The 72089-nt window shown below is 42.4% G+C and overlaps 5 non-coding genes and 3 pseudogenes across 5 annotated transcripts; 2 read left to right on the top strand and 6 right to left on the bottom strand.

Moving 5' to 3' along the window:
- The first annotated feature begins 5594 nt into the window (after positions 1–5594).
- On the top strand, positions 5595–5713 carry LOC148824931 (5S ribosomal RNA; annotated as a pseudogene).
- A 12693-nt stretch (positions 5714–18406) lies between these two features.
- trnal-uaa (transfer RNA leucine (anticodon UAA)) lies at positions 18407–18489 on the bottom strand. The gene has a single exon. It is a non-coding gene; the product is annotated as a tRNA-Leu (tRNA).
- An 18980-nt stretch (positions 18490–37469) lies between these two features.
- trnat-agu (transfer RNA threonine (anticodon AGU)) lies at positions 37470–37543 on the top strand. Its single transcript has one exon. It is a non-coding gene; the product is annotated as a tRNA-Thr (tRNA).
- Positions 37544–38557: 1014 nt separating this feature from the next.
- trnal-aag (transfer RNA leucine (anticodon AAG)) lies at positions 38558–38639 on the bottom strand. The gene is given in 2 exon segments: positions 38558–38592; positions 38602–38639. It is a non-coding gene; the product is annotated as a tRNA-Leu (tRNA).
- A 2767-nt stretch (positions 38640–41406) lies between these two features.
- On the bottom strand, positions 41407–41488 carry trnal-aag (transfer RNA leucine (anticodon AAG)). The gene has a single exon. It is a non-coding gene; the product is annotated as a tRNA-Leu (tRNA).
- A 2762-nt stretch (positions 41489–44250) lies between these two features.
- Positions 44251–44332, bottom strand: trnal-aag (transfer RNA leucine (anticodon AAG)). Its single transcript has one exon. It is a non-coding gene; the product is annotated as a tRNA-Leu (tRNA).
- Positions 44333–65850: 21518 nt separating this feature from the next.
- On the bottom strand, positions 65851–65969 carry LOC148824937 (5S ribosomal RNA; annotated as a pseudogene).
- A 407-nt stretch (positions 65970–66376) lies between these two features.
- LOC148824938 (5S ribosomal RNA) lies at positions 66377–66495 on the bottom strand (annotated as a pseudogene).
- Positions 66496–72089: the final 5594 nt, after the last annotated feature.

Here is a 72089-nt window from a genome sequence, read left to right on the forward strand (position 1 = left end):
TCTACGGGAGTATGCTATACAATTATTTTAGTCTGTGAAGTAAACTATTTTTTTTGGTTTAATGAATTTTATTCCTTGGTTTGTCACTCTCCATTTCCAGCTGTTACGAATCGTCTTTATTATTGGAGATGTTATATCTGTAAGAAAAGCCCCCTGGGCTCCGGACAGCACTCTCTTCCAGCGGAGACATGTCTGCTCCGTCAGAAAGAGCGCTGTGATGTCACGGACACCAGCTAGAGCACCAGGATCAGAGAGCGAGACCGCGGGAGGCGAGTAGAGCGCACGGAGGAGAGTTATTGATCACTTATCTATCGACAACCAATTAATTCAACTGGAGAACCGTAGAATAATTGATTAACTTCACGGATTGGTGACTACTAATTCTTTTCCCATTTTGACCCTGTTTTTAATATCTAGAAAACAGTCAATACAGCCTGTATCGATCAATTACCATATTGCCTTTAGTGTTAACAATGTTCAATCTGAAATTAAAGAATTATTATTCAAATGATTGTTTAGGAATTGTATGCTAGAGCTTAAAAATTATGTTCCAAGTTGATAAATTTGTGTAGGTAACAGTTTAAATGCATTTTTCCACTGTTTACAAATCATCAGTATGGTAACCACAGCAACAGGCGCCACGTCACTGTCCACGGCTAGGTGTCTCGCCTTCGTCACAAAGAGCAGTGTGACGTCACGGACAGCAACTAATACTAATATTAGTGTTTTCATGTTAATATTAGTGTGAGTGCAATCGGTAGTTTTAATATTAATGATAGTTTTCATGTGAGTATTAATGATGATAGTGCTATTGATTGTTTTAATGCTAGTATTCCTGTTAATATTAGTGATAATTACAGAGATAAGGTTAGATTATTTACACTAGTAGTCATGTTAGTTTTAGTGATAGCATTACTGTTATTATTAGTATTATTAGTGTAGTAGTATTTTGTGTCAGTGTTAGAGAGGATGATAGTGTAAGTCTTAGTGATAGTGTTACTGTTGCAATATTAGTGGCATTTGTATTAGTGTTATTTATAGTGTATTTGTAGTTATGAGTGTATGTGTGTGGTGTTTGTGAGGAGTGTGTGGTGTGTGAGTGTATGTTTGTGAGTTTGTGGATGTGTGTCTATAAGTATTCGTAGTGTCTGTGTGTGTGTGTAGTGTCTGTGTGTGAATATTTGGATGTGGGTCTTTCAGTGTGTGATAATGTGTGAGTGTGTGTGCATATATCTGTCAGTGTGTGTGAGTATGTGTATAGGTGGGCTTGGGCTCCACTGCTGTGTCTGACAAATGTAACCCATCAACAGGTGTTGAGGTCCAGAGTCACTTGTGAGCGCTTCCTGCTTTCACTTTAACGCGCGTCCTTATGTCGAGTCGTGTGCCATGCAGAGGCTCTGAAAGTGAGAGCAATGAAACGATGTATGGTGCTGTGAAAGAAGACACAGAGAAGTGAAAGGCAGTCCTTTCTCTAAGGAGGTAGAAGAAGAGCAACTCCCCGACAGGGAAGCGAACCCCGGTCTCCTGCATGACAGGCAGGGATACTCACCACTATACTAACGAGGAAGACATTGCTCTTGTCGACCCCCGGCATCGTGTCCCGACCCACCGTGCTGGAAGCCGACGCGTGCTGTGATTCCTTTACGGAGAAAAAATGACAACCAAGGAGCCGTGAGATCATTTCAGCATTTCGCAACAATTCAGCATTTCGAAAACACAAACGACCAACTCGGAATGAGTTGCTTTTGACACCTTTCAAAGCGTTCTTTGTACACAACGGCTGCGCCGCCTAGCAGATACAAATGGGTTGTACAACTTTGAACTAGCAAATGTAAGAGGGCTAAGCCCCCTCTCACACAAACACACACCAGTACCGTTGAAGTGTTCTGCTTCATTTCTAAGGGCAACTCAACATTCACTCTTACCCTGAGAAAAGAAAATACAGTGTCCGCAGCAACAACAGCTCAAGTCTCTGCATAGGAGCTAAGCAGCCCCCATCTCCTCTGCTCTGCGGCTCCTGCGGAGTGGAGTCCTGCCTGGAGCCGTGTTGCAGGCGGTGGTTCCCGTCCCTCTGTCTGTGCATCGTGTCCAAGGGCTCCTGGGAGGAAGAGAGTGCCCTGCCACTCGGGGGTTTTCCACGGTCTGTGTGAGGAGGGGCAGGTGTATCCAGTAGCTTATCGAGCGGAAGCCTGGGGCGGCGGAGAGCTGTGATCGTGCAGACCTTGAGGTGTCACCTCTTTGTCTGCTTTCCCGCCCCCCCTCCGCCCAAGCTCTGCTCCAAAGTAGTCCGGCAACCCCTCACCCCTCCACGTGTCACAACCTTAGGTGTGGTCATGAGACACCTGTGGGGTGTTGTTCTGTTCTTGCTAATTGTTTCCTGCCCGTCGCAGGCAGGAGTCCACGCGATCAAGATGCGCTGGGCAGAGCTCAGAGGGCGCAGCTGGGTGGCTTTCCTTCTGAGTGACGTTCCTGCAACACTCTCCCGCTCCTCTTGGTGTGCGCATGCCGCAACACAGGAAGGCTGGAGCAGGTGGATGTGTGCAGCGCGCACAGCCGAAATAGATCAGTTGGGAAAGTGTAAGACTGAAGATCTAAAGGTCCCTGGTTTGATCGCGGGTTTCGGCATTTTGTTTCATCACGCCCTTTGTTCCTCTCTCCAGCGCGCCCTGCCTAAAGTGACGCTTCCCTTTCTCAGCCCGAAACGCAAGCGAGACACCAGCAGCGGCCCCTGCAGGTTTCTGTACTGTAGCGGTAATCATGTTTGCCTCACATGTGAAAGGTCCCCGGTTTGAGACCGGGCGGAAACAGCCTCTTTTTGCATGCTCCCGTATTTCACAGAGGTCTTGAGCCACCGGTCATTTGTTCCCAATGTATTTCCGGTGCCTTCATGTACTCTTGTACCAAACGCACGTTCCTTCTGTACGCGGAGCCAATCATTTGCAATTGGGCTGTGCCGACAGACCAAGATGAGCTCTGTCGGCTCAAAAGCAGCGCAGCACCAGCGAGAACAACAGAAAGATAAGCAAAAGATAAGCGGGGGCCTCTTAGTGAGCTGAAAATCTCATCAAGAATCGGCTCCAGCAACAGGGCTGGGCGCATTGTTCCATACTCCGACCACTCTCGGTGTAAACAGGTCCCTCCTGGTCTCTGCTTGAAATGCACTTTCCTGCGTTTGCTTTGGTGTAACTGGCTTCCCCTGCATGGGCGAATGTGAAGAAGATCGTTAGTAAGTCATTGAAGAAAACAGAGAAGAGGTCGGAGTGGCCTTTGTCGTTCATCAACGATCCAGTCAGGCAGTACTCCTCTGTAAAGCGCCGTTCGTTCCCATCGATTGGCTTTTTTTTGCCTTCATTCGTGCAAGTAGTAAAAGCAGACGCCCCTATTCTGCCGTGACCCAGATTTGAACTGGGGTTGTTGCAGCCACAACACAAAGTACTGACCACTATACGATCACGGCGAGTTACCAAGACACATGTGGCAGGGTGGAAAAGGCTCTGCTCTCTTCGTGTGACATAATTCGGAAAAGTCCTGACGTTGCATTTCAACTGAGCCCCAGTATACATTGACCCTTCGACACTCTGAGTGACAACTCTCTTGCGTGTTTTCTCATATTTATGTAGTTTGCTTGTGTAACCGGGTGGTTACGGAGTGGATATTTTAAATCTGACACTGAAATTGGTAGCTGTCGCTTTAAGACACGCACGTATGAGTGACATCAGTTCGCCAGTAAATTTTGGAAGTGGACATCGGAATCATCGGACATCTACCAGTGCAGACATGTCAAACAGTGAATGGTTGTACCTCTATTGTATCCGTGCTCAATGAATGAAATCAGTAATAAATGAATATATGTATAGTTATACGAAAAACAAGTGGTTTATCGACTGGTACAGAACCTAGCAATCAGAAAACGGGTGAAACTGTCTTTAGAATTAGCATACAGTACCGAGGTCCCCATGACCAAATAAAGGCTAACCTCGATAATCAGCCTAAAGAATGCAGACTACAGCAAAATGACTGACTTTGAAAAGGGAATGAATCTCCGGAAGGAGTAGTGTAACTAGCTTGAAATGCTTCTCCGGACCTCTAACTAAAAGAAACCGAGACCCAGCAGTGTCATCGACTCCTGTTGAACTGGGATCCTATCGCAGCGACGCAGATCGTGGTGTCGTAATTCTTCTGTATCTGATATTGGACCAAGCACATCAGGGGAGAGCGCGAACGCAGGCCCCCACTCCCAGAAATTATGCAGTTGAGATTCCCACATTTGGGGAATTCGCAGGGGTCAGCACAGCCGGTGTGTCACACCTCACCTCACCTCACCTCGCACAGCCCCCTCCTTGAATGTCTGGCGCTGGGCATGCCCCGCTCTCCTCCACCTTATCTTATCGCGTGTGACCACCGACAATGGCCACAATGCCGGGGAATGGCACCTGTAAAGTGTTAATTGGGGCACAGGAACAGCCCGTCTCGTCTCGGGGGCCGGCTTCAATGACAATACAGCAAACACAGCGGGCCGGAGGAAGAAGACGACACGACACATGCAGGTACATTCAGCTCCAGCAGGAACGAGTCATTTGTCGGTCATTTCAAGTGCTGGGAGCCGAGTAATCCTTCGCTTGTATCGTTTCTCCCCGGTGACTAGATCTCACCCTGCGACTCTCGACTGGGCTCACCCACGGCAGCCCAGCAGGTGTGAGCCTAGCCGGCACCCTGATGGGAGATTCCCCCCGGAAAAGCTCAGGTTGCTGCTGCTCCTGCAAGAGGTGTGACTGGGACCAGTAGGGAGCGCTCACCCTGCGGTCTGTGTGGCTTTCTTATGCCCCAGCATCCTGATGGCGACACTCTGCTGCACAAACAGGCGCCGTCCTTCGGGGGAGGCGTAAAACCGAGGTCCCGACCCTCCTTGGCCATTAAGAAATCCCAAGACGTCTCTCAAAAAGAGACGCCGGGGGTGTCACTCTGGTGTTAGTGTTCCCCTTTACCAATCAGTCGGGGTCTCCTCCTAATCCCCGTCTCATATGTAACAATCAATGAAGAGGCCCCCCTGTCCCGCGATATTGTACTTGTCTCCTGGCCGCTGGCTGGCGCCGTGAGATTTAGTACTCGTGCAAGAGACCGGGGGCAGAGCGCGAACACTGTCCCCCCCCCCCCAGAAAGTGTGCGCTCCAGGTTCCCTCTCGGGGCTCTGCAACACAGCGGAAAGGCAGCGAGAAGGAACCTCTTGCTCTGACGCCGCAAGGCCACAAGAGGGCGGAGGCGCCGCGCGCCCGGCCGACGTGTTGGACTGGTGCGCTTTATGTGCTGAAATAAACACGCGACAGCCCAGAAATGTTTTCAGAGTGCTGTGCACTGGAGGTTTTTGTCTTGTGAAGACTTGCCTTGTGCTCCTCCGTGCAGTTTGTTTGTCCTCCTCCAGTGCGAGACAAGCCAACACTAGGGAGCACATTCGCCAACATCCAGGCACGCAATGCGATTTGGAATGAAGCTCCTTTCCAAAGAGTTGCACACGATCGATCCTTCAGTCCTGCTCGGGGAGCACGGAGCCCCAGCCACACACAGCTTCAAGTAGCGAGTCAGGCGCCACTGCTTTCACTTGCGGCCACACCACCCTCAACGCGCCCGATCTCGTCTGATCTCAGAAGCTAAGCAGGGTCGGGTCTCGTTAGTACTTGGATGGGAGACCGCCTGGGAATACCTGGTGCTGCAAGCTTTTGCTCTCTCGGCCAGCAGGGGTCGCCATTGGTGCCGTAGGCTTTGGGAGGAAAACCTGGAGGATGGAAAGGTGATCTATAGCCTCATCTCTAGAGATGTTTTGTTGCTATGGCATGTGTGTGACCCATATAAAAAAAAACCCCGTTTGTAAAACGAATATCGAAGCTGCCTCGAAATCTACAAATGAAGATGAGTCGATAAACCACTTGTTTTTCGTACAACTATACATATATTCATTTATTACTGATTTCATTCATTGAGCACGGATACAATAGAGGTACAGCCATTCACTGTTTGACATGTCTGCACTGGTACAGAACCTAGCAATCAGAAAATGGGTGAAACTGTCTTTAGAATTAGCATACAGTACCGAGGTCCCCATGACCAAATAAAGGCTAACCTCGATAATCAGCCTAAATAATGCAGACTACAGCAAAACAACTGACTTTGAAAAGGGAATGAATGTCCGGAACCAGCTTGAAATGCCTCTCCGGACCTCTAACTAAAAGAAACCGAGAACCAGCAGTATCATCGACTCCTTTCGAACTGGGATCCTATCGCAGCCACGCAGTTCGTGGTGTCGTAACTCTTCCATATCTGATATTGGACCAAGCACATCAGATATAATCTTTGATATAATCTTAGTGTCCACATTATTATACATCTCTGTAAAGTTCTTATATACTAAAGCATTATTCATTTGTTTAAAACACTTCTGCAATGACAGTCTCTCCACTCTAACAGAACAAGGCCTTATTATCATCAAGCGCTGTAGGAGCTGCTGTTGTTCCTCCCTGTCCTAACTCTGTGTGTGACTCAGTACTGTTCTCTTCAGGTACATCAGTCTGCTGATCTGCAGGGTCAATCAACTGAGGATCCACATCCTGCATTTTAAGATTAAATGCATACAGTTGTTTTTTGTGATTTTGTACAGAGTCACAGTCAAGTTCTTTACAACCTTGTCTAATATTGTTAGTATCTAGATTATTAATCTTCTTTGTAAAGTCCTCAGCTACTAAGAGCCCAGGTGTCTCACTCTCCGGCTCTGCCTTCATCATGGGCACAGAGTCCAGATCCTTGACACTCTGTCTGCTGTCTGTGTGCTGCTCACTGAGTGCTTCTTTCTCTTCTGCAGCAGTGAGCTCTGTCTCCTGCATCAGACTGGAGCCCCACTCCCCCTCACTGTGCTGCTGTTCAAGAGGAGCCCTTTCCCCAGCTTCAGGGAGAGCACTGGCCTCTGACCCTGAAAACACAGGAGAAGAGAATAAAACCTTTAATGTGATCTTAGAGGAGAATTCAAAAGGAAATAATATTCATACATAAGAGGCTAAAAAATTTAATTTTGAGATAGCAAGGAAATATCATCAATAACCTTGTCTAAATTAAATTGTCAAAGCTCATTTTTTAAACTAGATATACACCAAGTAGTCAAACACACTTGAGTTGCCTGAACATAGATAACGTGAAAAGGAACTGAAAATAATAAAATAATTTTCATCCTAGTTTCTGTCCGGGTGAGGTTCTGAATCCAACAAAAGGAAATGTTCAGCCACAGTGATCAGAAAAGCATGAACTGCAGATGCAGAACAAGACTTGTTCTCCTACAAATGAAAGGGATTTTATAGCACCTAGATAGACTAGCACAGAGCACTTGTCACCCCAATATTCACAAACTGAGTGGATGCTACAGTTCACTGACACTGCACCGAGACACAGGAGAAAACATGCAAGATGGGGCCGACAGGGAAGGCTGCCGTCCTGCGAGCTCCCATTCGTCCTTGTCTATTTTTTTATTTTTTGTTGTTTTTCGTACTGCTAACTGCACATACTGCTTGCTCAGTGATTAGTTATAACCGACAAACACTTATAAACATAAGATCGAATATTGGCACAGTTAAATCTACACCAATAATTACTGCCGACTATCTGGACTGTGGTGTCTCACCTGTACCTGTACTGGGAAGAAGACGGCATCATAGGAAGAGGGGTAAACGGGCAGGCGTTCTGGTAAGATTGAGGCAACGCAGCAAATCGCTCCCAGCCCCGAGTATACTTCTTGCTAATGTTCAGTCACTGGACAATAAACTGGGTGAACAGAGAGCAAGACTTACTTTCCAACGGGACATCAAGAACAGCAATGTGCTGGCATTAACTGAAACCTGGCTTGACCCGTCTGTTCCGGACTCTGCTATCCTCCCGGGAGGATTTTCTGTTCACCGTCAGGACAGAACAACGGATTCGGGTAAGAGCAAAGGGGGCGGGGTATGCTTCATGGTAAACAATTCCTGGTGTACAGACGTGGAGATTATTTCAACATCTTGCTCTACACATCTTGAACATTTGACAATAAAATGTCGCCCTTTCTATCTCCCGAGGGAGTTCACATCGGTAGTTCTCACAGTGGTGTATATTCCACCACAGGCAAATTACACAAAGGCACTGGATGAACTACACTCTCACCTTAACAGACAGGAGAATACACATCCTGAGGGGGCATTCATCATAGCGGGTGATTTCAACAGTGCGAACTTGAAAAAAACAATGCCTAATCTACATGAATACATCGATTGCCCGACGCACGGAACAAACACGTTGGTCAATGTTTACACTCCCTTCCGGGATGGTTACAAAGCCCTCCCCCCTCCTCCTTTCGGCAAATCTGATCACGCCTCCGTTCTGCTACTTCCCGTTTACAAGCAGAAGCTTAAACAGGAGAGGCCAGCGTTAAGAACCTTTCAACGTTGGTCGGATGAATCAGATTTTATACTAAATCACTGTTTTGCTACCACTGACTGGCAGATCTTCCGCGAAGCTGCCGAAAATAATGTAACGCTTACGGCCGACAGGTACTGTGTAAGAGCCGGCTTACCAGAGCAGGTGACGTCACCGCCCTTCCCTGTGATAGCAGGACCACAGCTACTGGGCTGTGGAGAGATCTCTCTTTAGCTCACGGTGCTGGGTCGCTGCAGAGAGACGCGGAAGTCCCGGGTTCGAGCCACCTATACTTTGGGCCGACCAGATGCGGCAAGGGCGCCCGCCTGAGCCCCCGTTGCGTTACATTGGTGTCAGAAGTGGGATGGGATAGCCCTTCGCCGGGGACGGCGATTTAAGCGGGGGAGAGTGTAACGCTTACGGCCGACAGGTACTGTGTAAGAGCCGGCTTACCAGAGCAGGTGACGTCACCGCCCTTCCCTGTGATAGCAGGACCACAGCTACTGGGCTGTGGAGAGATCTCTCTTTAGCTCACGGTGCTGGGTCGCTGCAGAGAGACGCGGAAGTCCCGGGTTCGAGCCACCTATACTTTGGGCCGACCTGATGCGGCAAGGGCGCCCGCCTGAGCCCCCGTTGCGTTACATTGGTGTCAGAAGCGGGGTGGGATAGCCCTTCGCCGGGGACGGCGATTTAAGCGGGGGAGAGTGTAACGCTTACGGCCGACAGACACTGTGTAAGAGCCGGCGTACCAGAGCAGGTGACGTCACCGCCCTTCCCTGTGATAGCAGGACTACAGCTACTGGGCTGGGAAGAGATCTCTCTTTAGCTCACGGGGTTGGGTCGCTGCAGAGAGACGCGGAAGTCCCGGGTTCGAGCCACCTATACTTTGGGCCGACCTGATGCGGCAAGGGCGCCCGCCTGAGCCCCCGTTGCGTTACAATAATATCAATCTGTATACGGACTATGTTACTGGCTACATCAGCGAATGTATTGAAGACGTGGTTCCCAGGATTACTGTTCGCACATATCCAAATCAGAAACAGTGGATAAATGGTGAGATACGTGCCAAACTGAAAGCTAGGACAGCTGCTTTCAATTCTGGCGATATGGGTAAATACAAAAAATCCAGATACAACCTCAGGAAAGCCATCAAAAGAGCTAAATACAACTACAGAGTAAAACTAGAGTCATATTATCACGGCTGCAACACACGGACAATGTGGAGTGGTATACGCACCATTACAGACTACAAAACGCAACCCAGCTACAGTGGTGTGAAAAAGTGTTTGCCCCCTTCCTGATTTCTTATTTTTTTGCATGTTTGTCACACTGATATGTTTCAGATCATCAAACAAATTGAAATATTAGACAAAGATAACACAAGTAAACACAAAATGCAGTTTTTAAATGAAGGTTTTTATTATTAAGGGGAAAAAAATCCAAACCTACATGGCCCTGTGTGAAAAAAGTGATTGCCCGCTAAACCTAATAACTGGTTGGGCAACCCTTAGCAGCAACAACTGCAATCAAGCGTTTGCGATAACTGGCAATGAGTCTTTTACAGTGCTGTGGAGGAATTTTGGCCCACTCATCTTTGCAGAATTGTTGTAATTCAGCCACATTGGAGGGTTTTCGAGCCTTAACCGCTTTTTTAAGGCCATGCCACAACATCTCAATCGGATTCAGGTCAGTACTTTGACTAGGCCACTCCAAAGTCTTCATTTTGTTTTTCTTAAGCCATTCAGAGGTGGACTTGCTGGTGTGTTTTGGATCATTGTCCTGCTGCAGAACCCAAGTGCGCTTCAGCTTGAGGTCACGAACAGATGGCCGGACATTCTCCTTCAGGATTTTTTGGTAGACAGCAGAATTCATGGTTCCATTTACCACAGCAAGTCTTCCAGGTCCTGAAGCAGCAAAACAGCCCCAGACCATCACACTACCACCACCATATTTTACTGTTGGTATGATGTTCCTTTTCTAAAATGCTGTGTTACTTTTACACCAGATGTAATGGGACACACACCTTCCAAAAGTTCAACTTTTGTCTCGTCAGTCCACAGAGTATTTTCCCAAAAGTCTTGGGGATCATCAAGATGTTTTCTGGCAAAACTGAGATGAGCCTTTATGTTCTTTTTGCTCAGCAGTGGTTTTTGTCTTGGAACTCTGCCATGCAGGCCATTTTTGCCCAGTCTCTTTCTTATGGTGGAGTCATGAACACTGACCTTAACTGAGGCAAGTGGAGCCTGCAGTTCTTTGGATGTTGTTGTGGGGTTTTTTGTGACCTCTTGGATGAGTCGTCGCTGCGCTCCTGGGGTAATTTTGGTCGGCTGGCCACTCCTAGGAAGGTTCACCACTGTTCCATGTTTTGTGGATAATGGCTCTCACTGTGGTTCGCTGAAGTCCCAAAGCTTTTGAAATGGCTTTATAACTTTTTCCAGACTGATAAATCTCAATTACTCTGTTTCTCATTCGTTCCTGAATTTCTTTGGGTCGCAGCATGATGTCTAGCTTTTGAGGATCTTTTGTCTACTTCACTTTGTCAGGCAGGTCCTATTTAAGTGATTTCTTGATTGAGAACAGGTGTGGCAGTAATCAGGCCTGGGTGTGGCTAGAGAAATTGAACTCAGCTTTCCAAAGATGTGATAAACCACAGTTGATTTATGTTTTAACAGGGGGGCAATCACTTTTTCACACAGGGCCATGTAGGTTTGGATTTTTTTCCCCTTAATAATAAAAACCTTCATTTAAAAACTGCATTTTGTGTTTACTTGTGTTATCTTTGTCTAATATTTCAATTTGTTTGATGATCTGAAACATTTCAGTGTGACAAACATGCAAAAAAATAAGAAATCAGGAAGGGGGCAAACACTTTTTCACACCACTGTATATCGCACAACAGTCTGCCTCTCTTCCTGATGAGCTAAATTCATTCTATGCTCGGTTTGAGGTCAGCAACGCAGATCCAGTCAGGAAGATTCCAGAAATCCAAAACGGAAACCCACTGATTGTATCCAGAGCGGATGTTTGTAAAGTTTCTTAAAAAGACCAATCCACGCAAGGCTCCTGTCCCTGATGCCATCCCTGGCCGCGTTCTGAAGGCATGTGCAGATCAGCTGGCAGATGTCTTCTCAGACATTTTTAATCTCTCTCTAGCTCAGTCTATAGTTCTTTCCTGCTTTAAGAAAACCACCATTGTCCCTGTTCCTAAAAAATCCAGAGTCAGCTGCCTAAATGACTACCGCCCTGTTGCACTCACATCAGTTATCATGAAGTGCTTCGAGCGGTTGGTCAAAGCATACATCACCTCCTCACTGCCTGACACCCTAGACTCACTGCAATTTGCATACTGCCAGAACAGGTCAACAGAAAATGCTATTGCCACTGCCCTCCATACTGCCCTCTCACACCTGGATAAGAAAGGAACATATGTGAGAATGCTGTTTGTTGATTTCAGCTCAGCATTCAATACCATAGTGCCCTCAAAGCTCGTCATCAAGCTCCAGGACCTGGGACTGAACACCTCCCTCTGTAATTGGATCCTGGACTTCTTGACGGAACGTCCGCAGGTGGTGAAGGTACTCCTTATTTACCCATGATTGTGTCGCCAGGCATAACTCAAACTCCATCATCAAGTTTGCGGACGATACAACAGTCATTGGCCTGATCTCAGATGGTGAGGAGTCTGCATACAGGGAGGAGGTTGAAACCCTGGCAGTATGTTGCCAGGAGAATAACCTCTCTGTGAACATCAGTAAGACTAAGGAGATGATTGTGGACTATAGGAAACATCAGGGAGGAGCCCACACACCTATTTACATCAATGGGACTGCAGTGGAGAGGGTCAGCACCTTTAAGTTCCTGGGAGTTAACATCTCAGAGGATTTAACCTGGACCCACCACACCAACACTGTGGTCAAGACAGCACGGCAGCGCCTGTTCTTTCTCCGCAGGCTAAAGAAGTTCGGCATGCCATCACATATCCAGGCCAACTTCTACAGGTGCACTATTGAGAGCATCCTGACTGGTTGCATCAGTGCCTGGTATGGGAACTGTTCCGCCCAGGATCGCAAAGTATTGCAGTGGGTGGTGAAGTCAGCGCAGCTTATCACCAGCTCTGAGCTACCAAGCATCCCGGAGATCTACTCAGCTAGATGTCTGAAGAAGGCCAGGTCCATTATCAAGGACTCCAGTCATCCAACTCACAAACTATTTTCCCTCCTACCGTCCGGTAAAGTGTACCAAAGCATTCGGTCCAAGTCCAACAGACTACAGAACAGCTTCTACCTCCAGGCAATAAGACTGATAAATAGCCAACCTGTAGCTGGCTATTTTCCTGGCTAGCACTCCTCTCCATCTGGCAGCAGCCTTCCTTCCCTCACCATAAAAAAGGCCCTCGTCCTCACCTTCACCTCCTCCCACCACTTTCCTACTGACCTGTACAGACACTGCAAGGACAGCCACTGTGATAGTTTCTCCTTGTAGTGGGATACTACCCCCTCGTTCTCTAGCAGCTTTGTGTTGAGTTTCCAGAGGCCTGGGCCAAAGACAGTCCCACCCTGGAGTTCCACTCTACACCCTAAAGCCTGATGATCTGAGAAGAAGACAGGCTGAAGAGTGACCCCAACAACTTTCACTCTCTCTGAGACAAAGCAATAGTCAATTCTAGGGCTGCTATTCCTCCCTGACCATGTATATCCTGCTGTTGTGGGATATATACATCTATATGTGTCTGAGAGTTTAAAGTCTTGAACTAAGTTTTGCAGGGCCAGTGAGCTGGAATCCAATTTTATCGGAGAGCTAGACTGCCTGTCTGTGTGCTCTAAGATACAATTAAAATCCCCTCCCACTATCACATCTGTGCTACATAACAATAGGGGAAAGAGTGCCTTGAGTAGCTCCACCCTTCCTCCCACGTCAGTAGGACAATACACATTGATTAGACGCAGGTTAACGGTCCCCCATTCGACAGCCACACAAAGCAACCTGCCATCTATGACCCTCTGAATACTTTTCAATATGAATGCCCATCCTTTGAAAAGAATGGCCACGCCAGAGGCTCTGTTGTTATTGTCCCCTGACCAAACAGAAGGCCCTTTATCCCACCTATCTTCAAAGCTTTTATACCTCTCTTGATAGGCTAAAGGACACACCTGCAACATCAACACATCTCCCTCTCTCTGCTGGAGGTAATCAAAGACAGACTGGCATTTAACTCTGTCATTGATACCTCTGGTGTTAAGAGAAATTATGTTTAGAGCCGTATTACGTAAGAAAGTGGAACCAGTCTTTACAAAACACATTTCTCTTCTGTCTCACCTGTTACCTTCTTCTTTTTCTTTTTCTTCTTACCAATTTCCTGCCAGCCATCCTCTGAATGAGCCTTCATCAGGGTGGCAGCAGTAAAAGCGTTCACGGAGTCCATTTCAAGGAAGGGGGTAGAGGGAGGGGTGGAGGGGTTCCAGCTGTTCCCATCACCATGCTCTCCTTCCTCCTCGCTCGGGGAGAAAACAGAGTCATTTTTCCTTTTCCTCACGTCCAGCTCCTGGGAGCACTGAGGGGAAAGGGGTGCAGCCGATGCACCAGTCTCCTCTTCCCCCTCACCCACCAGCTGCTGCAGATCCTCCGTGATGGACTGGATGGAGGAGAGGAGGGCATCTGTAGCACTTGCAGAGTCTGAGAAAAGCAGCTCCGCTGAATCCTGGGTATCCTCGCTGGACCCGCTCCACCAGGGGGCCCCACACTGGCCCTCGTTCTGAGGAGCAGGAGTGGGGGAGGGGTCCTCGCTGTTCTCGGGGGTTTTCAAACCCTCGTGCTTGTCTGGTGCAGTCTGCGGTTGTGGGGGCGTAGTGGATCTCTCTTCCACTGGCCCCGGAGCCACAGCAGGACTGATCCTGGCTGGAGGCTGAGAGTCTTTGTCCAACAAGGGTTCTTTGTTTGACTTGTTGTTTGCTTTGGCTTTTCGGGCCGGTTTGGCTGAAACAAGCACTGCCTCATCCTTTCTCATTTTGAGTTTATTGGCGTAGGCGTGAGGGCAGTTCTTAAAAACGTGTCCTTCCGAGCCACATAAATTGCACTTTGGCAGCATTGAACAGTCAGAGGCTAAATGTCCCTGTTTGCCACAGGTCTTGCAGCATTTCACAGTGCAGGACGATGCCAGGTGTCCCACTGCACCACAGCGCCGACACACCTTTGGTTGTCCCACATAAAAAACATAGCCATTGCAGGCGCCCAGCCGGATTGTAGAGGGCAGGTGCCTTAAGCCTCCATTTACATTGTCCGGTAGCAAGCGAACCTCGAATTTCCTTGCTCCTGTTTTTATACCGTCAACATCTCTAACCTCAGTTCCATGGTGGACGGTGCAATACTGGTTAAGCCAGGTGTGAATGTCCTCCGTCTTTGCCAGTTCCGAGAACATAACAACATGCACGGTTTTCCTCTCTCTCTGTGTCAAAGGCTGCAAGTTGATCTTCTCAAGATAAGGAACTTTCCCTCTTTTTGCCTCAAACACATCCACACATTGTTCAAACAGAGGATAGGTAGCAAATACAACCTCAAATGCTTTCTGACCTGGGAGAGCAAAGATGAAATCCAAGTGCCGAGGTTCAAAGCCAAGTTCCTTCTGCAACACTTTTCTGCTGAACTGCATACGATCCATGAAGAAGTCATCCAAAAGCTCAAAACGCACAGCATTCTTGCGGGATCCAAAAGTTGCCATTTCGTAAACTGCAAAACAAACACTGCTTCCACAAAACAAGAAAACAATCCAACAACTCCACCTACAGGCTGATCAAGGTATCAGCAAACAAGCATTAGCTTTATTTGTTTTAAACCACACGAAACCAAACACAGGATCTACACACACAGGAGGAGACTGACGGAACACGTACACATTTTTAGGGTGGTAATTACCTAACAACACACTACACTTTTACAGGACTACACAGGGCACTAGAATTACTAGGACATTATTTACACAGGTAGGGTCAGCCGCTGGTCATCGTGCTGACCCTCAGACTCTCCCCGGCTACCACTCCCAGCATGCCCCGCGGTACTACGAGCGCCTAGGGGCGCTTCCTCCTCACCACCAGGCGAGGGCGTTACAATATAAAGGAAGGTAAACCGTTATAACGCAATCCGAACCAGGCAGGAGTTGAACCTACGATCTCTTGGTGAAAAGGTATTACATCACTGGCCCTGGTCTTATTACTCCATTGCACCATAGTAAGCTCAGCGACACTATTACTAATTACTATTACTAATACATTGCCCCCAGTCCAAAATTTCTAAGTAAAAAAAAACACGTTTTCTACACTTATGTCTGTTTAAAAATATGAAGACAAAGGGTTTGCGCTAAAATTCTGCTTCATTTTGAATGCAAATAAAAACAATTTTCTTCCAATAAATCATACATTTTGTTCCATCCTTCTTACTATACTTCTCTCTTGTAGTAGTAAAGCATTTTGATTGAAACCGAACAATACATTAAAGTTTTCATCTATACGCTTATACACGTCCGGACCCCCGCTGAACGATCACCAATCAATAACATTTGAACTCTGCGATATAGGCTCCTGCGCTCCGGATCATGTGTGAGAGACACTGAAATAGTCGTGTGAAAGTAGATTTTGCACCTGCGCCAGTGCTGTAGTGGTACCATACAAATCCACCACATGTTGGAAGCTCTGGAAGGCAACGTAAAATATTGCTCTGCCCGTTGGTTGATGAGGTATGCACGCTATATTTCAATTTAAATATACATTGAACCTATCAAAAAATCGATTTTGAGTCAAAATCGATTCATGTAAAAACTGATAAAGGTAATGCTTTTTTTCAGGGCTATAGCTACTTTTTTTAAGAAGTCTATCGCGATTGTGAAAATTAGATAAGGTGTACCAGCGGGTCTTCATATCGCCAGCTTCAGTCTCGCCTGTAGCTGCGAGAAGCTTAAAAGCGCACATGTGAGCTGTCTTTCGTCAAAAGCATTGCCGGAGCAGTAGAACGCAGAGCACTGTCCAGCAGCTGTAGACGGTGCTCGTGGAAGAACTAATTCCATTTTCAGCACAGGGAGTGAGAATGAGCTCAGTTCGGCTCCCAGCAGAATCCGTTCTGGTTTGGTCACTGTCAGACTGTTTGGATCGCAACGTGAAAAAACACTCGCTCTCATCGTGTGACTTCGACTAGAGGAAGGGAAGATCTCATGTTTAAAAAAAATCAGGACTGAAGATAACGGGAACTGAATCCGGGGCTTCACGCTTATCAAATTATAAAATAATAATTATTAAAATATCAGGTTGTTTTATGCAGCATTTTGTGCGCAGTACGTCGTATTTATCTAACAAAAGAACAACAGCCTACCTCAAGGAGGGCTTCACACGCAGTCTGGGGTATTTTCCCCTTTTACATTTTTGCGATTTTATATCGAACCTGTTATACTCCCAAAAGTGCACAGTAGCTTGTATTGTGTGTCCTGTTTGCCTTTGCAAGCATTTGTTTAAAAAATAAGTTCACAATACGATAAAAACAGAGAAAGCACAAACTTAATAATATAACGATTCAAAATCAAAACCAAATCATAAAGTCAATTAAGTACCTAACTTTTGAAAATACTTTTTATCTACAAAAAACTTGACATTTGCATCTATTTTTGAATTACAAAGCAGACAGAGCAGGCCCTGAATTCAAAGAACAGATTTGTTAAAATCCCTTGTACCACTTTAGATTGATCTCGGTCAGAACAAGGCCATCAGACGTGAGGGGAATTCAGAACAGGAGCCTCTGCTTCGTCGTTTATTGAGCTTCTGATCAACGTCTGAGTGAAAATTATTTATTGTCTTTGATTAAAGTACACAAAAGACACCTTCCTACAAGCCGGAGTCAAACCAGTAACCTAAGGATTCAACGCTGTTTTCACAACAGTCCTCCGCTCTATTAACTGAGCTATCGAATGAATGAGAGAAGTCGTTTCTTCACGCATACTGCCCAATGTAGTGTCATGTTCCGGGTGATTTAAATCCCAGTTTAACATCAAGTTTCCAACTCGTTTCCTTAGTCTTGTTTACCTTGAATTTAAGACACGAACCAGGATTCTACTGTATAAACGTCCAGGACTATTACGAAATGTTTGATGGGGCATCGATCACTCCAGGCGGAAATTGACTTATTTTTTTCTAGAGGGATCATATTAAACCTTTCATTTGGATCGAGAAGAGGATCCCCATGAGACACAAAACATACCTGTCTTTTTTCTTAAAATCGAAGAATTCTTGAATTTAAGACTACAACGAACTCAGCCCGCAGCTCCTTAATTAACCTGTTCTTAACTTCAAGGAACCCAATCCTGAGCCCTCCAGAGGTTACTGAAATAGAGGACTGACTGAAATGAAGAAATTCAGAAGCAGACTAAGCGGAACACTGGATCACATTAGAATATTACCCTTTATAGTGGGAATAAAACTGTCACGACATAATGAATTTACGCATCAGTTGCTTGGAATATCATTGTAATATTTAATTTGCTTTCCTGTCACACCACTTTTATTAATTATGAAGTTTATCGATACACGTTTATTTAAAACAATGTCATTTATTATTAATACAAGTAAGAGGTTTATTCCATGCTGAAAAAAAGAAGAAAGAGAACACAACGTTTCGGCCGTGGAGCCTTCGACACCTGAAGAAGGCTCCACGGCCGAAACGTTGTGTTCTCTTTCTTCTTTTTTTCAGCATGGAATAAACCTCTTACTTGTTCCTTTGCAGCCTACGCATGCTGACGCAGCTACCCACCTGAATTATTATTAATACAGTTTCATTCCGTCTTTATTAGAAGCTGTATCACAGGTAATGCATGTAAAGCCTTCAGTATGCGATTGTGAGTTCAGTTATCCCAGGGAGTGAAGAGAACTGAAATTAAGTAAAATGACATTTAAATAGAGTGTAAGTCTCAAAAGTTATCTCTCACTTCAAAATATTTACAAGACTCTACCAGAAATGGGGTTTGAACCCACGTGGACATTTGTCCATTGGATTTTAAATCCAACGCCTTAACCATTCGGCCATCCTGATCAACAGCGACTTTGTCTCCGTTGTTTAACATTTCAATATGATTCAACTATTTAAAAAAATAAACCAGGGCCCTGTCACAGAAACGTACCCCGTTCTGCCGCGCAACAAACGGGTACTTAGCACTGTACTAAAGAGGAGCTGTGTTTACTGTCAGCAGACATTTCCTCATTTCGAAAGACGTTTTCGCCTTCTCTCAGCTTTTTAAAGACGGTCATAAACGATCAAGAAGTAATTAATTTCAGTTTGAAGTCTGTTTCTTTTGTCTCCGCTTTTGATGAAGAAAAGCCGTGCGTGGGAGATCCCCTCTCTGAAGAAGTTTGCCGTCACCCTGCAAGAGAGAAGATCCATCATTAACCGAGGCAACCGCTGAGACAATTAACATTAAACACGTGAAATGCGAGATGCTTTCTACTTAGGGATTTTATCGTTTCTACTTTGTCAGAAGTGGGATTTAAACAAAGGTCTCCAGGAAAAGCTGCAACCTAAACGCAATGCCTTAGACCACCAACCATCCAACCTGTGTCTCTTATATGGAATTATATTTTATTTCTTTCTACTGGTTGAAAAGAAAAAAAGTGAAATCATGTAATGAGGGAAATGACTTTTTTCATGGGAAAAACTTTTACGAGCAAATGTAAAGTTAGAGCAGCGCTCAATAAAAACGATCAGAAACCGAAAGCGCTTCTTATGCGGATCAGTATATTCCGATGCCGGTGGTTCTGCAGAAGAAATAAGAAAAGCCGAACTCAAAGCACTGTGTTGCCATTACGGCTACTCTGGCTGCAGCTGTTTTAAGATCTAGACAGCGGCACAGAAAGTTGTAGGAGGTCAGACAGTTCAGACAGTTTGCGCTGTCTGAAAAACAGTATGCGAATTTAAACTTATTTAAATAAGATTATTTACAATATAATACATGCTCCAAAAGCGTTAATCCTGCAGTGGCTGCCATTTGAAACGCCTTCATAAATGACGTGTAATAGAGATTTATGCAGCTGTATGTTACAGTATGTTGCAATCAGGAAAATAAACCTATAAGAAATGTACAATACAAGGTCTGTTCCCAAACGTGAAAGCTGTATTACTCTGATGTCGGTCTTTTTGAAATAATCCAGATTGTAAAAACGACTGCGCCCTAGCAGATCAAAATATTACAAGAAGGCTGTAAAGCACACTCTGAATCGATCCGAATATTTAATTTCCCGGTCCGTTTAGGCTACAACAGGCAATTTTACGTTTATCCAGCAAAGCATTTCTCAGTTTAGTGAACTACTGGTGCTTTTAAGATGTCTAATTGTAGTTCGTCAGGATGGCCGAGCGGTCTAAGGCGCCAGACTCACTGGCTCCTTTCTTTCCATTGCTTGGGTGTTCTGGTCTCTGAATAGAGGTGTCGGTTCAAATCCCACTCCTGACAAATAATACCTTCTCTCTGTCCTGCATTTTCCCGTCTTGATGCTCTCGCTGACAATGACAGGAAGAGGAAAACGGATAAACCGGTTTGCGGGCACATAATGGGCAGGGAAATGCTTCGTGAACACTTCAATGTGATTAGCAGAAAGTCAAATAGGCTTCGATTCTCCCTTACGTTCGGGCTGCCTGTAATCGAGTAAAGATTTACTGCAAAGTATATATTCAAATGTGAAAGACCGAAATATAAAGCCAGAAGAAGATTTATTAAAACATATCTGTTTTCCTTGCGGTTTATCCTTTAAATGTGGCATTGTGAAATCAACCTGTAGCCCTACGGAATGCAGTCACTCTCCCAGTGACAGCGGCAGGAGCAGAGAGATTATATCAGAGCTCGAACAGAGAGTTCGGAAATCGAGGGAAATTGATTTTACAGAACATTTTATTAAACTTTCCTATCTACTCGGCCTTACTGAAGTATTTTAGCTTTTTTTTGTCTATTTCTATACTTTACAGTTGTAAACTTAAACTTGTCCGTTTAGCCAGAGAAGAGAGATATAAGCGCTATACCCCACGGTAACCTCCGATTCCAATAACCTTGACTAAAGCAGGAAGATCAGTTTCTGCTCGAGACAGCAGTTTTCTGAACTGTAAATCTCCAACAGTAGCTGGAGACGGTGTGTGTCCGGGTTCAGCAGCTATACAATTCACGTGTCCTCCCTCCTTTATTACCTTCATACACTCCTCTTAAACCACAGCAAACTCCCGGAATATTTCGGTGAACAGGTAGTGGGTCTTTCTTTCCGAGATCACAGGCAGAAAAAATAAACACGCTGAAATAAATTTCCTAAAATCCAAAGAAGTCCAGCCACGTACAGGTACGATTCTGATGTATTTCAATAGTTTTGGCACGAATTTGCAATGCTAATCTATTGGGCTCTGCACGCGTGGGCTCGAATCCAACTCCCGTCGGTTTGAGCCTTTGTGTTCTGTTTCTAAGTTGGGTTGGCGGTCTTTTGCTACTTTAGGAGAGCAGCAATATTTCTAGCGTTGGAGAACATGGCTTAGTAGCTGACAGACAATAGTCTCTTAATATTTCGGCTAAATTTATGTTTTGTACTGCTTTCACCTGATATTAATAGTAGTCCTGATAAACGGTTTTGGGACATGGCGCATCTTGAAAAATATTCTTGTGAATTTCAGTTTGAAAAAAATGCATGCACCAGAAACCGGAACTGGTCGTGTTTACATAATACGCAATGCAATAGCAAAGTTTGGATTTGAAAAAAAATCTTGCTACGAGTCCTTAGTTGTTACAAGAGGCATTTTAGGACTTTTAGCTCATAAATCCATCTTCCATTTGTACTCCATCAATATTAGCAATGTTATCTTTACCTAGCACTAAATGTAGCTCTAAATAAATGCAAATTTTAAAATACATTTAAAAATAAATGCTATTCCATATATTGTAACTTTGTGGTATTTAGAATTTTTATCTGAGGATGCAGGGGAAAGTATTATACAACTGTGAAAGAGGCTCGGATTTTAATACAATTTCGATCAAAAGAAAACCAAAATCCGTAAGATTGAAATTGACGTTCAGTTGAAATATTTATAGAAACTCTCAAAGAAGCAACTGCAGTAGTGGAGAGATTTGATCCGATGTTCCAATGTTTGCAGTTCAATAATCCATTCGTCCTCGAAAGAAGCAAAGGCAAGTATGTTTTGAGTGTCACCATGCTCCTCTTCTCAATTCAAAAGAAAGGTTTTATGTGATCCTGATCCCACTAGAAAAAGAGTCAATTTCTGCCTGCACTGATGTCCCTTCAAATGTTTTATAAGAACTCTGGACGTTTATAGAGTAGAAGCCTGGTCCATTTCTTCTACTAAACGAGACTATGGGAGTGAGTATTTTGATATCGAACTGGGATTTAAATAAAGAGGAACACTACACTGCATTGGGCTACGCGTGTGACAAAACATTTACTTTCCGACCTCTCGATAGCTCAGTTGCTAGCTCTTAAGACTGTAGACAAAAACAGCAGGCATTTCTTATGTCCCTAGTTTGAATCCAGTTCAAATGATGGTGTTTTCTTGTTCCTTAATCAAAAAGTGAAAATTGCGAATTTGTCTTTCACTTTGATGTTCACCCGAAACCTCAGTATACAAAGAAGTAGAGGCTCCTGTTCTGAATAATCCTCAAGTCTGATTGTTTTGCTTAGACCTTTAAAATGTACACTGTTGACTGTTTGCGCTTCCTAACACAATTAAAAACCCGCCGACAAGTTACCGATCGGGAGTTTAGTTCAGTGATAGCGCGCACTTAAGACTCTCCGTTTTCTATCGCCGGCATCTTTGTATTCTTTTTAAACGCGATATCTTTTATTCTTCGTGTGTGAATTTCAGGGAGACACATAAACCCTTTGTCTGTTTTAAAGATACATTATTTTAAACCAGACATAATGAAAGACGGAGTAATTAGACACACGTACAAAACACATGAATCTAATTGAGAAAATGTTGACCGTGGCGATGTACAGTATTACTAGCTGCTCTGAACTCAATGTGGTGCTGTATGGGAATGCGATGCAAACGCCAGTGGCACAATGGATAACGTGTCTGATTACGGATCAGAAGACTGTAGGTTTCGACTCCTTACTGGTTAGTGAAAAAGCTTTTAAACCACACTACTCAACACTGACATCGTAGTGTATGCGGTCCTACACAACCTTACTATCGACTGGATGAGTCTTCTGTTCAATCTCCGATTCTTTCCGCCCATTCCTGCTATTTCACCACCGTTATTGTAGGATAACAGCCACAGACACGAGAAGATATACTATTCCGAACAAATGTCTTAAAAAATCACGTTTAAAAGGGTGACGATACGTTTTTGTTTCTTTAATGTAACCTTACTTTTGCCTGTAAAGTTCACATTATTTTCTGTAGCCGCAAATCCCCAATATTTCTGCTGTCTCCCGAGAAACACAATCTTGGAGTCAAATCATATTAAATAACACAACACATCTATTTATTTAACACCCAGATGTGACAGAACACATGTAAGACTTACACACAGCTTTTAATATGCGATAGTGAATTTGCAGGTATCCTGGGGAGGGAAGAGAACTGATATTAAGGAAATACATATTTAAAGGGGATGTAAGTCTTAAATGTGTTTTGTCACATCTGGGTGTTAACTGAATATTTTTTTAGCATTATTTATTGTGTTTTGACTCTATACTTGTGTTTCTCAGGAGACAGCAGAAATATTGATGTTTACATTTATATTCACATTCCCGGTGATATTGACTTAGGTACTCAACTATTTACTTGTAGTTTGACTTGTGTCCAAAGTTGAAAATCTCTCCAAACATCAAGATGGCTAAGGACGTGGAAAGAAACTCAGTCACATTTAGAGAAGGTAATGTTTAGATCGGATTAATTCGAAGTGTGTCTCTGGGTGCGTTTGATCTACCAACGTTGTGTTTAACTGAAGAACACCCTGACTAAGTGTGGCATAGAAACTGACACGTGTCGTATTTTTTCTACATTCACAGATTTTTGGCTAAAGTAAAAACGAATCGTTGTCATTTTCTTTCCAGCTGGCAGTAATTATTTTGCATTGATAAGAAAGATGAGCCCTTTATTTTTCGCAATTTGTGGATTTCTTGAAAAATAAGTTGTGCCAAAAACGAAATGAACACTTCTTTTAAACATAATGCAGAAGCATGTTGTCTATAACAATAAACGGTGCGAGAAGACAGGAAGAAAAGCACCGCGGGGATTTGAACCCAAGCTCACCGGTTTACTAAACAGGCGTTTTAACCAACTAAGCCAGAACGCTGGCAAAGCACTGCTCTTTTACAGCCAGTTGGATACACCGCTCTGTCACATCTTTGTTCGGTGTGCGGTGAGCCTGCTCGCTGAGCAAGTTAAGAAAGGATGTGAAATGGCTTTTACCCATTTAGCTCAATATGCTTTTGATGATCTACAGGGTGTCCAGTGCAACACAGGCGATGGACTGCTGGGATTTGGAGCCAAGATTTCCCGTTAACTAGACAGGTGCTTTAACCAACTAAGCCACGGCGCCGGCAGAATTCTCCTCTTTTACTGCCGCTTGGACACACCGCTCTGAGACACCTGCGTTCAGTAAGCGCTGAGTCGGCTGGCTGAGCATGTTGCCTCCTTTACATTCAATTGGAGCCCCGACACTAAGAGAAACGTACAGAAATGGCTTTTATCGGGCACTTTTCATGTCCAATGCGCTTGACATCTCCCAAGGGCGACAGAGTTCATTTACGACACTTTTCCTTTCTTTCTTTCTTCTTTCTGTACTATTTGATGAAAAAAAAAACGAGAAATCATGTAAGGGACAATGTGTTTTTTCATGGAGAAAACGTGCACCAGGAAATGTTGTGTTAGTGACCTAATTTACCGGAAGAAATGCTCACCTAGCAAGATCTGCTTTACTACAAGAGAGACAGAGTGAAAGGCGTGATAATTTCACGCCGTTGTGGAACAAAACGCTATTTTCTTTGAATTCTAAATCAATTAGAAATTCAGAGCGACACATAAACGCGTTGTCTGTTTAAAAGTGATGATTTTTTTAAAACTGATAAAAATGTAGAAAACACGTTTCTCACAAATTGTAGATGTGGTGGTGTACTAGTAGCGGCGCTGAACTCACCAAAGCGCAATTCAGTTACGTGAGGGGCTAGTGGTTTAATGGATAACGCGTCTGATTTCGGTTTATAAGATTGTCGATTCGACTTCTACCGGGGTTGTGTGATTTAAATCAGGCTCCTCAGAAATAAATGTTCAGTATTTAAATAGACCGCACCTGAAAGAAAACGTTGGGTCTGGGTTCCTTTCTTTCCTGCATGAAATAGCAAATCGTTACAAAAAACACCAGCTGATGTCCAATATCGTTAGTCAAACATGAATATACTGTAGGTCTTGGTACATGGGAGTGGATTTCAACCACAATTAAAAAAGGACAAATTATAATTACAGGCTTCAGACACTTTTTTATGCAAAAGTGACCAAACACTCCCTAACTTTCAGGTATGCTTGAACCTGTAATAAAAACGAGGTCTGAAGCTTCAGTTCTCAGATGTTACTGTCTCTAAAGTCGGATGTGATGTTTCGCGGATGTGCAGTGTGGCTTTTCTCTTGTCGTGTTCAAGATGATTCGCTGCATAAGCTCCTGACTGGGTGTTGTGTACTACTGTTATTTCGTTCAGATAAAACTGAACTGCATGGTGTAATTTCCAGGTTTGGTACCAGCAGAACCTGCAAACACATCAGCTGATTTCAACGTGATTTGAACACCCAAGGTTCTAATCTGGAGTCAAACGAACTACCGCTGCGCCACGAAATCACCCGCAAGATGTGCTTTTAATTCCCCCAAAGAGAAAAATCAGCGTCCCTGAAAAAGATATTTTTCCATTCTCTCCTGTGAGGAGCGCCGCTCTTCCAACGAGGGTCTTTTCTTCCCAGACCACAGATTATTCTTTCCGCCCGGCTCTCTCACAGAGAGCAGACACACCGTCTCCACTGATGTGTTTACTACATCTATAGATCTGACCCCCTACAGCCACGATATTCCTGGACAGGATATTTACCACCAGCCTGGTGAACTTCTCATCTTGACCTCTCCCAGGAGGAGCACAATTAACACAGAGTCCTCTCTCCATTTAGCAAATAACACAAAACACTGTTTACCTGTCAAGACAGAAAAACCGGGCTGCTCCAGGTGAGGCTTGAACTCACAACCTCGGTATGACTCCACTACTCATGTCATTTGACATGGCCTGAACCAGGAAAAATATTGGAAAACGAGAAGTTATCTCGTTGTTTTAAAACTTGCCTACTCTTTTAATTTTTAGGTCAAATCTTTTATTTTGGAGTACTTTCAATTGATGTTAATCCTTGTCCCGATGCACGATTCTGGGCCATGGTGCATCTTGAATAATGTTCTTATGGGCTTCAGTTTGGAAAAGTGCGCTCTTCAGAAGCTACCGAAACCGCTAATGGTTACATTACACTTAATGCAAAAGCAACGTTCGGGTCTTTATAAAGAGGGTTAAGGTTTCGGCTTTAGCAGAGACAGTGTTAACATTGACAATATTAAGAAGATCGTTCCTGGGTGGACTTGAACCACCAACCTTTCAGTTAACAGCCGAACGCGCTCGCCGATTGCGCCACAGAGACTGACGAGAGAGGGTTTTCTCCATTCGCACCTTTCCGGTCAAAAAATAAACATTGCTTGCATTTTCTTGCCAGTCGGCAATATTCCTTCTGCTCTGATAGCCAAGAATTAAATTTCATTTTTCACAAGCTGTATGAATTTCTTGAAAAACAAGTTGTTGCAGAAAGGAAATGCATTCATGCATTAAACTAAATCAAGCCCTATGCGGTTGTCCAAAATGGTACGTTCTGCACAAAAAGACAGGAAGAAAGGCACAGCTGGGATGTGGAGCCAGGATCTCCAGTTAACGAGACATACTTAAAGCAACTAAGCTACGGCGCCAGCAGAATTCTCCTCTTTTACAGCCGCTTGGACACAGCGCTCTGAGCCATCTGCGTTCAGTAAGCACTGAGTCTGCTGGCTGAGCAAGCTGCCTCCTTTACACGCAACAGGAGCCCCGACTGTAAGAGAAACGAAGAGAAATGGCTTTATTGGGCACTTTTCATGTCCAATGCGCTTGACATCTCCCAAGGGCTGCAGAGTTCATTTACGACGCTTTTCCTTTCTTTCTTCTTTCTGCACTCTTTGATGAAACAAAGCGAGAAATCATGTAAGGGAAAATGACTTTTTTTTCATGGAGAAAACATGCACCAGGAAATGTTGTGTTTAGAAGACGTAAGTTAACATGAAAAGTGACCTAATTTACCGGAGCAAATGCTCGCCTAGCAAGATCTGCTTTACTACAAGAGAGAAGTAGAGTGAAAGACGTGATCATTTCATGCCGTTGTGGAACAAAATTTTTTTTTTTCAAGACAGAAAACCAGGCTCCAGGTGAGGCTTAAACTTTCAACCTCGGCATGACTCCACTGATTATGTCATTTTACTGTACATGACCTGAACCAGGAAGAAGATTGGAAGTTAAGACGTTATGGTGTCGTTTTAATACTTTCCTACCCTTTTAATATTCAGGTTAAATCTTTTATTTTGGAGTACTTTCAATTGATATTAATCCTAGTTCCAATGAACGATTCTGGGCCATGGTGCATCTTAATGTTCTTATAGGTTTCAGTTCCGAAAACAACTCAGTAGCAGGCCATGTGGAACAAGCAAACACATTAGAACTGTTGTGAATGCAGTGGAAATAATTTAGTCACTAAATAACAAGCTTATGCACCACTTGCCTGAAAATTGTTATATTTAACAAAAATTGCTTTCCAGACACCACAACTATTCACAATAATTTTATCAATACATGTCTTAATGAAAAGTGTAATTTTTTAATAATTAACTTTAATGTCCATCTTTATTAGTAGATGTATTACATGTACAGCCTTTAATATGCGATAGTGAATTTTCAGGTATCCTGGGGAGGGAAGAAAACTGAAATGAAGGAAATACATATTTAAAGGGGTGTGTTCTGTCATATCTGGGCGTTTGAATAGATTTGTTGTATAAGTTATTGTGATTTCACTCTATACTTGTGTTTCTCAGGAGAAAGTAGTTACATTGGGGATTTGAGGGTATAGAAAATGCGTTGTGCTGTACGGGTAAATGTAAGGATATGTAGAAAAAAACATATTGTCACCTTTGTGAACGTCATTATTAGATACCTGTTGATCGTTTAGCGACCTAGGCCTCCCTCTGGACTCTGCACTGAATTAAAAGCTACGGGAGCTCCTCACTGCTTGTCCTGCATTGTTACCTGTGCTCTCGTCTACATTATCTACATGCAGAACAGCACCAAGAACACCATAAACTTTGTGACGGAAAGTGCTGAAGAGCATGAAAAATATTGAACATTTTAAACATTCATAGAACAACTTGAAAAACTGAGGGACAAAAGACCATCTATTTCGCAGGTTCACAGTAGTTGCAAGAAAATCAGTCGCCTGACTAGGGACCTAGAGATAAAAAGTTCGATATTCTACTGGCTGGGCTATTCCTGTCTACTTCTCTGAAACAACGTTTTTCAAGAAATTTGCAAAATTTGAAATACAATACTTGCTTAAAAGTGCAGATTATTTTTTACCCAAAACTGCAAATGGAGAAAACCAACTCGTTGGAGTCTCTGTGGTACAATTGCTTAGTGCGGCCAGGTTGGGACTAAAATGATAGTAAGGTGATGGTTCAAGTGCATCCAGGCACACCTTTCTCACTGTTCCAATGTGAACATCTATGGAAAAAATGGCATAAAATGTTTAACAGATTATTGACCTAATTGATACTGACGTCTTACCACTTGTCCACCACGCTTGCGGTTCTGCTTACTTTCCCATCAAGGCTAGCACGTTTTTTAAAATACAAAAAAGTTAAATCTTTGAGCACAAATTGCCATGGTAGAAGGAATAAAGCAAATATGACTGTTCAAATTAATTCTACTGAAACTGATTTAATCACGCAGAATCTACAACAACAAAACCATGATTCTTAACAAGGAGATACTGGGGAGCAGTGGGATTCCAACTCAAGCCCCCGAAGAGATGAAGCTTTAATCCAGCTCCTTAGAGCGCTCGGCCGGGTTACCCTTGATAGTGGCTTTTCAGCACTTGTAGTCTGACTTTGTGGTGTTGAGCTGCATGGAAGAGACTGCACCTCCTTTTTCTGAGATGCTTTCTCTCACTTGGTGAAATATTAACTTCTTTGGCCTTCTGAATATAGTTCTTCTGTTAAGCAGGCTTCAGACTCTGCTTATAGCGCCCATGCAGAGATTTTATTTTTACAGGAAGACTCATTCTGAAACGTTTCTCTGTAGTTTTAGAAAAGCTTTGAACAGCGTATTTTATACTATGCACAAACAGTATTCTAATTTCACACGGCAGATCTATGCAGCAATCGTGCTCGATTTGACTGTTATTCTGAAATACTTCTAGCAAATATATTTAGGTTTCTTTGAACCTTTAATTAAAAAAATTACTTTGTGATGTTCCGCAGATGTGTAGTGTGCCTTTCCTTTTGTCGTATTCAAAAGTATTCACTGCGTGAGCTCCTCACTGCGTGTCGTTTACTCTACTGTGATTTCTTTTAATTTATCTACATGGAGTCAGGTGACAAGATCACCTTGAACATTTTCGGTTTGTGAAAGGAAAAACTAAAGAAAATACAAGTGATGAACATTTAAAATAACCACAGTACAGCTAGAAGAGTGAAAGATAAAAGACGATTTAGAATGACATTCACAATAGATTTAAGAAAAGCACAACCGCCTGAACAGGGACTTGAACCCTGGACCCTCAGACTAAACGTCTGATGCTCTACCCACTGCGCTATCCAGGCTCTGGAAAAAAAGCAGACACTGTTGGGATCCTCGCAAGTCACATGTTTCTTCTTGTGCTGAAGCACAGTCATACCTGACCCGTCTGGAATGACCACTGACAGACTTTATCCAGAAGCGACGGCACCACTCCCAGTAGAATGAGAGAGAAATACAGAACAACATGAGGAGTCAAGGGGCTCCCACATTTCATCTTTCCTCACATTACTCAGTTTTTCACTAAGAATTTGACCTTTTCACAATCAGATTTTTTCACATTTAATAAGATCTTTTAATCAATTTTAATATTGTTTTTTGGAACAATAAATAAAAAAAAACTTTTAATGCCTTGGTTGTTTACGTGTGCACACCCTTTATAAAGGGGGTTGCAACTATGCTGAAATTTAACCAGTCACATTTTAGATAATGTACAAAGGTTACAGATGCAGCCATTCAAAATGGGCGGGCGATACCGCATTATTTTGCGGTATGCTGTACGCAGTCTACCGCAAGCTACCGGTAAATACCGCAAGTTACCGTAAATTCTCCTATAATACGACAAGCAAAATAATAGTATCCGGAATTTCCGCAAGGTGGAGCTAATAAAGCTCAACCTCTCATGTTTGAGCTGTGGCCATCAAAGTCTTTAACGAAGATATTACTAATAGTATTAATAATGAATGACCTTGGACAAGCTGTAAGTGTAAACTCAAAGTATTGCCCTGGTCAACATTCTTTTTTTCATTGACCGTCTTTGTAAAAGTAACACCACAGCATTTCGCAATCACGCGTTTGTTTCCAATCATGCAAAGTACAGTGATTCACCATGCCTTTCACATGCTCATAAAAGAGATTGATTTAGGAACATAAACATATTACCGTATGCAAACTGTACTGTATACAGTATGTATATGTATATTTAATGTCTTAACTGTGCCCGTTTAAGTATTGAATATTCATATCTAATTTTACCACTGAAGGGAAATCTTAGTAGCTGAGCATAAAAAGAATAGGAGTATACTGCAACGCGTGTGAAGGCCATAAAATATATTAATTTTGGAACATAAACATACAGTATATGGCTGGTCTCGGTACTTTAAAGAAAACATACACGAAACATGGTTTCATTATGACCAGAATCGGTCTTGAGATATTTTTAACTTGATTTACAGTATTTGAGAGGTATGTCTTAACACCGATACTACAGTGCTTAAGTACTGCTCACGTATATGTTTCTAGGTTTATATTATGCATTTCATACGGTCAAATTACTTTTGAGCAACTAATAAGAAGCGCGAAACGGTATGCATTTTAGTTTCGTTTTGTGCTGGGACCCGTGGATTGATTAGAGATATCAAGTACATACAAGTCATTTTTTAAATGTTGTAGTTCATCTTGAAAAAATGTTACGAGTACATCATCTATCAACAATTACACAGGTTCTGTTTCCATATTGCGGATTTTGGTTACGTAATATTATTTTCTAGATTTCACGTTGTGAATATATGATTTGGGCAAACAGAGCCGCAAAGAAGTACATTATGGGTTGTTGTTTTTTTTTTGCAGTTTTATCTAGAACAAGCGATGCTTAAACCTTTGTCTGATTCTTGTGAAACTATCCACACGACAGTTACAGTACCTAGGAGTTGACTTCAGTGATGTCACTGATGGGATGTTTCTAAAAATCCATCCTCTGTAAAACGTCTTCTCTAGTTGTCCTGCATATGTATTCGCTAATGAAGCTGTGTGTTCTGAGCCTGGATCTCTACATTTCTGTATGAACCAGCTTAGAGGGCTAAAGACAGCTTGTGTTTAAATTGAGTGTAAGGCAATTTATGCTTCTAAAGTCATGGTCAGCATTTATTATTGTACTGTGCTGTAAACTTGTTCTGTGCCAAGTCACATTATTTTATAGCGTTTTTATAGAGTTATCAAATCCGGTGGCGCTGTGTGTTAGTTTCCCAACTCCCATGTCACATGGTCTGTGATTGAAACTTGTAAAACCGGTTTAATTCGTCACAGCCAGCACTCCGGTTGTAAAGTAGAAGCAGGCGAGATTTCTAGCGAAAAACACCTCCCCCTTCTTCAGGTGTGAGGGTCTTCTGCTCAGAATGAAACGCTAAAATGTAATGTAGGCTCTGAATGGGTTCAGTTATGATTTGGGCTTGATTAAGGTCACTGCCTTTTATCTAAAACCCTACTTGAATCCTTCTAAACTAAAAATCAGTGTTAGTGAGTTCTAAATAAAGAGGTATCCAGGTAACAGTGAAACGGGCGGACAGTTTGGGGAGATCGCCCGTTTTCCATGTAAATAGTTCCCTGGTTCCGCACCCCTTGGTGTTTCTCTCGCTCTCTCTCGGGTCACCTGATCATTAGCTCGAAAGATTTGAGTGCTTTGTGTATATTCTAATGGTAGTGGGGGCAGGGTGTGTGGGAACAGGTTTGGTTGAAATTGCATTGGAGATCTATGTTCTTCACACCTGAAACATTTTCTCTGAAAGCATTTTCTTCGCAGTTTAACCGATCTTGTTACAGCATGTTACAGTTTACTATTATTAACCATATTAATTTTAAGTGCTTAATGTAAAATCTTGTAAAAATATATTTTCATTGTTCAAATATACATTAAGTCTGACTATCATATAATAAGTTAAATACAAAACTAAAGAAAAAATAGGGTTAAATATAATTCAAAATATTTTGCTAACAATGTTAACTGTTTATGAATAATAAAATGTATTAACTAAGGAGTAGGATGGCACAGTTGTTAGTATGTTTTTTGTTTTGTTTCTTTTTCATAAATACAACAGTAGTACCTGATGTCTCAGTGGCTTTCAAAATTAAGTTATGCATGCAAACCTGTGAACTAGAAAGATAACTAAGATATCCATCCATTTATAATGGTGGCAAAGTGGTTAGCATTGCTATTTTGCAGCACTGGGGTCCTAGGTTCAATTCCTGCCATCGTGTGTGGGGGGGTTTACATGTTCTCTCTGGGTTACATGTTTTTTCTCCATATGTGTGATATGACTCCCTCTCGCACTCCAAAACATACTGGTAAGTTAATTGGTTTATGGGAAAACTGGCCCTGGTGTGTGTGTGTTTGTGTCTGTCTGTCCTGTGATGGACTGGCGCTATGTCCAGGGTGTATTCTGCCTTGTGTCCGTCGCTTACTGGGATAGGCTCCAAATCCTCTGTACTGGATAAAGAGATTAGAAATGGATGGAAGTAAAGGCACTGTGTGGATGGAACTATACACAGTGTTAGAAACCCACTATGAAATGGCAGCATCTCACTGAGAATAAAACATTTTATAGTGCTGGCTTAAGGAAACAGCCTTTCCACCTCTCTTGCACATCAGTATCCATACCTAGTTATTTAAACAAATTGTCTCTAATTATAAACATCTTAATATACTAGCTCTGTGGATCCGCATCAGCTATGTTTGCCCATTCCTTCAATTCATGTGCATCCAACACACAGTTCAATGCCAGCAACTACACATAATCTAAAATACAATCCTTATTTCAGTATCTATGTAAACATATAGTCTGTTAACTTCATCATCTTCATCAAAATTATGCCTAACCCCATTAGGAAGTGTTCTTGTTATAAGTGTATTCCTCAGCTTTCCCCAAATTATCTTCTTCTTGCCAACATCTCTAGTCTTTTATCCTGCAATAACTCAGCCAACACTTAAATCTCCAAAAGCTGCTTGTGTTAATTTCTTTAAATCACAAATATCATGTGTAAATACTGGCCATGTAATACTCTGCATTGTGGAATAATAGTTTATTTTAAAGGGAACTAGAGAAACTAAGAACTAGAGAAATCAAGAAAGGCTTTTTTTCTAGAATTAATAAATGCACATCCTGTTCACTGGGGAAATTAAATCCACACTGAGCAATCTTCAATATGTTCAGAATATGACAGCAAGAATCCTATCAGGGATGCATTACACCTGTTTTCAAGTCCTTGCACTGGTTACCTATCAGATTTCGAGTCAACTTCAAAATCCTTATCCTCCTTATATACTGTCCTACAACTGTTATTATTGATCTCAGAATTATTGTACTTGACATGACTTCATTCAGCCTTTCCTGAACGTCTATGACAGGCAGAGAGAGTACTGTTTCTGGTGCGATCTTTTGCAGCTGACATTTCACTGTTTTAAACGAACAAGAAATTAGATTGCTCATAAATCACTTATTCTATATAAACACAGCGTAATTGCCCTCCGAAAATCCTCTTTTTCTTGTTCGTTTTAGAGACCTTGATCGAAACTGATTTTAGATGTCAGAAAGGATTTATTCTCTCTGTATTTCCTACATTGCTTTGTCGAGATTTTAACTTTATATCTAGGCTCAGATTTCAACTATAAATCGTACAGTAATTAATAGCAGTAAATACTGATGTTTATACATAAAAAAGTCATGCCTTGGAGTATAGACCCCCAAAGGAATGCCATAGACTCAAACTGCAAAATAAACATACAGAAAGAAAGTATTTGTATTGTAATTGCAAATCCTGGTACTGTATGAGTGATTGGTATGACTTTCCTCATTACAAATCTCTTATTAGAATTTAAATTTCTCTGTAACTCCAGGTCAGAACAGAGAAAATGTAACTGCCTTAAGGAGTTTACGATTATGAAAAATAGAAGGATAAGCATGATACGTATGTCTTCTGTCATTTTCTAAGTCATGTTACTGAGCACCAAATCTTATTGAGAATATGAATCCATTTAAGGTTTATACCATTAAAGTAACGGTTTATTCCATGCTGAATATGTTTGTACCAGACTTTTTTGAGGCCTGTTTAATTGTGTCTGAAGTCTGATGTTGTAAATTTTATTGTTAAAAAGATCCATGAAAATGTCACTACTAAAGTTAGCTGGTACTGTTGGTATTGTAAGTGGCAAGTAGAGCTCATATTTTAGATTTTGTGTAGTTGCTAGCGTTGAACTGTGTGTTGGATGCACATGAATTGAAGGAATTAGCAAACATAGCTGATGCGGATCCACAGAGCCAGCATATTAAGATGTTTATAATTAGAGGCAATTTGTTTAAATAACTAGGTATGGATACTGATGTGCAAGAGGGGTGGAAAGGCTGTTTCCTTAAGCCAGCACTATAAAATGTTTTATTCTCAGTGAGATGCTGCCATTTCATAGTGGGTTTCTAACACTGTGTATAGTTCCATCCACACAGTGCCTTTACTTCCATCCATTTCTAATCTCTTTATCCAGTACAGAGGATTTGGAGCCTATCCCAGTAAGCGACGGACACAAGGCAGAATACACCCTGGACATAGCGCCAGTCCATCACAGGACAGACAGACACAAACACACACACACCAGGGCCAGTTTAAATCTAACCTCAGAACCTTTCTTTTCAGAAGACTTAGTGTCTGTATCTGCTTCATTTTCTAATTTTGGTAGCACCTCTAACTGCTTGTCTTTCTTATATGCATTTACTTTGTAATCTGTGGTCCTTTTATCTGTTTTTACATCTACTGTATTGCTTTGAGATGCCACCTTTAATGGTGATAAATCAAATAAAGTTTTTTATTACTGTTATAGGGAAACATGATCAGATTTAAAAAGATCTAAATTATACTAGTTTGTCACTCTTCTCATTCCCTTTGCTAAATGACTTTTCATACTAATCTGATCAATCTAACTGCCAGTTTTCTGTGCTTTCTCTATCCTGCTAGATTTGCAATTATTCTGAAAATTTTCATCTTGAAATAATTCATTTCTAAATACCTTTTTCACTGTTAACATCTTGCAGCAACTCTGTGACAAAATATACACTCTGACAGTTCATCCTGCTACCAACATTAAATAAAACAAATCTTAAGATTTCTATATTTATGTCTTTATTTAGTGGTTTCATTAGTGACAAAGGCTAAACTTTCTTGGAAAAATGTCTTTTATGTGTTGCGGAAAAATCTGACTCGCTTTAACAAAATATGTTTACAAATCCTTTCACCTGGCATTTTCGTAGTTAGAAATTATGGAACGCTCTGTTAAAAGCAAGGGAGTTTTTATATCTGTTGCAGTTCTTTTGCAACATGAATATAATTATATCGTTATTAATTTCTTGAGATACGCGATTCCATATTATATTCCCTTTTAATCAAATTCTAAAAGTATGCTTGTTGACTCCAGTATCGCGTTAGTTAAAGACTTTGATGCTTAAAATGTTTAGGGAGAAATGGAATACTGGTGTGTATGTTTTCTTTAAAGCACCGAGACCAGCCATATACTGTATGTTTAAGTTCCAAAATTAATATCGTTTATGGACTTCACACGCGTTGTAGTATGCTCCTATTCTTTTTATGCTCAGGCACTAAGTAAAAGGAGATGCTTCATATTGCTTGACTAATTTTAAAAACTAAGTTAGAAATGCAGACGCTCCCTCGGTGCGCTGCTCTGGTGCGCCGGCTCTTACACAGTGGCTGTCTGCCGTAAGCGTTACAATATACATACCCAACACTGCTTGTACCCATCTGTCATGCAAATAAAACACCTTGAATTGAATTGAATTGAGGGGAGATGGCGGGAATACTAAAGCCAATACTGGCTCAATACCCTCGATGGGCTTTGACGTGCTAATGCGTTGGTTTAACAGTCCGGGTGTGGCAGGCTTCCAATGTCAACTCGACTCGATTGGAAGACAATGAACGTATTTTGTGATATTTAGAAATATAAATTTGTTTGGTGCGAGTGAGGTTTTATTTAATCTCTGACCAAGGGAAACGTTTCATTTTTTCAAAGAAATGTTTGTTAAAAAATAAAGTCATAGTTCTATGGGATTCAATCACAGACCATGTGACATGGGAGTCAGGAAACTACTGTAACACACAGCGCCACCAGATTTAATAACGCAATAAAAACGCTATAAAATAATGTGACTAGGCACAGAAAAAGTTTACAGCACAGTACAATAATAAATGCTGACCATGACTTTAGAAGCATAAATTACCTTACACTCAATTTAAACACAAGCTGTCTTTCTGTATGAACCTCTAAGCTGGTTCATACAGAAAATGTAGAAATGCATTAGCCTGATTATGATTAAAAAACACATAATTAAACACGCGTTTGCGATTTAAATCAGAACACGATTTAAATCAATATAAATGTTTGTATTGTAACGCATACTGTCCAGCCTCCATTTCTCTATAAAAATTTACTCTGTTGCACACACACACAATAGAAGGAGGAACCGCTGTCAGAAGGGAAGATATGTTCAAAATATCGCAAATATTGATCATGTTGCGATATTTTGAAATATAAAAGTCAATTGATTGTCCATAATATCGCTATTCTATTTTTTCGAAGAAATGTTTGTTAAAAGAAACGTCAGGCACCAGCTGGATTTAAACACACAATCTGCCAGATGGTAGTCAAGCACCTAGACCAGTCGGCTACAAGACAGCTCGCATGAACAGACAGGCGAAACAGCCCTACACAGCCCTGTCGCAGCACACGAATACCGTTATTAAATTGTTTAGATACGCGATTCCATATTATATTCCCTTTTAATCAAATTCTAAAAGTATGCTTGTTGACTCCGGTATCACGTTAGTTAAAGACTTCAAAGCTTAAAATGTTTAGGTAGAAATGGATACTGGTGTGTATTTTTTTCTTTAAAGTACCAAGACCAGCTATATACTGTATGTTTATGTTCCAAAATTAATATCGTTTATGGCCTTCACACGCGTTACAGTATGCTCCTATTCTTTTTATGCTCAGCTACTAAGATTTCCCTTCAGTGGTAAAATTCAACATCTACAACGGGCACAGCAAAGACGTTTACTGTAAGTCTTTCTACGACAGACCAACGGACCACGAGTGCCCCTGTCGGTCAACCAATCACGTACTGCGGTGCCACGCGTCATCTTGCATCATACTGAGCGACGTCACCTGCGGTACGTGTCTGTGACGCGCACTTTGAATGGCTGCATCTGTACCGGAAAATAATGCGGTATCGCCCGCGCATTTTGAATGGCTGCATCTGTAAATGAGGCAACTTGCAAGGCGAGCAGGCTCGGTGCACACCGAACGCAGATGTCTCAGAGCAGTTGAGACGTGTCCAAGTGGCTGTCAAAGGACAGCCCTTTGCCGGCGCCGTGGCTTAGTTGGCTAAAGCGCCTGTCTAGTAAACAGGAGATCCTGGGTCCGATTCCCAGCGGTGCCTTTCTTCCTGTCTTACTGTACAGAATTTATCCTTATGGGCAAATCCCATGCCTTTTAATTCAGGTGAATGCAAGTGTTCGTTTCCTTTCTGGAACAACTTGTTTTGAAAGAAATCTATACAGCTTGCGAAAGATGAAACACAAATCTTGCTTATCAGTGAAGAAGAGGTACTCCCAGCAGGCCAGCTAATACCAGCAGTGTTTTTTTTTTCACCCTAACCCAGAGAATGGAGAAAAGCGAGGCGCCTGTGGCTCTGCAGTGTAATCAGTTCGCGAGTTTGGCGGTTAGCTGAAAGAGTGGCAAATGGAGCTCGCCCCAGCCCGTCCTTATTCTTTTAAAGAGGATAAAAAATTAACTTCGCCGCCATTACTACCAGCTTTAAAAGACTGCCATGGGCACGGAAAAAAACACACTACAGATGACTTTTCTGGAACCGAAGCAGAGATTCCTTTACGAACCAACTGATAAAGCTCAGCCAGTGAATACTGTTAATAGAATGTGAAAGCACGATCAACTTTGTAACTGCAACCACAGGAAAAACAGCAAGAAGCAGGCTCCATTCCCCATTTAAATCTGTCGTGCAAGGCATGCTTCTTGAACGCATGAAGTAAATCCCAGGATCGCTTTTGAACTTGGACAAAGTACTTCCAAAGGAGCGCTATGCGCAAAGATTTAACAAGCTCAACCCCCGCCAACGATTCGGTGTGAAGAAGCAGAACATTCAAGTTTCACAGACAGAAGCGGCACGCCAGCACAGCCAACATTAAAACGGAGGGCACACTACGATTTGCATTGACACAAAAGTGATCTGGGCAGACGTCGTTCCCTGCATAACGCAAAAAGTGGCAAAGCGCTTTTGGGTTGAGAGGACGCAAGAAGGTTTTTGTTTTGTGCCTTGATGTCAAGCTGAGAAAGTATCTTTAAACACTTTGCTTAGTTTCTCGAGAGACTGCCAAAAAGCAGTTCCCTCCCTTTGGTCGGAAGTCAGCTGAAAGGAGGTGGCAACAGAAGCACCTGGCAGCGGTGGGATTCGAACCCACGCCCCTGGAGAGGGTGGAGCCTTAATCCAGCGCCTTAGACCGCTCGGCCACGCTACCCGCTGTGCGCTGTCTCTTTGTCTCGTTACTTGCTCGGAGGAGGTCGGGTGGGTTTTGCTCTTGTCGCCCGACTTAGTGGCGTTATGACCGTGGAACCGACTGCACCTGCTTTTTCTGAGATGCTTCCCCTCTCATGGCGAGATCTCGACTTCTTTAACACCTCTGGATAAAGATCTTCTGTGGAGCAGGTTTCAGACCTCTGCGTACAGCACCCTTGATGTCATTTTATCTTTACAGCAGCCGCATCCGGAAAGTTGTGTCTTTTACGTTTTATTTGAACAACAAAACTACATACAATACAAACAAGAGCACATATAACGTATCAAGAAAATCATCAGGGGCACATGCTATAATACAATTACACTTTATGAAAAACGATTACACAAGGTAAATAAAGATAAGGTCCGCACAGCTTGTTCTTACATTTCGAAAGAGTCCGTAAATACCCCTTTACGTCTATTTTGAACTGTTCAAACGTAGGACTCTTCCCAGACCATTTCACTTTATACCACATTCCTAAACGAGGATGCATCTCCTGTTTTAGAACTATTTTGGCCGTGTGGCTTATACAACGCACCCACAGTATTCTAATGGTGGACTGCAGATCTGTGCTATAGTTCAGTCGAATTCGAAGGATCCAGCAATCGTACTGGATTTGACAGGGATTCTGAAATGTCTCTTGCAAAAGTATTCGGGTTTGCTTGAACCTTTGATAAAAAAAAAGTGATCTGATCTGAAACTACCCAGCTTACAATCTCTGAGGTAGTTGTCACTAAACTCGGACGTGATGTGGCACACATATGCCGTGTGCCTTTACTTTTGTAAAAAACTGGTATCGGGAAAAGTTTCTTAATATTTCTTTTGATTAGCATGCAAGAAAATGTGATCATTACCTATGGAATTTCCCGCCAGCGTGGAGCTTGAATTCACAACCTTGAGATTCAGTGTTCAAGAGTCACAGAAGAGGTCGGCCTGGTCTTCAGTTTGCCACAATAAGCTCCGGCAGTGCTCCTCTGTAAAGCAGATTGTTCGGATCCGTTATGTGGGACGGCACTTCGATACTAAGATCGTTTGCAGCACACGCATGGTTTCCCCCCTTCACGCAAAAAACATAGACGAAGGAAGCTCTCTTGTCTTGGACTGCTGACTCCCGGATTTAAAGCGCTCTGGGTGCCAGCTAAGTCTCTAACAAGCACACTATAAAGACAGGAATTACACTTTGCTCACGTCACGCATGGAATGGCGAGGCTACTTGTTCCAATATTATCTAGTCTCACCTCATATGGTGCCGATTCCTGGTTTTCATTTAAGAAAGAGCACTGCAAACACCGTAAACAGTGCAAAACTTGTGATGAAAGAAGTCTTTTCCCCCCTTTGTCTAAAGCAGAACACAGCGGAGTCATGCCGAGGGTTGTGAGATCAAGATTTCAGTGGAGCACTGTCGTCTACGTCTTTAGCTACATGAGTTGGACATCCTCTTGTACACGGAAAGCAGATTGAGATCCTCTGACATGAAAAGTGCCAGATAAAAGCCATTTCTCATCCTTTCTCTTAGTGGTGGAGCTATCGCATGTAAATGAGGCAACTTGCAAGGCGAGCAGGCTCGGTGCACACCGAACGCAGATGTCTCAGAGCAGTTGAGACGTGTCCAAGTGGCTGTCAAAGGACGGCCCTTTGCCGGCGCAGTGGCTTAGTTGGCTAAAGCGCCTGTCTAGTAAACAGGAGATCCTGGGTCCGATTCCCAGCGGTGCCTTTCTTCCTGTCTTACTGTACAGAATTAATCCTTACGGGCAAATCCCATGCCTTTTAATTCAGGTGAATGCAAGTTATCGTTTCCTTTCTGGAACAACTTGTTTTGAAAGAAATCTATACAGCTTGCGAAAGATGAAACACAAATCTTGCTTATCAGTGAAGAAGAGGTACTCCCAGCAGGCCAGCTAATACCAGCAGTGTTTTTTTTTTCACCCTAACCCAGAGAATGGAGAAAAGCGAGGCGCCTGTGGCTCTGCAGTGTAATCAGTTCGCGAGTTCGGCGGTTAGCTGAAAGAGTGGCAAATGGAGCTCGCCCCAGCCCGTCCTTATTCTTTTAAAGAGGATAAAAAATTAACTTCGCCGCCATTACTACCAGCTTTAAAAGACTGCCATGGGCACGGAAAAAAACACACTACAGATGACTTTTCTGGAACCGAAGCAGAGATTCCTTTACGAACCAACTGATAAAGCTCAGCCAGTGAATACTGTTAACAGAATGTGAAAGCACGATCAACTTTGTAACTGCAACCACAGGAAAAACAGCAAGAAGCAGGCTCCATTCCCCATTTAAATCTGTCGTGCGAGGCATGCTTCTTGAACGCATGAAGTAAATCCCAGGATCGCTTTTGAACTTGGACAAAGTACTTCCAAAGGAGCGCTATGCGCAAAGATTTAACAAGCTCAACCCCCGCCAACGATTCGGTGTGAAGAAGCAGAACATTCAAGTTTCACAGACAGAAGCGGCACGCCAGCACAGCCAACATTAAAACGGAGGGCACACTACGATTTGCATTGACACAAAAGTGATCTGGGCAGACGTCGTTCCCTGCATAACGCAAAAAGTGGCAAAGCGCTTTTGGGTTGAGAGGACGCAAGAAGGTTTTTGTTTTGTGCCTTGATGTCAAGCTGAGAAAGTATCTTTAAACACTTTGCTTAGTTTCTCGAGAGACTGCCAAAAAGCAGTTCCCTCCCTTTGGTCTGAAGTCAGCTGAAAGGAGGTGGCGACAGAAGCACCTGGCAGCGGTGGGATTCGAACCCACGCCCCCAAAGAGACTGGAGCCTTAATCCAGCGCCTTAGACCGCTCGGCCACGCTACCCGCTGTGCGATGTCTCTTTGTCTCATTACTTGCTCGGAGGAGGTCGGGTGGGTTTTGCTCTTGTCACCCGACTTAGTGGCGTTATGACCGTGGAACCGACTGCACCTGCTTTTTCTGAGATGCTTCCCCTCTCATGGTGAGATCTCGACTTCTTTAACACCTCTGGATAAAGATCTTCTGTGGAGCAGGTTTCAGACCTCTGCGTACAGCACCCTTGATGTCATTTTATTTTTACAGCAGCCGCATCCGGAAAGTTGTGTCTTTTACGTTTTATTTGAACAACAAAACTACATACAATACAAACAAGAGCACATATAACGTATGAAGAAAATCATCAGGGGCACATGCTATAATACAATTACACTTTATGAAAAACGATTACACAAGGTAAATAAAGATAAGGTCCGCACAGCTTGTTCTTACATTTCGAAAGAGTCCGTAAATACCCCTTTACGTCTATTTTGAACTGTTCAAACGTAGGACTCTTCCCAGACCATTTCACTTTATACCACATTCCTAAACGAGGATGCATCTCCTGTTTTAGAACTATTTTGGCCATGTGGCTTATACAACACACCCACAGTATTCAAATGGTGGACTGCAGATCTGTGCTATAGTTCAGTCGAATTCGAAGGATCCAGCAATCGTACTGGATTTGACTGGGATTCTGAAATGTCTCTTGCAAAAGTATTCGGGTTTGCTTGAACCTTTGATAAAAAAAGTGATCTGATCTGAAACTACCCAGCTTACAATCTCTGAGGTATTGTCACTAAACTCGGACGTGATGTGGCACACATGTGCCGTGTGCCTTTACTTTTGTAAAAAACTGGTATCGGGAAAAGTTTCTTAATATTTCTTTTGATTAGCATGCAAGAAAATGTGATCATTACCTATGGAATTTCCCGCCAGCGTGGAGCTTGAATTCACAACCTTGAGATTCAGTGTTCAAGAGTCACAGAAGAGGTCGGCCTGGTCTTCAGTTTGCCAACGATATGCTCCGGCAGTGCTCCTCTGTAAAGCAGATTGTTCGGATCGGTTATGTGGGACGGCACTTCGATACTAAGATCGTTTGCAGCACACGCATTGTTTCCCCCCTTCACGCAAAAAACATAGACGAAGGAAGCTCTCTTGTCTTGGGCTACTGACTCCCTGATTTAAAGCGCTCTGGGTGCCAGCTAAGTCTCTAACAAGCACACTATAAAGACAGGAATTACACTTTGCTCACGTCACGCATGGAATGGCGAGGCTACTTGTTCCAATATTATCTAGTCACACCTCATATGGTGCCGATTCCTGGATTTCATTTAAGAAAGAGCACTGCAAACACCGTAAACAGTGCAAAACGTGTGATGAAAGAAGTCTTTTCCCCCCTTTGTCTAAAGCAGAACACAGCGGAGTCATGCCGAGGGTTGTGAGATCAAGATTTCAGTGGAGCACTGTCGTCTACGTCTTTAGCTACATGAGTTGGACATCCTCTTGTACACGGAAAGCAGATTGAGATCCTCTGACATGAAAAGTGCCAGATAAAAGCCATTTCTCATCCTTTCTCTTAGTGGTGGAGCTATCGCATGTAAATGAAGCAACTTGCAAGGCGAGCAGGCTCGGTGCACACCGAACGCAGATGTCTCAGAGCAGTTGAGACGTGTCCAAGTGGCCGTCAAAGGACGGCCCTTTGCCGGCGCCGTGGCTTAGTTGGCTAAAGCGCTTGTCTAGTAAACAGGAGATCCTGGGTCCGATTCCCAGCGGTTCCTTTCTTCCTGTCTTACTGTACAGAATTTATCCTTACGGGCAAATCCCATGCCTTTTAATTCAGGTGAATGCAAGTGTTCGTTTCCTTTCTGGAACAACTTGTTTTGAAAGAAATCTATACAGCTTGCGAAAGATGAAACACAAATCTTGCTTATCAGTGAAGAAGAGGTACTCCCAGCAGGCCAGCTAATACCAGCAGTGTTTTTTTTTCACCCTAACCCAGAGAATGGAGAAAAGCGAGGCGCCTGTGGCTCTGCAGTGTAATCAGTTCGCGAGTTCGGCGGTTAGCTGAAAGAGTGGTAAATGCAGCTCGCCCCAGCCCGTCCTTATTCTTTTAAAGAGGATAAAAAATTAACTTCGCCGCCATTACTACCAGCTTTAAAAGACTGCCATGGGCACGGAAAAAAACACACTACAGATGACTTTTCTGGAACCGAAGCAGATTCCTTTTCGAACCAACTGATAAAGCTCAGCCAGTGAATACTGTTAACAGAATGTGAAAGCACGATCAACTTTCTAACTGCAACCACAGGAAAAACAGCAAGAAGCAGGCTCCATTCCCCATTTAAATCTGTCGTGCGAGGCATGCTTCTTGAACGCATGAAGTAAATGCCACGATCGCTTTTGAACTTGGACAAAGTACTTCCAAAGGAGCGCTATGCGCAAAGATTTAACAAGCTCAACCCCCGCCAACGATTCGGTGTGAAGAAGCAGAACATTCAAGTTTCACAGACAGAAGCGGCACGCCAGCACAGCCAACATTAAAACGGAGGGCACACTACGATTTGCATTGACACAAAAGTGATCTGGGCAGACGTTGTTCCCTGCATAACACAAAAAGTGGCAAAGCGCTTTTGGGGTGAGAGGACGCAAGAAGGTTTTTGTTTTGTGCCTTGATGTCAAGCTGAGAAAGTATCTTTAAACACTTTGCTTAGTTTCTCGAGAGACTGCCAAAAAGCAGTTCCCTCCCTTTCATCTGAAGTCAGCTGAAAGGGGATCGCGACAGAAGCACGTGGCAGCAGTGGGATTCGAACCCACGCCTCCGAAGAGACTGGAACCTTAATCCAGCGCCTTTGACCGCTCGGCCACGCTACCCGCTGTGCGCTGTCTCTTTGTCTCATTACTTGCTCGGAGGAGGTCGGGTGGGTTTTGCTCTTGTCACCCGACTTAGTGGCGTTATGACCGTGGAACCGACTGCACCTGCTTTTTCTGAGATGCTTCCCCTCTCATGGTGAGATCTCGACTTCTTTAACACCTCTGGATAAAGATCTTCTGTGGAGCAGGTTTCAGACCTCTGCGTACAGCACCCTTGATGTCATTTTATTTTTACAGCAGCCGCATCCGGAAAGTTGAGTCTTTTACGTTTTATTTGAACAACAAAACTACATACAATACAAACAAGAGCACATATAACGTATCAAGAAAATCGTCAGGGGCACATGCTATAATACAATTACACTTTATGAAAAACGATTACACAAGGTAAATAAAGATAAGGTCCGCACAGCTTGTTCTTACATTTCGAAAGAGTCCGTAAATACCCCTTTACGTCTATTTTGAACTGTTCAAACGTAGGGCTCTTCCCAGACCATTTCACTTTATACCACATTCCTAAACAAGGATGCATCTCCTGTTTTAGAACTATTTTGGGTGGTATAGCTTATACAACACAGCTACAGTATTCTAATCGTGGACTGCAGATCTGTGCTATAGTTCAGTCGAATTCGAAGGATCCAGCAATCGTACTGGATTTGACTGGGATTCTGAAATGTCTCTTGCAAAGGTATTCGGGTTTGCTTGAACCTTTAAAAAAAAGTGATCTGAAACTACCCAGCTTACAATCTCTGAGGTAGTTGTCACTAAACTCGGACGTGATGTGCCGTGTTCCTTTACTTTTGTAAAAAACTGGTATTGGGAAAATTAAAGTCGAAACCCAAAACAGTTACATAATTAAGAGTAAATGCCTCCTAATAGCTAGCAAACGCTCCTAGTTAGTAAAGTTGTTTGTGTCCCTGCCTGTCACGCAGGAAACTGGGGTTTGATTACCGACGGGGAGACAGCTAGTTTTTTATGATCAGATTCCAATCTTTAATGCTGTGTGTGAGAGTTTACGTAACTTTCCTTTTCTCACATTTTCTGACGACTATTCCGAAGGAGCGCCCTGTCAACTCCTAATACTTTTAAAAAAAATCTACCTGCATGTTTGATTATTTTTGTTTTATTTAGAAAAAGTTCAATATTGATCATAACTAAAGAAAATAATGATCAGAAACAAAAACAAAATGTTGAAGATGCGACTCAATCTTGAATCAGAGCTGGGTGACACGGGCTTCTGTTCTGATATGGTTGTACGAGAAACAGGAGGAATCTTTTCTCTCCTATGGAGCATGAGCTGAATCAGGAATGAGACATTTCGTGTGTTTGTGCATATGTCAATGCATGACCTACATCGTAAAACTAAAACTAAATTAAAAACTAACATTAAGTTTTCAGAGACATTCATTTATATACAAACAAGAGATAGACAAAGCAATAATTCTACATTAACTTGTCCTGCACTGATCAGACTAATTGAAATGGTCTGATTCAGAGCCTGTGCAGCTCGTGCTAATACAACATTTTCCTTTGATTTCCTTTGAGGGCGGAGTTGTCTTTAAAATCTGGATTAAATAAAAAGGAGTGACGTCAGTGTAAAACAGCTTTCCTTCTTGGGGAACAACGGTTGTGTTCCATATTTCTAATTATTTTGGTTTCAAGATAGCAATTTAGGATGAAACATAAAAGCCAGCTGGATAAAGCCGTTACACGTCATTTACAATGGTCTTTCAACTAATAGCCCGTGCAGGGATCAAACCCCAGCTGTTGGTACGAGTTGCGTAAGGCTCTGCAACATGCGGATAAGAAACTAACCTCTGCTTCTTCATTATATACACAGTGAGCTATATATGCGGGCTTACTGCCCCCTACGGGCTCTGTATTTGATTGCGGTACAAGACTGGCCGTGGAGAAATGAAGTGAATAGGGTGTGTTCATTAAAAGGCTCATAGCATCCCTGGATGGTCTCAAACCACCACCCTTTTGGTTAACAACCGAGCCACAAAGACTCATGTACAGCTTAACACTTCTCGGTCTCAGTGTAAGTGATACACTCCGTAAAATTTCTGGAGAATCATTTGTTTTTAAAGGAAAATCGCCAACAGATCAATTGGAGTTTTTTCATTCTATACTGCAATTTCTGAAGGGTACCCTGTGAAAATACGAATTTTGACGAGAAGGGATGGACATATAAGGTCAGTAGGCTTGGGGAATTGGACCTTATGGTGAAGGCTGCGGGCTCGGCATCAGCAGAACCTGATCAATATCGGTTGACTCCGATATACTTTGACAACTTAACTTCTGGATTTAGAGACATTTACCTTAGTGTCGGTATACTAAGATGTTTTGGTAACGAGGAAGGAGGGACAAAGCAAATTGGCAGAATGTGTGCTATTTTGTTGACTACAAGTCCTCACATGCCAGAGGGTCAATATTAAAAAAAACGTAACAGTATAATCTCTTGTACTTCACAATTTAATAGTGTCTGTTACATTGTGTCTCACACCTCAGTGTCAGAATTGTGAGACGAGTTTGTAATCAGGAGGGAGGGCCATAGCAATTCAGCAGAAATTGCATTCACCTTTTCCCAATGCATTCTTACATGCCATTTTCTCACATGCCATGCTCAGAGGGTCATATTTTTAAAATGGTATCATAAAATGTCCTGAAGTTCAGGATTTTGACAGTCTGTTATATTGTGTCTCACACCTTGATGTCAGAAATATGAGACGATTTTAAAATCAGGAGGGAGGGCCCTAGCAATATAGCAAACATTGCATTTACCATTTGACAATGTATTCTCTCATGCCATGTTCAGAGGGTCGTATTTAAAAAACGGTACAGTACAATGTCCTGAAGTTCAGGATTTTGATAGTCTTTTCCATTGTCTCTCACACATCTGTGTCAGAATTTTTAGACATTTTTATAACCAGGAGGTAGGTTTGATCACCCTCTGCTCATCCTCAGTTAACCATATAGTCTCATATGCCATGTTCTAAATGTCCCATTTAAAACTGCTATATTAAAATTTCTTGTAAAATGCAAGAGTTTGAGACTTTTTATGATCAGAAGGCAAGGTCGTGGAAAATATGCAGAAAGTGCCAGTGAATTTACGTTTTGCCTTTGTCTTATTTACTCCTGGTATAACATGCCAGTTTGTTTTATTGTGAGTTGTGTTTCTGAAATGTGTTTCATACAAAAATGCAATTTGGACAGTCTCTACTTACATATTCCCCTTTACTGAGGAAATGTACAGTAATACATCCGGATAAGTATTTTTAAAAATGACTGTAGAGAGCCATCTACAGGCGAAAGACGACATAACATCACAGCAGCAGCATTTAAGATGGAACGAAAAACGCAAAGCAGCAGCTGGCGAATAAGAAGCCAACTTCAGCCTCGTTAATGCAATAGCATTAGGTGAGGTGGAAAAATATTTCTTGCTCTGAATCTTAACATTTTTATAGGAGGTGTTCTAGGACTTCTTGCCTCAGAAAAAAAAAAACTGCCAGTACATCAGTTATTTCTACTCCATCAATTGCAGCAGTGTTATCAGTACTGAGCCCTAAATGTAGGTCCTATCATCATATAAAAAGTCGAAAGTATCGACTGCATTCAACTGATAAAATGTATCTTCTATGAGAGTTATATCTTTATCCAAAATACATCAGAAACAAATTTGCACGTTTTTTGGGGGGGATCCTGAAGACTGAGACTCAAAACTTTTTTTTCCTTCTTTCCAGGAGGAAGGATTATTCAGATGAAAACATTGTCCCAAAATCAATGTACTCTCCATTGATATTCAAATCCTCAAATTCTTCATCTGAACGTTGATATTGAAATATGATATCGTAGAAATTGTGGTTTTCTTTTTAAAGCAAATTTTATGCTTTAAATTAAATAAATTGTATTTATTATGAATGTGCCGGAAATTTTTCAGTACTTTAGAGGGTTCTGCCATTTTAGATGTTATGCTGTTCCTGTCTGATTTATCAAATGTGTCATTTAAATCTCCAGTCATTTCTATATCAGTCTGAAGGCCTTGCAGTAAAGATTGCAATTCATCCAAAAATGCCAATTTTCCCACTGGTGATACATACAAGGAAATGAATGTATATTTTCCCCCCAAATCAACAAATTTAAGATCAAATACCTCCCTCATCTGCAGGTGGAGATAATAATGTCAGAATAAATACAGGTTTAAAAGTCAGGAGCATTGATAGTCCTATTTTAAAATGACACTAAAATGCTCACAATATATTAAAAAGCTCTGTAAAATGCAAAAATAATAAAAAAAATATTAAAACAAGGTAAAAAGAAATAATACACAGTTATAAAGCTCAGGAATTATCAATGTGAAGTTACAATGGGTTGATTGTGTTTCATGTGATTTAAAAAATAAAATGTTTGCAAAAAATCCACTTACAATATGCTAAAAATGGCAAGAATACTTAACCTTTTACTACCAGTGACATATTTAGCCAATGTCCACCTGGAATTTCCTTCCCCTTAAACATTTGTTATATCTCTGCAGCAGAACATAGCAGGAGCCTGGTTCAGGTCTTAAATTGAAGCTAACCCCCTTGGCTTTGAGTGTGAATAGTCAAATTTCTTATATTTCTTAATGTGTCCACTCAGCAGACAAACATATGAAAATAAAACAAAAAAAACAGCTGGCGAACATTTTTTTTTGGTCTTCAGAGGTCAGAGTTTTCAACTATATGCATGTCAAGGGCCTGGGAATGATTTGAAAACCTTGTTCTAGGTGGCTACTAGCTTGGATAAAAATTTGGGACAAATGGATCAATTAGAAAAAATTCTACATCATGTTTTGTGAAGACTGGACCTGGAATGAAATTTCACGCCTATAATAAAAAATCATAAAAATATTGAAAATAATAAGAATAAAAACCATTGCAATTGCTATAAAAACCTTAAGACACTGCTAGAGAGCCTTTACCTGCTGTTATGCAATGAAAAAAAACCTCAGAGTTGCCTTCTGGTGTGAAAAAAAGGAGCACTGATAAGAAACTGATAAAAAACTGATTGATTATCCCTTCTGAGTCAATGATTGACAGCTAAAAATGCAGCCTGAAGCTTCTAGAGGAAGTCTCACCCCCTAAGGGCTCTGAATGGCTGAAAATACAAAGAATGACAGCGGTTTTTACCAATCAAATCGCCTTATTTCTGGCGCTCGTTCTTCAAACATTTATTACGTAATCAGTAACGTTTACTAGTCTCTAGCTCTTGAGATAAATTAGTCTGGGTTATTTTGGATATATATCATGCTCCAGAATAAGGTAAAAACATGGGATATATATATATATATGCTGGTTTTTGCTTTTGCGGTTTTGTTGGTAAAAATGTATGATATTGACATGCTGGGCTGGCCAGGTGATCGGGTGTTTTTATTGGGATTCTGCTAGTTCATTAATTTATTGGTTTATTGCATAATAGTGTCATGTCTGTGGAAACAAACTTTATGATTTTGTTGTGGTGATATTTGAGAATACGTGCATGTGAGAAAATTTGTGGAGCGGTTTCAAACAAACGTTGTTTATCTCGCGTTTATCTTAAAAATAATAAGTGTCATCTGGGGAGACAGGAGTGGTCCTCGGTGACCGCGATCCGGACTAAGTTAACAGGTGTGTAATTTAAAAAAAACAAGTTAAAAATAAATGCTAAATGGGTTTAACATTCAGGAATGTAATTGGTCAGATGCTTACGATAAGTGATGCTGGTGTTTCGTGTGATTTAGCGAATTCAAAAAAATATTCATTTTAAAAACGGCAAGAGCTCGTATGAAAAAAAAGTTCGTTAGTATCTTTGTTACAACAGCCGCGCCAGAACTATTCAGATACTGTACATCAGAAAAGTACCTGAACTTGACTGGTTTATATTCAGTTATGTGCATTGGGAACGAAAGGGAGACTTAGATGGATTTTATTAGGGGTTTAGTAATCAGAAAATGTATTTTTACACGTTTGTGCCTACGAGCAGAAATAACTTCCTGCTTTCAGCGCTTTTTTTTGTTTCTGCTTGTAACCTCGAACAGAGAAACCCAGTACTGACTCACAGAAACACCCCGGAGTTTCTGTGTTTCTGGGATTTAAGAGGGATGTATGCAGCGGTGTTATGAGTCTGGAAGGAGAAGACGCGCATTCCGCACGGGGAGCGTAGAGCAATGAGCCGCACCTGCTGCGCGCTGGGTCCTGTCCTATATAACCGCTGAGCACGGACACAGAGTCTCCAGCCAGTGCTTGAGATTTATGATTTCAATGTTTTTTTTTCCTTTTGAGCAGAAGATGGATTTCTTCCTCTAGTTAAAGTTATTGGAGTTGTGGTTACTGTGCTAGACCGTCGGGAATAAAGATAAGAGTGCTTTCTTGATACTTCACAAGAGTATACATAATTCACGAGCTGTATTAAAAAAATGAACTGGAAGAAAAGCAATAGGGCTGGAGTTTATAGACTGTGATGCAAATACGAGAGTAGGAGAGGAGGGGACTAGTTCAGGAGCACAACCGGCCCTCTCCTGCCCATTCTCCCACCAGGGTCTGTTGTAACCCAGTGTGAAATTCAGTGAAATTGCAGTTCAGCTTTTGATCACTCAGCTGCTTTGCCCTGGGAATATGGGGCAAATAAAGGAGATAGCAACCAGACTAGAGGGAGAGTTTTTATTCCTAAGGGATGACTTGTTTTACAACAGCAGACAACTTAAAGAAAAAAAAAACCTGTGTTCTGCTGCTCCAGGTTGGTTCCACTGGGAACAAGTGTGGCCAGGAGCTCATGAACAGTAATTAGGGGTTGTTTCCACAAGGGGGGCTGGAGTAAGTTAGATGTCAAGGGCAATAAAACTCATTAGACCTAATTGACCAGTTAAAGTGAGTTGTTCTGCTTTCTGCACAGAAACCAGTGCTCTCTTCTCAATGTGTGGGTGAGTCTGTCAGTGATATAACAGCTAGGCAGGACTGCCACTGTGGTCTATTTCATCACCTGTGTCCCCATCTTCCAAAGACAACAGTCCAATCTAGCATAGAGTGTCCCGGACTGATAGTGACTGACAAATAGTGACCCCTTAATGGAGGAAACTTTAGCTTTTGTAGGTAATTATACCACTTGACAATGTTACAGGTGTTGGGGGGGGGAACCCCTAGTGATCCCACAGTCTCACATAGACAATGGCCAGTCTACACAAACCTCCAGTCAACACAGCCCTGACCCCTGTTATGTCACCCAGGTCAACACTGTGAGACAATGATTATTTAGGAAAATTGTAAGGACTGCATTCCAAAGCAGTCAATGGAAGTATGGAATTAAAATAGTCGAGTCTTGATAAATAGAGTATATTATCTATTTATTATACCTTTACAGATGCAGCCATTCAAAGTGCGCGTTACAGACACGTACCGCAGGTGGCGTCGCGCAGCGTGACGCAAGATGACGCGTGGCACCGCAGTACGTGATTGGTTGACCAACAGGGGCACTCGTGGTCCGTTGGTCTGTCGTAGAAAGACTTACTGTACAGTAAACGTCTTTGCTGTGCCCGTTGTAGATATTGAATTTTACCACTGAAGGGAAATCTTAGTAGCTGAGCATAAAAAGAATAGGAGCATACTGTAACGCGTGTGAAGGCAATAAACTATATTAATTTTGGAACATAAACATACAGTATATACAGTAGCTGGTCTTGGTACTTTAAAGAAAAAAATACACACCAGTATTCCATTTCTCCCTAAACATTTTAAGCTTCGAAGTCTTTAACTAACGTGATACCGAAGTCAACAAGCATACTTTTAGAATTTGATTAAAAGGGAATATAATATGGAATCGCGTATCTAAAGAATTTAATAACGGTGTGATTATATCCATGTACTGCGACAGGGCTGTGTAGGGCAGTTTCGCCTCTCACTTCATGCAACTGTACCAGGAAGAGGATTTCTTTCTATTCGAAACGTGTATTTTAAAAGTTTAAGAAGTAAAAACCTTACAGCGTACACAGATTTCTAAACTGATCAGGATCGTTATCTTTGTCTTATGCATAATAATGTTCACCGCTCTGTCCAGCAAATTAATAATAAACTTTATTTTATATAGCGTTTTAAACGAATAAGTAATTAGATTGCTCATAAACCTAATCACTTGCTTTTTCTTTTTATTTAGGCTCAGATTTCAACTATAGATCGTATTATTAATAACCATAATAACAACCAACCAACAAAAACAACCATATAAACATAATACCAACCAAAAACATAGATAACGACCACAATACAAAATCAAATATATCAAACCAATATACTCTCGCAATTCCTACAATTATCATAATCCCGCCCCTTATTTCTCCTCTTTATCATAAACAAAATCCACTTCAATTTTCAACATAAAGCCTTACTGCTTGCTGGGTTTTTGAGGGGGGGTGTCTTTTGCTGGAAATCTCGCCTGCTTCTACTTTACGAGTACAACCCCCTCTCTGCAGGAGTGCTGGCTGTGACGAATTAAACCGGTTTCACAAGTATTGTAGGTACAGTGTTAACTGGTAGCTGGGCACCTCAATTAAGTCGCTTTAACATGCCAATGCATTGGTGTATCACTTTATTTTTTAACAAACATTTCTTTGAAAAAATGAAACGTTTCCCTTGGTCAGAGATTAAATAAAACCTCACTCGCACCAAACAAATTTATATTTCTAAATATCACAACATGATCGAATTTAAGTCTTTTTAATAACAATGAACAGTCACCTATGCGTTACAAAATAAACATTTATATTGATTTGAATTGCGTTTTGATTTAAATCGTAAACTCGTGTTTAAATATATGTGTTTAAAGGCGATATACTGTATAAAAGCGCTGATTCTTATGGAGTGTGTTCCGCCGGGGATTCAAAAAATTTATTTTTTTTAATCGTGTATCTAAGGAAAATTGCAGTATAACTTTGTTAATGCACAAACAGTGGCATGTTACATTATAATTTGGGTGTCTCCCCTTGCCAGAAAGCTCTAAATTGCATTTTGAGTGCGGTTTTTGACTTTTTCTAAATTGCAACCCATAAATAAAGCTGATAAAGCTTAGACTAACTGTATTCTAAACTGTATTACAACGTAAATTGCAAAAATGCACTTGGAATCTGTCCAAGCCCTCCTACGAAAATTATTTAAACTGCGACACGGATCACTCATCTCTAAATAAACTTTATTTTATATAGCGTTTTAGGCGAATAGGTAATTAGATTGCTCATAAACCTAATCGCTTTTTCTACATAAACACAGCGTGATTGCTCTCTATGCTTTTCCTTTATATTTAGGCTCAGATTTCAACTATAGATCGCATTATTATAAACTTTCTTGGAAAAATGTATTTTATGTAAACCATGTTTGCTATTAATTCATTTAGGGCTAAAATACGTTCATTGTCTTCCAATCGAGTCGAGTTGACATTAGAAGCTTGCCACTCCCGGACTGTTACACCAATGCATTAGCATGTTAAAGCGACTTAATTGAGGTGCCCATCTACCAGTTAACACTGTACTTCCTACAATACTTGTGAAACCGGTTTAATTCGTCACAGCCAGCACTCCTGCAGAGAGGGGGTTGTACTCGTAAAGTAGAAGCAGGCGAGATTTCCAGCAAAAGACACCCCCCCTCAAAAACCCAGCAAGCAGTAAGGCTTTATGTTGAAAATTGAAGTGGATTTTTTTTATGATAAAGAGGAGAAACTGGGATGGGAGGAGGGTTTGGTGTTGCATAAGGGGCGGGATTATGATAATTGGAGGAATTTGCTAGAGTATAATGGTTTGATATATTTGATTTTGTATTGTGGTCGTTATCTATGTTTTTGGTTGGTATTATGTTTATATGGTTGTTTTTGTTGGTTGGTTGTTATTATGGTTATTAATAATACGATCTATAGTTGAAATCTGAGCCTAAATAAAAAGAAAAAGCAAGTGATTAGGTTTGTGAGCAATCTAATTACTTATTCGTTTAAAACGCTATATAAAATAAAGTTTATTATTAATTTGCTGGACAGAGCGGTGAACATTATTATGCATAAGACAAAGATAACGATCCTGATCAGTTTAGAAATCTGTGTACGCTGTAAGGTTTGCGATTTAAATCAAAACACGAATCAAAATCAAGACATTTAATATACATATACATACGGTATACAGTACAGTTTGCATACGGTAATATGCTTATGTTCCTAAATCAATCTCTTTTATGAGCATGTGTAAGGCATGGTGAATCGATTCTCAAAAATTACTGTACTTTGCATGATTGGAAAAAAATGCGTGATTGCGAAATGCTGTGGTGTTACTTTTACAAAGACGGTCAATGAAAAAAAGAATGTGGACCAGGGCAATACTTTGAGTTTACAGCTTGTCCAAGGTCATTTATTATTAATACTATTATTAATATCTTCGTTAAAGACTTTGATGGCTACAGCTCAAACATGAGAGGTTGAGCTTTATTAGCTCCACCTTGCGGAAATTCCGGATACTATTATTTTGCTAGCGGTATTTACCGGTAACTTGCGGTATTTACCGGTAACTTGCGGTAGACTGCGTACAGCATACCGGAAAATAATGCGGTATCGCCCGCGCATTTTGAATGGCTGCATCTGTACATTGTGACAAAAACAAATTTCAAGTCCATTATGAGCACACACAGCATATTAAAGATGGGTCTCTGCACTGTAAAGGAATCTTAGTAACTTTAGCTAATAAACCTGAAATGTCATTTCTTTTACTGCTTGTTCTTTAAGGTACTAACTCAGTGACATTATGTAGATTAAAATAAGACTATTCACAAAGAAAAAGCATTTATCACAAATGTATCATGCCAAATAAACTCTAGTAATCAAGAGGAATTAAGAAAAGGAAACAAAACCATCTTTTGAGGATGCCAGATAGAAATGTAAACACACACTCACACGTGGGGCCAATCTTACCAGAAATCAATTAACACACCAATGATCTTGGACTGATGTCTGAAAACCAGAGCAAACAGTACAATATTAAGGTACTAAAGCTATTAGTAGAACAGATCTAGCTTCTCAACATAATACTTATGTCTGAACTTCATTGAATAGTGACACTTCAATCTTTCATATTCAATATTTTTCACAAAATCAACAGCTGAGAACAGACCGCCATATAACTTTATCCAGTGGTTTTCAGAGCAGAGACATCCGTGTGGGCAAGAGTTCTTTCCCTGAGGTCCACTGCACGTCAGCTAGCCACGTTCTGGCTGGGTCGTGTGTACTCCTGGGAACGTCGCCTGTAATGAATATTGGGGACTTTGTACAAATTAATAACGTGAGCATATTAATATGATTTGTGTTGAAGCCAAACATAGACAATCACTGTTAAAACTTGAATTCAACCTCCAGTGTCTGCTTTTGAAATGCTGATCATCACCCGTCTTCTGGCTTCTAGATGCACGTGTTAATGGATATTTCTTGTCTTCTTTTTTTTCCCCCCATATGCTCTTCTCTGTATCATTAAGTACTTCTGGGTCATTTCATGTACCTCGTGGCATCTTGGCTGGTGGTGAATGGCAGGCAGCTGCTCTAAAAATAACATGCCTATTAGTATGATGTTGAAGACAAAACCAAAACAATACAACTTTGTTTTGCACTTTACAATTTATCACAAGCTTGTCATATTTACAGTCATCAACTGATTTAGGCTGCTGTTCCTGTGAAAAATGTCCTTTGTTTAAGAAAGATTCAATTTAAAATCTTTAGGTTTTAAATATAAACCACTGGCAATATGGTAATCACTTTTACAACTTTTAAGAAGTTGCAAGATAGCTCTACAACTATGTTGTCCTTAACCTATTCAGAAACTACCACTAATATTGTAAGAAATTGTTCTCTAGACTCTAGATCTTGTGGGCTCTGTTCTCGATGAATTGGAAAGGTGTCGTTCATGAAGTCCAGTACTCTGTCGATCTCTCTCTTACCAAGAGACTACCCATCTAACGCTGCAGGAAACTCCAGTGCCTGGTTTGGGAATGCCGTGCTATTCAGATTCTATCAATAAATTTCAAGAATGGTTCACCTTTTTGTTTACACTGTGGCATTTCTTTGCAGTAACAATTGAGTGGGATAGTTATCTGCCTTCTATACTCTTCTGAAAATCATGTATCTTTTTAGCAGTCCCATATCCCTTCCTTATATCCTTGCTGATGAGAATGAGAAATGCTATTTTCAAGACATTAACACGAATATAATTTTTACATTAATTCCAAGGTACAAGAAAATGAATATCTTCAAAATATGCACTTTAATATACTTACTTAGTTTCTTTTTTGGAAATGGTCAGTGAACCAACCACTCCAGAGCTTGTCCTTCAACCTTGAAATTATTTCCTGGAAATGCTGTAATCACAGAGGAGCTCTTCTCCCCTCAACAATGTCCCTTTTTGTCACAGACAGAATTATGACAGGCTGTTCGTTGATTATAAATGACTTTCTTACAGCCCTTACATTGTCTTTTCTCTTTGATGGATTTATCCATCTTCTGATTTGCCTCCTTATCCGGGAGGCAGGCTCAGTGTTTTTCACGAGCATCAATGCACAGTTTTTGTGCAGGTTCATCTGAAAAGAAAAGACATCTCATATCTCCCTCTGTCATCTGTGAGCTTCAGCAGTTGTCTTTGTGATGACCTTGCCGTTGTAATCACACACCACCTCTCCCTTCTGGAAACACCTGGAAGTCACAAACTTCTTCCCCTTCACAGGATCGTCAGTGATGCTCAGGCCTTCCCAGATTTGATACTTTATCAACTTTTTAATTTGCATGCCATTTGGTGGCAGTCCTGTGTTGGGCTTCCACTTCTCAAGCACTTCAGACACTGTTGATACATTGGCTGACCAGTCCATCTTCTCCGTCTCCTTTCACAGCTGCTGACCTGGGCATTACAGCGCAGTTTAGTGAAGTAAAGATGAAACGGCTGATAAAACACAAATAAAATGCAATAGGTACATTCCAGATTTTCTTAAATACCGTACATGATTGGAGCTATGCAGGTGGAGGTCTTTTGTTCGGTATTAACATGGATTTTAATTGGCTTCTATGAAAATTGGCCATGGTGTGAGTGAGTCCTGTGATGGACTGGTGTCACATTATGGGTGATACAGTACTTTGCATCCACTGCTTGCCAGGATGGTTCCAGTTCTACCACAACCCTGAATTGAGTGGATGGGTATATCAATGTAGCCATCAACTTGCATGTTCCTCTTCTTCACTCAATGCAAAGGAAGCCAGCTGTTGTTTGAGGTTTTGTGCTCTTTAACAGGAATTATGACCATTTTTGTGCCCACTTGTTGAAACAACACTTTCTTTGCACCCATTCCTCAACCTGTAATAGTGAGAAAATAAAAATGAATACACCAAACTGTAAAAATCCCATATATGTAATTTCTTACTTTTGTTGTATGAAAGTATTCTTACTGTCATGTTCTTTACCACCCTGGGATGCTACAGGTGCTTCAGCTGGAGAAAGGCCTGCAGGTAATACAGTACAAGAAGCTGCTCAGGCAAGGTGATGTCTTGCCCAGTCTGTGCAACACATCTCTCTTTGCAACCATCAACACCTTCCAGCAATCCTTCGTACTTGGTTCTGGACTCTGCAACTGTCTATATCTGTGGGAGAAATTAATACTCATCAACTTTTTTTGTATTCAAATTAAAAGTACAACTGAAAGAAGTTTTAAAATGAAAATGACCTATTTTTAGTAATCTCTTGGCAACATTCTTACTGTTCTTCTTCTGAATATCCTTTAGGATACTTTGGAAGTTGATGATGAGGTTAGCCAGGCTGGGATCCTCTACTTTCACACTGATATCATTTAGGATGTAGCCCGGAAAATGGTTTATGTTCTTAATATAATTAGCAATGATTTGGTGAGACAGTCCAGTGGTCTTCATTTGGTTACAATAATTGTTGTTTTGGATAGGCCCTTTACAAAGTTTAAGGAAGATGCAGATGGATCCATAAAAACAGGAATCTGGAAACATTTTCTACCTGACAAATGTAGAGTCACTATGTTTATGGCTGAGATTTCACATGGGTGAATTTTAAGCTAAGGAGTAAAAACATGTGCTATGGAAAGATCACTGCTCAATTTTAAATGCCTTTAAAAAATAAATACCTCCTGAGAGCAATCTGCCACTTCAAGATCCTTGGTAAGGTCCTGTTTAAACCCAGCCAGGTGAGGAGCATCCAGGGAGTGCGTTCTGTCCAGTCCAGCCTGGGTCACCGTCTTCCTGAGAGCCTGCTGATGGCTTTTAAGAACTGGGGGACAGTAGGAATACAAAATACACATTTAACATTTTTACTTCTAAGACAAACTAGAATACAAGTATAAAACAAAAGATACATTTGGAAAAAATAGAAAGTTCTCCAGAACTCACATCTTCCCCTTCCTCTTCCACTTCAGTCTCTGGCATCTCTTCCTCCTGGACAGCAGCCTCTTGCTCAGGGCATCTGGACCACTGGTATATCATTTTCACATACCCTTACATAAAGGTAAAGGTTAGAAATGAAACAGAAGAACCCTTATAAATTATAAATATCTTACCTTGCTGATGTGACTTCAGGATTCCACATAAAACAGTCCATGGACTCCGCCAGTCTCACATTCTCCCTCACACATGAGCCCTATGCTCTTGTAATCCCCGACCTGCCCATTCCTCAGGTGATTCAACAAGTCCTTCCTGGCCTGGAGAAGGACCTTGCTGATCTCCTCTGCTGAGGCTCATTTCATACACACCCTCTTTAGGTGAAGAGGAAACTGGTCAAATGTCTTCAGGCAGGTCTTGCACACCAGATGTATCCTCATGGGTCTCTTTTGAAAATAAATAACTTTTGTGTAAAGGAACAAGTCAAGACTGTTTCAGTTTCTTAACCGAGCCTTAATTTTCTCTCCAAAAGCTTCACCATATTGTTTATTGTATTTTTATCAGAATTATACCTTGCTCTAAATTAATGACTTTATAAAACAACTCAACTCTTACTTGGTCTTGTTCGCAGTCTTTCCAGTAGAAGTCGTTGTAGAATTTAAAAACTGCTGTGATAATTTGATCTGCCCGAGTGTCCTTCCCTAACCCAGTATTGATAGCTTGTGTACTGTAGGGTCCAAAGGTGGTGTTCTGCAATTTCCTCCCATAATGTTTCTTTGATCAGTTGGAAGCAAGTGTGAAAGCTTCCTCCCAGTGGGGAAGCTCAAGATCCTCTAGTTGTATGACAGATTTTGCTCTTCGAGGATCTGCAGTGTGGTGTGAAGCCAATTTTTGGCATTGCTTACCAGCTTCAAATATGTGAGTTTGGGTGGCTTGGCAGGTTTTATGAGTTCCTCGGTCTTCCGTCGTAGGCTGGCGGGTGCTCGGTTCTCCCGTCCAATAAAACTGCTGTGTTTTGTAAATGGTGGACTGTTTGGATCATTTTGTAGATGATCCTGGTTCCTTGTTGGAAGGTATCCTGTCTGTTTGACATGTTTGTTGTGTAGGCAGTGTGGAGGGTGACCGTACGGTTGCGTGCGTTGTCAACTCTGGATTGATCCATACTTACCATTTAAATGCCTAAAGCTTCGTTGACACCGTTAGGTTTCCACTGTTAGGCAGCTTTACCTCTGTAGAATCTGTGGCTCCATAGGAAGACAATCTTGCCTTTCTGTGTGTCGCTATGTTTTTGCCTGGGTCTTCTTCAGGCATTGTTCTGGAACACTGTGTCCATGCTGGCCTGTTTTTATCCTGTTTTGTAAGGGGCAGTGTGTTGTAGTTCCTCCTAGGGGGCTAGTTTGTATCCTATGGTCTGTGTTCCTTCTGTACGTTTCTGTATGAGTAGGTGCAGTTTCAGTTGGTGAATGGGTTTCTGCTTTCCCTGGTGGGGATTATGCATGGACCATTAACATCTCAATAGGCAATCAGGGTCTTTTGTTTTCCTCCCTAGTAGGACTGTGCAAGCTGTGCGAGTTTCCATAGCTGATTGGTTTCAGTTATTCTTCTGTTTGTTGCGTGTTAGTATGGTGAAGAGTTCCAGTCCCTGTAGGATCTGGCTAGTTAGGAGAGGGGAACAAAGCTCCTTCTCCCAGATTTTATCCGAGAGGGGACCATCTGGGACAAGGAGAGCACTCTCCTTCCAACGACTAAAACCCTCCCGGTTTTTCTGATGTTCAGGTCTTGTGTAAAGATAGTATTAAGTCTTTTGATCCACTCCCTTTCCTTTTTCTTTGTTTCTATCTCTGTCCAGTTGGGGTTGCTTTCCAGTCCCGTGGTTCCTGATGTACCTGTGTTGTGTCAGCTGGGTTCGGATGGAGTTACCCGTTCCCCCCACATAGGTCACCCCGCACTTTTTGCACTGGATGCTGTAGATGGCGTTATTGATGTTTTCTGAGAGTGCCCTTTGCAACTGGAAGATTTCTTTAGTTTCTTTGTTTTGGATCATTGTTTTCTGTTATGAAATGTTTGGCTCTTGGTGTATATGATCTGTTTTGTACAGGTTTTAGCTTGCTTTGGACTAATTAATGCTGAAGGTTTTTGTTTTTTTCTGTGTGCAGATATGATTTTGTGCTCCCTTAGTATGTTTGTGTTTTCTAATATCATGGTTTTTGGTTGTTTTTTATGCTGAGTTGAGAATATGATGTGTTGAGGAGTATTTTTCTGTCATCTGGAGTTTTTCTATTTAGAAATGTTTGTGCCACATTTTTGAGGAAACTTTGTGTGTATCTTCTCTGGCATAAAGCTGGGAAGAGTGTGTATTTGGCTTCCTCAAAGTCTTGTTGTTGTGTACAGATTTTGTGGAAGTGTAGGAGTTGTGATTTTACCAGTCCTTTTAAAGTATGTTTTGGGTGGAAGCTATCCTTGTGCAGTAAGCCGTGTGAATGTGTCTTTGAAAAATACCTTGATGTCCAGTTTGTCTGTGTTGTTGAAGGAAGAAACCTTGTATGTGGTGGTGTCTAGGAAGTCTATCAGGCTACCATGCTTGGTGTATTTGAGTTTAATGGACCTGTGGTGTGTGTTGAGGCTGTTAATGATTTCTTGTAAGGCTTGATATGTGCTGCCTATATGTTTATTTTTTATATCTTTGCCCTGGGATGGACTGATGTCCTTTCCAGGGTGTAGCCTCCCATGTGTCTATTTCTTGCCACGTTTTAAAGTGGAGTTACAATCTTACTATTTTTACAGTTTTAAATTGACATTTACAAATGTATATTGAAGCAGCTACCCACCTGAACTAAACTATGTCAGCATGTGTAGTCTGCAAAGGAACAAGTAATAGGTTTATTCCATACTGAAAAGAGAAGAGAGAAAACTCAATGTTTCGGCTGTGAAGCCTTCTTCAAGTGTGAGAAAGACAAGGCAGATTACAAAGATTAAATAGCACAGAAGAACAAAAGCTGGGAGAGGGGAGGAGGCAGGAGCAGCAGAGAGGCCAGACAGGAAGTGCAAAATGGAGAGAGGTGAAGAAAGGTGTGAAGTCAAAACCTGCAAGAGAATAGAGAAGATTACATTAAAATAAGTCAGTCATTGAGAGATCCTGGCTATTTGAGGTAAAAAGAAAAACTATGGGCTTGGAGAAATCTTTAACCTTCCCAGCCCTAATATGTTCTCTGAAGCATTCTCCTAGTCTCCTTTCGGTTTCCCAAATGTAGATAGCTGGGCATTTTTTGCAAGAGATACAGTAAATGAGATACAGGATGTTGTCAGGGTTATCTGGAATTGTCCTGTGATGCCCTGAATGTCGTTAGATATGTATTTGCCAGTGATGCAGCGAGTGCTATTGCAGGGGAAGGTGCTGAGTGTGAGGGAGCTGTGAACAAGAAGCTTATGTGGTGGTCAGCGATAAGAGATGATTGGGCGGTCGGAAAAAAGAGTACCAATGGAGGGATCGTCCTGTAAAATGTAGTCATTGTTAATGATGGTCCTGGGGATAGAAATTGGGTTAGGGTGGTAGGGAAGCACCGAGGGAATGCAGTTGTGAGACTGGGAGTTCCTGATTGAGTTGATGATCCGAGGGCTGTTTTTGGCCCGGGAGTAGAATAAAGCGACACCTTTCATCAAACTTTTTGACAGGTACCACCCCCCCTTTTTCAGCCAATGGGAGGCCGCCATGGGCAGATGTCCTGCCCCCTTATCGGCCAATGGTGCAATGTTATGGGTGGATGTCCCGCCCCCTCCAGAGCCAATGGTGTGTCATAATGAGTGTTGTTGTCCCACCTTCCACCCCGAGCAGCCCCAGGCCTCAGGGTCCAAATGTCCACCACCGCATCCCCTTCGATTTATAAATAAGTGTGTGAAAGCGCGTATTAGCGATGAGGGATGGAAGGTGATCATGTCTGCTGCAGGTTTGAATGCAATCTATTATAACCCTAGGGAATCGGCGGTGTGGGAAGTCTGGTGAGGGCCGCGAGTTTCCGGGATGTGAGCGCGCACACACACACACACACACACACACACACACACACACACACACACACACACACACACACACACACTGACTGAGTGACTGACTGAGTAAAGTGTCACAGAAAGAACTCGCAGGACAAATAGCATGTGAAATGTGAACCACTTTATTTCATCAGTAGGTTTTAAATTACAGAAACATCCCAGTATACACTTTTAAACTTTTCACACACATTACAGACTACTGCTTGCAATCACCAATTAAATGTTGGTGCAGAAAATTAGTTGTAGCTATCGCCCCAACATTGTTCAGAAACTCAGCAGCATCTGAAAAAGCATTCATAACGCCCTTTCTCTCGCCATTTCTATAGCCGTGAACACCGAACTGGGCGACCCTAACAGAGCAAATAAATTAGCCTGAGTGATCAGAGGGACGGTGTTACCACAGGTTCTATGTAAAATACGTTGTATTTTGGAATACACACCGCTGAATCCGCCAGGCTTCAGTTTCTGATCTGAAAACATCAGAATCGCAGTAATTTCACTCATGTTCTTTACATGCACATCTATCTCTTTAACAAATTCAAGGACATTAGTATTCAGTTAATTGATTTTCATTTCAAGCTTTGCAGAAAGAAGAGTGTATAGCACTTTTTGTAAGAATTCTTACATATACATTCGAAATTTTTCATTCTTCTCACGATGGCACACCTGTGTCTGTAAAACAGAATGAAAGCTCTATTCACATTGCGAGTATTTCACAGCCCTGGTTTTACATAGATCTTTTTTCTTTTCTGTAAAAATATGTATAAATAAGTATAAAATAAGTTTTGCAACGCACCAAAAGTCACGTGTAGTATTTTTCCATCTACCTTTACAAGTAAGGAGCGTACATACTCATATGGCGAGCGGTCGTCAATTATTTTTCTCAGCAAGTGCTTTATACTCCGCTCAGTATCATCTGTAAAAGTATAGGCACCCAGGCCACTGGCGATGTACAGAACAGCCGATAAAATTCGGGCTAAACTGAGACACTTATAAATTTCTAATGCGGCAAACAACACATCTTTGTACTGTAACATGACCAGGGGAAGGGTCATTCATAACAGGTATTTTCGGAATGACCTACTTAAAATACTAGATATGGACCTTAGCAAAATGGCTGCCAAAAAGAATCAGCTGACCGGTACATGGAAAGGGTCTACCCTGAGAAACAATGAGACACAGCTGAGCCGCATCAGGAACCGAAATATAAGTGCCCCGGAGGCAGTGAACAGGGCGGAAGCCGATAAGGTGAATGCGGTTTGGAGGAAAAGAGAGGAAAGAGGTGTATGTTAAAGATCGGGCTAAAGAATAACGGACTACTGAAAGGAGAAAAGGTTTATGGTTTTTGGATTACGGACACTGGATAAGGATACATCGCGGATTGGCTTTATTACGGATTTATGGAACTCGGATCGGATCAGGATTAAGGGAACGGATTACGGACTGTATTTGGAAGATAGTTGGAGGAAGAAAAGCCACGAAACTCAGGAAAGAAAAGTGTGGTGTGAGTACTACTTTCATTTACATAAACTTTCCCCCGGAGACACCACAGTACCCATCCGCGCACCCGACAACTAGGCATGTGTGACCCCGTTGACCTGGATGATTAATCAAACGGGCCGCGCATTCATCAACCACAACCCCCTTTAAACAATGGTTGAAGGTGCAACATACCACCGACTTTACAATCTGATCCATAGCATCGGGCTCATTAGAGCCATCGATAGCTAAACTAGGTTGAACATCATCATTAATCACATTTTGGCGAACACACATGAACAGACACGAAACATTCAAGCTTAATGGTAGTTCGAAGATTGATGCGTCGACCTCTTCGTTATTCTATTAAAGGAAAAAAGAAAAGGAAGGCTTAACAAAATAAATAGGCATGCTTTTTACCTAAAATATTTACAATTGTAATGCCTCTTTTGTGTTAGAGTTTTTCGTTTGCTTCGAACTTGCTGTGGTTTAATATTTACCATTTGTAGCAACTCTTCATCAGTCGTTGACGGACCCCCAACACCTGAATCACCGTCAGAGTTCACATGACAGCCACTGTCACACACCACTGAGTGCTGGGTCAGCTTTTGCTAAAAAGAAGACAAAGTGTTGAAAACGAAATACGCTAAACGCAGATTGAAACGACAATTCCACTATCAGAAAAAATATTTTAGCAACCTACTTCTTCAGTTTGCATAGCAGAGGAATCCGATGATTCACTACTCAAAGAAACCATCTTTGCAGCAGTCAATATCGGGGCCTGACAGCTCAGGTGTCACACTTCAAAACCGGCAAGTCGGCTAATTTAAGCATAAACTCCAAATTTGTAACCATGCCTACACAGCTCAAGACATTTTTCAAATGGTTGTGATGTTTTAGAACGCCCCACCATATCCCTCCGCCCCAAAATCACACGTGTTTTATCGAGAGTGAAAAGTAATCACTTTGAATTAAAATATGTAAGCTTATTTCAATGACAAATTCTCAACAACTTTTCAAAAGTTTGAAATGATTTTCCACGTACCGTGAACGTAAAGTCTTTAAACCTTAAAAATATTAACATGCAACCCAAGCCTCAAATGATGTGTTTCTCTAGAAAAGAAATTACATTGAATCAAAAAATGTAAAACTTATTTTATCTTTTGAGAAGAGCGTTGTAGGGCAGGTTTTTATATTTTAGTGGATAGGTCATAAAAGTGTTAAAATAATTGAATAAGACACATTTAGCAGCGATAAATTATAAGCACGAGCAAAAATTGATATTTATAACGCTTATAGATTTTAACAATATAACAGACTTTACTAAAATGTTTACTTATTAAATAAATTAAAAATTAAATATTACATCAGAACATGTCCACACCCAGGCACCTGCCGTTAAAGGTTATGGGACGTAGAGATACAGTATATAAGGTTCATGATGAGAATAAAAAACGCTCATGCTAATACACAAGCACCTGTGTCTCACCAAAGCTGACAAATAAAAAGCCAAAAAGCCACACTGCACGTGTTAACATGAGAATGAGCGAGTGAACAAAGATAGGGTGCCTCCTGCAATTAAAGGCTTACAGCACCTGGTATTCCCAGGCGGTCTCCCATCCAAGTACTAACCAGGCCCATCCCTGTTTAGCTTCCGAGATCAGACAAGATCAGGCGTGCTCAAGGGGGTGTGGCTGTAAGCAAGAGCAAGGCTCGCTGGCACCCTTCTTATAGAGAGGACAGCTCCGTCACCTCTTTTACGACGCTGCTTTTTTTCCCTTGCGTTTTTCTCTTCTTCCCACGTTCTCTCTCTTCACTGCCTTCGTCCCGCTCTATTTCACTTCAGCCTTTCACTCTTGCTTCCTTCCAATGAGGACGGAGCTGCGGGAGAAAGGGCGCTATAGAGGATCGCTGTGGAGAGCTGCTGCTGTGCTTTGACATCTGAGCTCTGTGGAAAACGATCTCAATACAATTCTGAAAAACGCGACTCCCCGAACGCCAGCCGAAAAAGTCTCCACAGCCGAAGCGCTGTGACAAATAAACAGACGGAAAAGCTGCACCGCACGTGTGAACAGGGGAATGAGTGAGCGAGCGCCTCCTGCGCTTAGAAGCTTACAACACCTGGTATTCCCAGGCGGTCTCCCATCCAAGTACTAACCAGGCCCCTTCCTGCTTATCTTCCACAATCAGACGAGATCAGGCGTGCTCAAGGGGGTGTGGCCATAAGGGAAAGCAGGGCTCACTGGCACCCTTCTATTAGAGAGGACAGCTCCGTCACCTCTTTTACGACGCTGCTTTTTTTCCCTTGCGTTTTTCTCTTCTTCCCATGTTCTCTCTCTTCACTGCCTTCGTCCCCGCTCTATTTCACTTCAGCCTTTCACTTGTCGCGGCAATGGTTGTTAATAAGACAGAATTAAGTGTTGCTGTGCTTTTTCAAATGAGGCCCCATCTCTCTGTTCATCTCTGTGGTGCAGCCACAGAGAAACTATTCATGCAGGCTGATTTAAAGATGTTTTCTTTTGATAAGGGACAGCTCCCAAATGGGGATGCACTTAGCTAAGCTTAGCTATCATGATCAATGGTCATCCATTGGCGCCTATCTGTCTGCGGTGTGCCAGATGGACATCTGGACTGCATTCCTAAGTGTCAGGAGTAAGTGACTCACATCTCACCTTGATCAACCAATCAGGGACTGGTAGGGCCGAGTAACCCACGTGGGACTCTGATGCCCATGGAACTTTCAGCCAATGAACGAGCTGAAGTTCCTCCAGGTAAAAACAGGCAACACAGAGGGCCTGAGAGACTATTTCCTGGACTTTTCTAAAGGGAATTCAAAGGAGAATTCCAGGGCAGGACGGCCCAGGAGCAATAGGCTCCCAAGGGCAGGACATTCTCGCAGCGCGCCTCCTGACCATCCTAAGACTCAGCCCGGACAACCACGGAACGGCCAGTGTGTCCGAGTGCCAGAACTTTCCTTTGTTCTAAGAGTCTAGAGCGGAGGTTGCCACAGAGTAACCAGAGGATCCCCCTGAGGTAAGCACCAGCAGCAAGCCTCGTGAACAGGTCGGAACTGTGGACAGCTGAATCACTATTCAGAACTAGCGCTTCATCAGGAATGAACCGGTCCTCTTCCTGACTTGCTGGGACCCACAGTCATCTTTTCTCCTGTGCACAAACTTTGCTAGTTAAAGCCAACACTAACTAGCCGGTCAGTGAGCATCTGCAGCACAGCACAGCCTGGCACGGAGCCAAAGAGCCCGCAGGAGATCTGAATCCCCAGAGATTGGATGAGTATTCAACTTCAATGCATTACAGCTTGAGAATTCAATTGTTATCCCAACCAGTTGATATCAATTTTATTCCTAAGAGTTATGTACTTGTTTTTTAGTTTCTAATGTAGAAGTTGTAACCAAGTTCACTTTATGAAACGGTCTAAATGAATGATATACTGAACGTATGTCCTCTTGATATATGTAACTCTTTGTAACTGATTGTATATATACCTTTTGTATTCTGATAACCCTCTCAATAAGATCTGTTAGGTTTATATGCATATTTTATGTATTAATAAATGTATCCTCGTGTATTAGTACCCGTGTGTGTGTGCGTTGTTTGAGTTATATCGCATGGTTGGATTCTAAGGCCATCAAAAGAATCATTTTGTGATTTACGGCTACAATTAATAAATGTCCCCGTAAATGCCCAAACCCTACAGAACTGGTGCCTTCAGAGAGCACACTACATTTATTGGCGTCCCTGGACTCATTTCAGTCATACCTGGGCTATGGTAAGACTGAAATGAGTTACCAAGCGGAATAATTCAATATAAAACGCCGCGGGTTTCATACGCGACAATACAGTGTGCTGAAAGCCGAAAGGAAAAAAGTTCCCCTTGGTCTTTAAGCAGTGCTTGATTGTTTTGTGATCTTTTGCGATCTACCGGGTTGATTGCATACTTGATCTTGTGGTTTTCTGTGGTATAACTGTGATTTCGTACTTAAAAGTAATACTCTTTAATTTTCACGATGGTTGCTAAAAGGTCTGAATTCGAGTCGCTATTAAGCACTCTCTCTAGCAGCGACAGGTCTGACCACGATCTCCGTCATATCTCCGTCAGCGGAGAAGCTAGGAGAATAAACCTCCATCCTCTGAGAGAGCTAGTGAAGGAGATGGAGAGATTTGACCCTGCAGTGTCAGAGAATAATATCGAGAGTTATATTCAAGACCTCAGGTATACCCTGCAGTACCTGCCAAACGCCACAGAACAGGAGAAAGTGTTTCTGGTCAGGAAAACTAGCAGCAGAGCTGTACATGAGTGGATGGCTAGGCAGATGAAGAAAGTCTGTGATGACTTTGAAGAGCTGTGTCAAGCACTTATCCGAGAATACAGTGCGTTTATTGACCCGACTGCCGCGATAGCCGCCGCCCTTAACATTAAGCACGAGAGAGCAGAGTCCCCTCGCGAATATTACGAGAGACTTAGACGAACTTATTTTGCAGGGTGAAATGATGAGGGTTGCGAAGAGAACACACATTTCAAGGGTTTATTCATTGCGAATCTCCACCCGTCAGTCGGAAAGATGATCTTAATGCATACAGATGCACAGACCATGAAAATGACTGATATTAAGAGATTCGTGCAGAAAGCCTGGGAGTATGATGTCCAAAGTCGCTCTGAGCGAAAAGCTGTTTATGCGACTGTGTTCGCCGTCAGAGCCAGCAGGGTTAATTCCCCCCTGCTCGAAGGAGCACAGGCTCCTGAGCTGGCTAAGCCCCGTTCCAAAGCAGGCACACAGGACCGCACCCAGCGTCCTAAGTGCCATGAGAACACCGGGGAAGGGAAAGGGCTAGATAAAGCTGAACAAAAGGATTCAGTAGCCGCCCGCCTGGCCAGGCTTGAACAAGTTTTATTAGGACAGAGACAACCACTCCCCAAGGCTGCCGGAAGCGTGAATGAGCTGATACTCTCCACTGGAGGAGGCGGAGACCCGCCCCCTCTCCCTCCCTCAGTCTATCTGATTGAGTGGAAGGGTTCCTGCCTGGATGAGGTCAGCTACTCGCAAGCGAGTGCTGACTCCACCCCTGAAGTCACAGAGCAGGCAGTAAAACAGAGAGGAAAAGCAGGAAGCTTTTACCTCAAGGCTGCCATGGGAGATGTCTTACACAGTGAGACATTGATTGACACTGAGGTTGAAAGGTGTTTGATGTCATACAGCAAGCTCAAACGGGTAGAAAAAGAAAAGGGCATGCGACTCAGAGATGAACCTTTGGTGGATCACCAGAAAGGCAAGGTGTGGAAACAGGTCAAGGCTCCTAAGCCTTCTGTACAGAGGGAAAGGGGGGCCAAGAGGCAGAATGTGCTCACACAGTGCCCACCGAACACAGAAGCCTATGTGGAGATTCCTTCTGTTCCCTCTGGACAAGAAATAAAAATATTTTCTTGTTCCCGGAAATATAGGGAAGTCATGTCCCGGCTGAGGTCACAACAGCCTCCATGCCACAGGAGCGGTGCTCCAGGCAGCCGCCTGATCCACCAGGTAAAGCACACCCCTTTTACATCCCTAAAGAGGAGCAGATCTCCCCACCTGGCGATGAAAAGGAGCTTTCCCTGTGCACCCTGGCACCCAAGAGGGGTCAGGACCACCACCCTGCAGTGGTGAAAGGGATCCAGATGGCAGGAGAGCAGGTTGGTGATGTAGCCCTCACCCTTAGCCCTGAGAGGTCCTCTATCAGTGAGGATCTGCTTGAGCAGCTGTCACAGGGCCACCACCAGGTGCCCCTGGTGCAACATTCACAGGTTAGACAGGAGGTCCAGCTGGACGCTGAGACTACTGCGCTGTGGACACACCTGATCCCAGATGCCGATTCCCTCTGCTGTGACCCAGGGAACCTGCAGTCAGGTAACATTATTTCTCACAACTACCAGGTAGTGAGTGAGACCGACCTGATTTTCCTGCCTCAACGGCAGGGTTTCCAACACACCCAGTCCCCCAGAAGGGACAAGGAATGAAAGCCAAGCCAGTTTTCCTACAGCCACCAGCTCAGTCTGTCAGTCTGAGGCTGACCAACAGTGGTTCAGCCAGACTGGAGCTGGATGGTCAAGCCACCCGCCTGCCAGTGCAGAACACAGAAAAGTGGGGTGTCAGAATCCCCGCCTGCACTGACATGGGCCTGGTGGGTGATAGCGAGTTCGAAGACTGTGAACTGGCTATCCCAGTGCTGGGGCAGCTCCCTGAACCCCTAGCGAGGGAAGGGGGGAGCAAGCAGGTGTCCTACACCGGCCCCCAGCAAACGACTGTAAACATGCCGATAGAGGGATTCCTCAATCAGGAAGTGTGCAGGGTGGACCTGAACAGTGAGAATGGGGTAACAATTCCAGATAACTCAGGTGCTCCAGATGACCACTCAACCGGGGGTCAGGCATGCTCCACCGCTGCACCACCCCCTGCAGGGTTCCTAGAGCACAGACATGAACAAATCGAAAAATCAGATGCCCTGGAAATGGAGGAGCAGCATCAGCAGCTGCATCAGATCTCCCCAGATTTCCAGGATGTTGGTGCCCAAGATGCCACATGGCATACTGAGAAAGACACCATGTACACGCTGCGCCAGCTTAGAAAGGCAACAGTCACTCAGAAGGAGATGACTGGGATCAGCCACCCTAAAAGACTTTTGGGAGGACTGATTGCTGCCGCCACTGTTGTGCATTTGCTATAGTAGGTTTGTTTGCTTCTGGCACTCTTACCCTGACTGCCCCAAGAAGGCAGGTGTCAGAGATGCCGGAGGGTAGTGACAGACTGTATCAACAGCAGCAAAAGTTGGAAAGCCTAGGGAAAACCCTACAGGCAATTTCCTATGCAACAGGGTTAAACCTTATCCCCCAACCAGTGGACATGATTGCCGGTGTTATACAGTGAATTTATGCTTGTGTGCAACAGGCCAGAATGTTGACACAAGATCTGTTAAGGGAGTTCAGTGCCACTGTAGCCAGTCTAGCCATGGCACAAATCCCAACCCACTTGATTCCACTCTTCTCAGTAGAAGAGTATGTGACATTAACCACCCCATCGCTCATAGCTCACCCAGAAAGCAATCCAAGATTGAATTTGGTTCCAAATCTTGAGATGGGTATGGCTACCAAAGCTATCCATTGGCTGTTTCTAAATGATTCACCAATGAAGGGTACCAAGGGTACCTGACCATCCTGAGCCTGGACAACCACGGAACGGCCAGTGTGTCCAAGTGCCAGAAATTTCCTCTGTTCTAGGAATCGAGAGCGGAGGTTGACAGAGAGTAACCAAAGGATCCACCCGAGGTTAGCATCAGCAGCAAGCCTCGTGAACAGGTCGGAACTGTGGAAAGCTGAATCACTATTCAGGACTAGCGCTTCATGACTTGCTGGGACCCACAGTCATCTCTTCTCCTGTGCACAAACTTTGCTAGTTAAAGCCAACACTAACTAGCTGGTCAGTGAGCATCAGCAGCGCACCGTCGCAAGCAGCACAGCACAGCCTGGCACGGAGCCAGAGAGCCTGCAGGAGATCTGAATCCCCAGAGATTGGATGAGTATTCAACTTCAAAGCATTACAGCTCAAGAATTCAATTGTTATCCCAACCAGCTGATATCAATTTAACTCCTAAGAGTTATGTACTTGTTTTGAGTATCTAATGTAGAAGTTGTAACCAAGTTCAATTACGAAACGGTTTAAATGAATGATATACTGAACTTATGTCCTCTTGATATATGTAACTCTTTGTAACTGAATGAATATATATCTTTTGTATTCTGAAAACCGTCACGATAAGATCTGTTAGGTTTACA

The sequence above is a fragment of the Atractosteus spatula genome, chromosome 10 (assembly GCF_055471065.1).
Source record: "Atractosteus spatula isolate fAtrSpa1 chromosome 10, fAtrSpa1.hap1, whole genome shotgun sequence".
Taxonomy (NCBI): domain Eukaryota; kingdom Metazoa; phylum Chordata; class Actinopteri; order Semionotiformes; family Lepisosteidae; genus Atractosteus; species Atractosteus spatula.